Source organism: Heterodontus francisci, chromosome 34 (assembly GCF_036365525.1).
Source record: "Heterodontus francisci isolate sHetFra1 chromosome 34, sHetFra1.hap1, whole genome shotgun sequence".
In the NCBI taxonomy this organism is placed as follows: Eukaryota; Metazoa; Chordata; class Chondrichthyes; order Heterodontiformes; family Heterodontidae; genus Heterodontus; species Heterodontus francisci.
The window spans coordinates 47,167,719-47,239,807 of NC_090404.1; the positions used below are offsets into that span (position 1 = coordinate 47,167,719).

The 72,089-nt window shown below is 47.2% G+C and overlaps 7 non-coding genes across 7 annotated transcripts; all 7 read left to right on the forward strand.

Moving 5' to 3' along the window:
* Positions 1-16,550: 16,550 nt before the first annotated feature.
* On the forward strand, positions 16,551-16,622 carry trnad-auc (transfer RNA aspartic acid (anticodon AUC)). Its single transcript has one exon. It is a non-coding gene; the product is annotated as a tRNA-Asp (tRNA).
* A 3,257-nt stretch (positions 16,623-19,879) lies between these two features.
* On the forward strand, positions 19,880-19,951 carry trnad-guc (transfer RNA aspartic acid (anticodon GUC)). The gene has a single exon. It is a non-coding gene; the product is annotated as a tRNA-Asp (tRNA).
* Positions 19,952-26,542: 6,591 nt separating this feature from the next.
* Positions 26,543-26,614, forward strand: trnad-guc (transfer RNA aspartic acid (anticodon GUC)). Its single transcript has one exon. It is a non-coding gene; the product is annotated as a tRNA-Asp (tRNA).
* Positions 26,615-48,166: 21,552 nt separating this feature from the next.
* trnad-guc (transfer RNA aspartic acid (anticodon GUC)) lies at positions 48,167-48,238 on the forward strand. Its single transcript has one exon. It is a non-coding gene; the product is annotated as a tRNA-Asp (tRNA).
* Positions 48,239-53,146: 4,908 nt separating this feature from the next.
* Positions 53,147-53,218, forward strand: trnad-guc (transfer RNA aspartic acid (anticodon GUC)). The gene has a single exon. It is a non-coding gene; the product is annotated as a tRNA-Asp (tRNA).
* A 4,923-nt stretch (positions 53,219-58,141) lies between these two features.
* Positions 58,142-58,213, forward strand: trnad-guc (transfer RNA aspartic acid (anticodon GUC)). The gene has a single exon. It is a non-coding gene; the product is annotated as a tRNA-Asp (tRNA).
* Positions 58,214-68,129: 9,916 nt separating this feature from the next.
* trnad-guc (transfer RNA aspartic acid (anticodon GUC)) lies at positions 68,130-68,201 on the forward strand. The gene has a single exon. It is a non-coding gene; the product is annotated as a tRNA-Asp (tRNA).
* The last annotated feature ends 3,888 nt before the right edge of the window (positions 68,202-72,089 follow it).

Below are 72,089 nucleotides of genomic sequence, written 5' to 3' on the forward strand. Positions count from 1 at the left end.
ACGGGGAGGCGTGAGCCTTGCTGAGGTCACCCTAGAGCTGTTAGGGGAAACTTTTAGAATTCCAAATCGCTTTGCACTGCCGCATGGAGACTCTCATCCACAACACGTACGCGGCCCGCCACCCGTTTTATCAAAACTATCAACAGCAAACATGTTCCATACATCCGCCTATCACAATCACCGCGCAACATCTGCTCTTTACTCATCAGACTGGCCACTTTCTCTTCTTTGCATTCACAAAGCGGCTCATTCAAAATGCACTAAACACATTTTCCTTGGCACATTTCATTGCTTCATTAAACCGCGACGCTTTCTACAACCAACATGCTTTATAAGCCACGACGCAACACATTTCACTACATCTTTCACGCGGCAGCAACACCATTGCGTTCATAGTCTGACAGCAAAATAGCCCTCTAGCAGCCACACACCACCACCTGTTCAAGGCAGATAGACAATCTGAGGAGGAAGGTCACACACCTTGTACGCCATCAAACTTCAGCAAGGGCCACCTGGACGGAAAGAAGTGAAAGGTGGCAAAGGTTAATAACCTCGAATGGCTCAGTAACAAGCGCAACGAGACAAGGTGCTCAGAGGCACTGAAGAAAGTGTTGGGAATGCTACATGCCCAATACACATAGCCTGTGCGATCCCTTTGCAAGAGCTACTCAACGTATTCGAGTGATCAGCCCTCGGCCCTGATTTTTTTTTTAATTCCCTTGCAGCATCCTGCCATTCTCTCTTGAATGTTAACATTCAATCTGAAAGCACACGACTTTCAGTCAGCTCACACAACAACATGCTGCCTAAACTAATCCTTCTTTCCTTGTACGTCTGCTTCGAATGCGAATCACCTTATCTTCTTGTCCTCTGGTTAACCCTTCCCTCCTGCCACAAAAAAGCTTTCTCGCTCAAAACAGTCCTTGTTTGGAACACCAAGATCAAAACTTCCGTGAGCACGAGAGAACAACGCCCACCTTGCACTTTTGCACACCGTGTACCTGAAGTCATCCACGGCGAGCCCATGGTGCCAATCCTTCTCGATACCCACACGAAGGATTTCTTTCTAAAGTGTGGTGTCGGGAAAGGGGAAAAGAATAATGCAGCGTGGGCCAAAACATTGAACTCCAAGTATTTTGCATATCGTGCTTGCTTCTGTTGCAAAGCCAGGAAAAGAGAGAAAAACAAACAAGTAAAGAAAGAAAGAAAGAAACAAGCAAACAAGCAAAAAAAAACCATATGCGTTTCCTGCTTGCCTGTAGTGGCCGATGATGTGCAATATCAAGCCCGCAAAAGTGCGAATCCGCCGTCCAGATCTCTGCAGCTGTCACAGGACTGAACTGGATGAAAGTGTTGAATGTATGCCATCACAGAGAGGAGGCAAATCACTGTGCGATGTAACATCAATGATGTGGGATGAGGGATAAAATTGAATTGATTGAGTCAAGAGCTTTAGCGGTGGTACTGCGTCGGCTGCCTGGCTCCAAAGTAGAAGCCTAAATGGTGATGGAAACGTGCCCCCTCCAAGCTGACACAACATCTCTGAAGCCCAAAGGTGGCTGGCAATCTCTGGCAAACTGTAGGAAGATTTTCTGTGTGCTTCCTTGTTAGTATAGTGGTGAGTGTCCCCGCCTGCCATTTGGGAGAGCGGGGTTCAATTCACCGACGGGGAGGCGTGAGCCTTGCTGTGGCCACCCGAGAGCTGTTAGGGGAAACGTTTTGAATTCCAAATCGCTTTGCACTGCCGCATGGAGACTCTCATCCACAACACGTTCGCGGCCCGCCACCCGTTTTATCAAAACTATCAACAGCAAACATGTTCCACACATCCGCCTATCACAATCACCGCACAACATCCGCTCTTTACTCATCAGACTGGCCACTTTCCCTTCTTTGCATTCTCAAAGCGGCTCATTCAAAATGCACTAAACACATTTTCCTTGGCACATTTCATTGCTTCATTAAACCGCGACGCTTTCTACAACCAACATGCTTTATAAGCCACGACGCAACACATTTCACTACATCTTTCACGCGGCAGCAACACCATTGCGTTCATAGTCTGACAGCAAAATGACCCTCTAGCAGCCACACACCACCACCTGTTCAAGGCAGATAGACAATCTGAGGAGGAAGGTCACACACCTTGTACGCCATCAAACTTCAGCAAGGGCCACCTGGACGGAAAGAAGTGAAAGGTGGCAAAGGTTAATAACCTCGAATGGCTCAGTAACAAGCGCAACGAGACAAGGTGCTCAGAGGCACTGAAGAAAGTGTTGGGAATGCTACATGCCCAATACACATAGCCTGTGCGATCCCTTTGCAAGAGCTACTCAACGTATTCGAGTGATCAGCCCTCGGCCCTGATTTTTTTTTTAATTCCCTTGCAGCATCCTGCCATTCTCTCTTGAATGTTAACATTCAATCTGAAAGCACACGACTTTCAGTCAGCTCACACAACAACATGCTGCCTAAACTAATCCTTCTTTCCTTGTACGTCTGCTTCGAATGCGAATCACCTTATCTTCTTGTCCTCTGGTTAACCCTTCCCTCCTGCCACAAAAAAGCTTTCTCGCTCAAAACAGTCCTTGTTTGGAACACCAAGATCAAAACTTCCGTGAGCACGAGAGAACAACGCCCACCTTGCACTTTTGCACACCGTGTACCTGAAGTCATCCACGGCGAGCCCATCGTGCCAATCCTTCTCGATACCCACACGAAGGATTTCTTTCTAAAGTGTGGTGTCGGGAAAGGGGAAAAGAATAATGCAGCGTGGGCCAAAACATTGAACTCCAAGTATTTTGCATATCATGCTTGCTTCTGTTGCAAAGCCAGGAAAAGAGAGAAAAACAAACAAGTAAAGAAAGAAAGAAAGAAACAAGCAAACAAGCAAAAAAAAACCATATGCGTTTCCTGCTTGCCTGTAGTGGCCGATGATGTGCAATATCAAGCCCGCAAAAGTGCGAATCCGCCGTCCAGATCTCTGCAGCTGTCACAGGACTGAACTGGATGAAAGTGTTGAATGTATGCCATCACAGAGAGGAGGCAAATCACTGTGCGATGTAACATCAATGATGTGGGATGAGGGATAAAATTGAATTGATTGGGTCAAGAGCTTTAGCGGTGGTACTGCGTCGGCTGCCTGGCTCCAAAGTAGAAGCCTAAATGGTGATGGAAACGTGCCCCCTCCAAGCTGACACAACATCTCTGAAGCCCAAAGGTGGCTGGCAATCTCTGGCAAACTGTAGGAAGATTTTCTGTGTGCTTCCTAGTTAGTATAGTGGTGAGTGTCCCCGCCTGCCATTTGGGAAAGCGGGGTTCAATTCACCGACGGGGAGGCGTGAGCCTTGCTGAGGCCACCCGAGAGCTGTTAGGGGAAACGTTTTGAATTCCAAATCGCTTTGCACTGCCGCATGGAGACTCTCATCCACAACACGTTCGCGGCCCGCCACCCGTTTTATCAAAACTATCAACAGCAAACATGTTCCACACATCCGCCTATCACAATCACCGCACAACATCCGCTCTTTACTCATCAGACTGGCCACTTTCTCTTCTTTGCATTCTCAAAGCGGCTCATTCAAAATGCACTAAACACATTTTCCTTGGCACATTTCATTGCTTCATTAAACCGCGACGCTTTCTACAACCAACATGCTTTATAAGCCACGACGCAACACATTTCACTACATCTTTCACGCGGCAGCAACACCATTGCGTTCATAGTCTGACAGCAAAATGACCCTCTAGCAGCCACACACCACCACCTGTTCAAGGCAGATAGACAATCTGAGGAGGAAGGTCACACACCTTGTACGCCATCAAACTTCAGTAAGGGCCACCTGGACGGAAAGAAGTGAAAGGTGGCAAAGGTTAATAACCTCGAATGGCTCAGTAACAAGCGCAACGAGACAAGGTGCTCAGAGGCACTGAAGAAAGTGTTGGGAATGCTACATGCCCAATACACATAGCCTGTGCGATCCCTTTGCAAGAGCTACTCAACGTATTCGAGTGATCAGCATTCGGCCCTGATTTTTTTAAATTCCCTTGCAGCATCCTGCCATTCTCTCTTGAATGTTAACATTCAATCTGAAAGCACACGACTTTCAGTCAGCTCACACAACAACATGCTGCCTAAACTAATCCTTCTTTCCTTGTACGTCTGCTTCGAATGCGAATCACCTTATCTTCTTGTCCTCTGGTTAACCCTTCCCTCCTGCCACAAAAAAGCTTTCTCGCTCAAAACAGTCCTTGTTTGGAACACCAAGATCAAAACTTCTGTGAGCACGAGAGAACAACGCCCATCTTGCACTTTTGCACACCGTGTACCTGAAGTCATCCACGGCGAGCCCATGGTGCCAATCCTTCTCGATACCCACACGAAGGATTTCTTTCTAAAGTGTGGTGTCGGGAAAGGGGAAAAGAATAATGCAGCGTGGGCCAAAACATTGAACTCCAAGTATTTAGCATATCGTGCTTGCTTCTGTTGCAAAGCCAGGAAAAGAGAGAAAAACAAACAAGTAAAGAAAGAAAGAAACAAACAAACAAACAAGCAAAAAAAAAATCATATGCGTTTCCTGTTTGCCTGTAGTGGCCGATGATGTGCAATATCAAGCCCGCAAAAGTGCGAATCCGCCGTCCAGATCTCTGCAGCTGTCACAGGACTGAACTGGATGAAAGTGCTGAATGTATGCCATCACAGAGAGGAGGAAAATCACTGTGCGATGTAACATCAATGATGTGGGATGAGGGATAAAATTGAATTGATTGAGTCAAGAGCTTTAGCGGTGGTACTGCGTCGACTGCCTGGCTCCAAAGTAGAAGCCTAAATGGTGATGGAAACGTGCCCCCTCCAAGCTGACACAACATCTCTGAAGCCCAAAGGTGGGTGGCAATCTCTGGCAAACTGTAGGAATCCTTGCTGTGTGCTTCCTCGTTAGTATAGTGGTGAGTGTCCCCGCCTGTCACGCGGGAGACCGGCGTTCAATTTCCCGACGGGGACGCGTAAGCCTTGCTGAGGCCACCCGTGAGCTGTTAGGGGAAACTTTTTGAATTCCAAATCGCTTTGCACTGCCGCATGGAGACTCTCATCCACAACACGTTCTGGGCCCGCCACCCGTTTTATCAAAACTATCAACAGCAAACATGTTCCACACATCCGCCTATCACAATCACCGCACAACATCCGCTCTTTACTCATCAGACTAGCCACTTTCTCTTCTTTGCATTCACAAAGCGGCTCATTCAAAATGCACTAAACACATTTTCCTTGGCACATTTCATAGCTTCATTAAACCGCGACGCTTTCGACAACCAACATGCTTTATAAGCCACGACGCAACACATTTCACTACATCTTTCACGCTGCAACAACACCATTGCGTTCATAGTCTGACAGCAAAATGACCCTCTAGCAGCCACACACCACCACCTGTTCAAGGCAGGTAGACAATCTGAGGAGGAAGGTCACACACCTTGTACGCCATCAAACTTCAGCAAGGGCCACCTGGACGGAAAGAAGTGAAAGGTGGCAAAGGTTAATAACCTCGAATGGCTCAGTAACAAGCGCAACGAGGCAAGGTGCTCAGAGGCACTGAAGAAAGTGTTGGGAATGCTACATGCCCAATACACATAGCCTGTGCGATCCCTTTGCAAGAGCTACTCAACGTATTCGAGTGATCAGCCCTCGGCCCTGATTTTTTTTTAATTCCCTTGCAGCATCCTGCCATTCTCTCTTGAATGTTAACATTCAATCTGAAAGCACACGACTTTCAGTCAGCTCACACAACAACATGCTGCCTAAACTAATCCTTCTTTCCTTGTACGTCTGCTTCGAATGCGAATCACCTTATCTTCTTGTCCTCTGGTTAACCCTTCCCTCCTGCCACAAAAAAGCTTTCTCGCTCAAAACAGTCCTTGTTTGGAACACCAAGATCAAAACTTCTGTGAGCACGAGAGAACAACGCCCATCTTGCACTTTTGCACACCGTGTACCTGAAGTCATCCACGGCGAGCCCATCGTGCCAATCCTTCTCGATACCCACACGAAGGATTTCTTTCTAAAGTGTGGTGTCGGGAAAGGGGAAAAGAATAATGCAGCGTGGGCCAAAACATTGAACTCCAAGTATTTTGCATATCGTGCTTGCTTCTGTTGCAAAGCCAGGAAAAGAGAGAAAAACAAACAAGTAAAGAAAGAAAGAAACAAACAAACAAACAAGCAAAAAAAAACCATATGCGTTTCCTGCTTGCCTGTAGTGGCCGATGATGTGCAATATCAAGCCCGCAAAAGTGCGAATCCGCCGTCCAGATCTCTGCAGCTGTCACAGGACTGAACTGGATGAAAGTGTTGAATGTATGCCATCACAGAGAGGAGGCAAATCACTGTGCGATGTAACATCAATGATGTGGGATGAGGGATAAAATTGAATTGATTGAGTCAAGAGCTTTAGCGGTGGTACTGCGTCGGCTGCCTGGCTCCAAAGTAGAAGCCTAAATGGTGATGGAAACGTGCCCCCTCCAAGCTGACACAACATCCATGAAGCCCAAAGGTGGCTGGCAATCTCTGGTAAACTGTAGAAAGCGTCTCTGTGTGCTTCCTCGTTAGTATAGTGGTGAGTATCCCCGCCTGTCACGCGGGAGACCGTGGTACAATTCCTCGACGGGGAGGCGTGAGCGTTGCTGAGGCCACCCGAGAGGAGGAAGAGAAATGTTTTTGAATTCCAAATCGCTTTGCACTGCCGCATGGAGACTCTCATCCACAACACGTCCGCGGCCCGCCACCCGCTTTATCAAAACTATCAACAGCAAACATGTTCCACACATCCGCCTATCACAATCACCGCACAACATCCGCTCTTTACTCATCAGACTGGCCACTTTCTCTTCTTTGCATTCACAAAGCGGCTCATTCAAAATGCACTAAACACATTTTCCTTGGCACATTTCATTGCTTCATTAAACCGCGACGCTTTCTACAACCAACATGCTTTATAAGCCACGACGCAACGCATTTCACTACATCTTTCACGCGGCAGCAACACCATTGCGTTCATAGTCTGACAGCAAAATAACCCTCTAGCAGCCACACACCACCACCTGTTCAAGGCAGATAGACAATCTGAGGAAGAAGGTCACACACCTTGTACGCCATCAAACTTCAGCAAGGGCCACCTGGACGGAAAGAAGTGAAAGGTGGCAAAGGTTAATAACCTCGAATGGCTCAGTAACAAGCGCAACGAGACAAGGTGCTCAGAGGCACTGAAGAAAGTGTTGGGAATGCTACATGCCCAATACACATAGCCTGTGCGATCCCTTTGCAAGAGCTACTCAACGTATTCGAGTGATCAGCCCTCGGCCCTGATTTTTTTTTAAATTCCCTTGCAGCATCCTGCCATTCTCTCTTGAATGTTAACATTCAATCTGAAAGCACACGACTTTCAGTCAGCTCACACAACAACATGCTGCCTAAACTAATCCTTCTTTCCTCGTACGTCTGCTTCGAATGCGAATCACCTTATCTTCTTGTCCTCTGGTTAACCCTTGCCTCCTACCACAAAAAAGCTTTCTCGCTCAAAACAGTCCTTGTTTGGAACACCAAGATCAAAACTTCTGTGAGCACGAGAGAACAACGCCCATCTTGCACTTTTGCACACCGTGTCCCTGAAGTCATCCACGGCGAGCCCATGGTGCCAATCCTTCTCGATACCCACACGAAGGATTTCTTTCTAAAGTGTGGTGTCGGGAAAGGGGAAAAGAATAATGCAGCGTGGGCCAAAACATTGAACTCCAAGTATTTTGCATATCGTGCTTGCTTCTGTTGCAAATCCAGGAAAAGAGAGAAAAACAAACAAGTAAAGAAAGAAAGAAACAAACAAGCAAACAAGCAAAAAAAAAATCATATGCGTTTCCTGCTTGCCTGTAGTGGCCGATGATGTGCAATATCAAGCCCGCAAAAGTGCGAATCCGCCGTCCATCTCTCTGCAGCTGTCACAGGACTGAACTGGATGAAAGTGTTGAATGTATGCCATCACAGAGAGGAGGCAAATCACTGTGCGATGTAACATCAATGATGTGGGATGAGGGATAAAATTGAATTGATTGAGTCAAGAGCTTTAGCGGTGGTACTGCGTCGACTGCCTGGCTCCAAAGTACAAGCCTAAATGGTGATGGAAACGTGCCCCCTCCAAGCTGACACAACATCCATGAAGCCGAAAGGTGGCTGGCAATCTCTGGCAAACTGTAGAAAGCGTCTCTGTGTGCTTCCTCGTTAGTATAGTGGTGAGTATCCCCGCCTGTCACGCGGGAGACAGTGATTCAATTCCTCGACGGGGAGGCGTGAGCGTTGCTGAGGCCACCCGAGAGGGGGAAGAGAAAACTTTTTGAATTCCAAATCGCTTTGCACTGCCGCATGGAGACTCTCATCCACAACACGTACGTGGCCCGCAACCCGTTTTATCAAAACTATCAACAGCAAACATGTTCCACACATCCGCCTATCACAATCACCGCACAACATCCGCTCTTTACTCATCAGACTGGCCACTTTCTCTTCTTTGCATTCACAAAGCGGCTCATTCAAAATGCACTAAACACATTTTCCTTGGCACATTTCATTGCTTCATTGAACCGCGACGCTTTCTACAACCAACATGCTTTATAAGCCACGACGCAACACATTTCACTACATCTTTCACGCGGCAGCAACACCATTGCGTTCATAGTCTGCCAGCAAAATGACCCTCTAGCAGCCACACACCACCACCTGTTCAAGGCAGATAGACAATCTGAGGAGGAAGGTCACACACCTTGTACGCCATCAAACTTCAGCAAGAGCCACCTGGACGGAAAGAAGTGAAAGGTGGCAAAGGTTAATAACCTCGAATGGCTCAGTAACAAGCGCAACGAGACAAGGTGCTCAGAGGCACTGAAGAAAGTGTTGGGAATGCTACATGCCCAATACACATAGCCTGTGCGATCCCTTTGCAAGAGCTACTCAACGTATTCGAGTGATCAGCCCTCGGCCCTGATTTTTTTTTTATTTCCCTTGCAGCATCCTGCCATTCTCTCTTGAATGTTAACATTCAATCTGAAAGCACACGACTTTCAGTCAGCTCACACAACAACATGCTGCCTAAACTAATCCTTCTTTCCTTGTACGTCTGCTTCGAATGCGAATCACCTTATCTTCTTGTCCTCTGGTTAACCCTTCCCTCCTGCCACAAAAAAGCTTTCTCGCTCAAAACAGTCCTTGTTTGGAACACCAAGATCAAAACTTCTGTGAGCACGAGAGAACAACGCCCATCTTGCACTTTTGCACACCGTGTACCTGAAGTCATCCACGGCGAGCCCATGGTGCCAATCCTTCTCGATACCCACACGAAGGATTTCTTTCTAAAGTGTGGTGTCGGGAAAGGGGAAAAGAATAATGCAGCGTGGGCCAAAACATTGAACTCCAAGTATTTTGCATATCGTGCTTGCTTCTGTTGCAAAGCCAGGAAAAGAGAGAAAAACAAACAAGTAAAGAAAGAAAGAAACAAACAAGCAAACAAGCAAAAGGAAATCATATGCGTTTCCTGCTTGCCTGTAGTGGCCGATGGTGTGCAATATCAAGCCCGCAAAAGTGCGAATCCGCCGTCCAGATCTCTGCAGCTGTCACAGGACTGAACTGGATGAAAGTGTTGAATGTATGCCATCACAGAGAGGAGGCAAATCACTGTGCGATGTAACATCAATGATGTGGGATGAGGGATAAAATTGAATTGATTGAGTCAAGAGCTTTAGCGGTGGTACTGCGTCGGCTGCCTGGCTCCAAAGTAGAAGCCTAAATGGTGATGGAAACGTGCCCCCTCCAAGCTGACACAACATCTTTGAAGCCCAAAGGTGGCTGGCAATCTCTGGCAATCTCTAGAAAGCGTCTCTGTGTGCTTCCTCGTTAGTATAGTGGTGAGTATCCCCGCGTATCACGCGGGAGACTGGGGTTCAATTCCCCGACGGGGAGGCGTGAGCGTTGCTGAGGCCACCCGAGAGCGGGAAGAGAAAACTTTTTGAATTCCAAATCGCTTTGCACTGCCGCATGGAGACTCTCATCCACAACACGGACGCGGCCCGCCACCCGTTTTATCAAAACTATCAACAGCAAACATGTTCCACACATCCGCCTATCACAATCACCGCACAACATCCGCTCTTTACTCATCAGACTGGCCACTTTCTCTTCTTTGCATTCACAAAGCGGCTCATTCAAAATGCACTAAACACATTTTCCTTGGCACATTTCATTGCTTCATTAAACCGCGACGCTTTCTGCAACCAACATGCTTTATAAGCCACGACGCAACACATTTCACTGCATCTTTCACGCGGCAGCAACACCGTTGCGTTCATAGTCTGACAGCAAAATAACCCTCTAGCAGCCACACACCACCACCTGTTCAAGGCAGATAGACAATCTGAGGAGGAAGGTCACACACCTTGTACGCCATCAAACTTCAGCAAGGGCCACCTGGACGGAAAGAAGTGAAAGGTGGCAAAGGTTAATAACCTCGAATGGCTCAGTAACAAGTGCAACGAGACAAGGTGCTCAGAGGCACTGAAGAAAGTGTTGGGAATGCTACATGCCCAATACACATAGCCTGTGCGATCCCTTTGCAAGAGCTACTCAACGTATTCGAGTGATCAGCCCTCGGACCTGATTTTTTTTTAATTCCCTTGCAGCATCCTGCCATTCTCTCTTGAATGTTAACATTCAATCTGAAAGCACACGACTTTCAGTCAGCTCACACAACAACATGCTGCCTAAACTAATCCTTCTTACCTTGTACGTCTGCTTCGAATGCTAATCACCTTATCTTCTTGTCCTCTGGTTAACCCTTCCCTCCTGCCACAAAAAAGCTTTCTCGCTCAAAACAGTCCTTGTTTGGAACACCAAGATCAAAACTTCTGTGAGCACGAGAGAACAACGCCCATCTAGCACTTTTGCACACCGTGTACCTGAAGACATCCACGGCGAGCCCATGGTGCCAATCCTTCTCGCTACCCACACGAAGGATTTCTTTCTAAAGTGTGGTGTCGGGAAAGGGGAAAAGAATAATGCAGCGTGGGCCAAAACATTGAACTCCAAGTATTTTGCATATCGTGCTTGCTTCTGTTGCAAAGCCAGGAAAAGAGAGAAAAACAAACAAGGAAAGAAAGAAACAAACAAACAAACAAACAAGCAAAAAAAAATCATATGCGTTTCCTGCTTGCCTGTAGTGGCCGATGATGTGCAATATCAAGCCCGCAAAAGTGCGAATCCGCCGTCCAGATCTCTGCAGCTGTCACAGGACTGAACTGGATGAAAGTGTTGAATGTATGCCATCACAGAGAGGAGGCAAATCACTGTGCGATGTAACATCAATGATGTGGGATGAGGGATAAAATTGAATTGATTGAGTCAAGAGCTTTAGCGGTGGTACTGCGTCGGCTGCCTGGCTCCAAAGTCTAAATGGTGATGGAAACGTGCCCCCTCCAAGCTGACACAACATCTATGAAGCCCAAAGGTGGCTGGCAATCTCTGGCAAAATGTAGAAAGCGTCATTGTGTGCTTCCTCGTTAGTATAGTGGTGAGTATCCACGCCTGTCACGCGGGACACTGGGGTTCAATTCTCCGACGGGGAAGCGTGAGCGTTGCTGAGGCCACCCGAGAGCGGGAAGAGAAAAGTTTTTGAATTCCAAATCGCTTTGCACTGCCGCATGGAGACTCTCATCCACAACACGTACGCGGCCCGCCACCCGTTTTATCAAAACTATCAACAGCAAACATGTTCCACACATCCGCCTATCACAATCACCGCACAACATCCGCTCTTTACTCATCAGACTGGCCACTTTCTCTTCTTTGCATTCACAAAGCGGCTCATTCAAAATGCACTAAACACATTTTCCTTGGCACATTTCATTGCTACATTAAACCGCGACGCTTTCCACAACCAACATGCTTTATAAGCCACGACGCAACACATTTCACTACATCTTTCACGCGGCAGCAACACCATTGCGTTCATAGTCTGACAGCAAAATAACCCTCTAGCAGCCACACACCACCACCTGTTCAAGGCAGATAGACAATCTGAGGAGGAAGGTCACACACCTTGTACGCCATCAAACTTCAGCAAGGGCCACCTGGACGGAAAGAAGTGAAAGGTGGCAAAGGTTAATAACCTCGAATGGCTCAGTAACAAGCGCAACGAGACAAGGTGCTCAGAGGCACTGAAGAAAGTGTTGGGAATGCTACATGCCCAATACACATAGCCTGTGCGATCCCTTTGCAAGAGCGACTCAACGTATTCGAGTGATCAGCCCTCGGCCCTGATTTTTTTTTAATTCCCTTGCAGCATCCTGCCATTCTCTCTTGAATGTTAACATTCAATCTGAAAGCACACGACTTTCAGTCAGCTCACACAACAACATGCTGCCTAAACTCATCCTTCTTTCCTTGTACGTCTGCTTCGAATGCGAATCACCTTATCTTCTTGTCCTCTGGTTAACCCTTCCCTCCTGCCACAAAAAAGCTTTCTCGCTCAAAACAGTCCTTGTTTGGAACACCAAGATCAAAACTTCTGTGAGCACGAGAGAACAACGCCCATCTTGCACTTTTGCACACCGTGTACCTGAAGTCATCCACGGCGAGCCCATGGTGCCAATTCTTCTCGATACCCACACGAAGGATTTCTTTCTAAAGTGTGGTGTCGGGAAAGGGGAAAAGAATAATGCAGCGTGGGCCAAAACATTGAACTCCAAGTATTTTGCATATCGTGCTTGCTTCTGTTGCAAATCCAGGAAAAGAGAGAAAAACAAACAAGTAAAGAAAGAAAGAAACAAACAAGCAAACAAGCAAAAAAAATCATATGCGTTTCCTGCTTGCCTGCAGTGGCCGATGATGTGCAATATCAAGCCCGCAAAAGTGCGAATCCGCCGTCCAGATCTCTGCAGCTGTCACAGGACTGAACTGGATGAAAGTGTTGAATGTATGCCATCACAGAGAGGAGACAAATCACTGTGCGATGTAACATCAATGATGTGGGATGAGGGATAAAATTGAATTGATTGAGTCAAGAGCTTTAGCGGTGGTACTGCGTCGGCTGCCTGGCTCCAAAGTAGAAGCCTAAATGGTGATGGAAACGTGCCCCCTCCAAGCTGACACAACATCTCTGAAGCCCAAAGGTGGCTGGCAATCTCTGGCAAACTGTCGGAAGCCTTTCTGCGTGCTTCCTCGTTAGTATAGTGGTGAATATCACCGCCTGTCACGCGGGAGACTGGGGTTCAATTCTCCGACGGGGAAGCGTGAGCGTTGCTGAGGCCACCCTAGAGCTGGTCGGAGAAACTTCCTAAATTCCGAATCGCTTTGCACTGCTGCATGGAGACTCTCATCCACGACGCGGCCCGCCACCCGTTTTATCAAAACTATCAACAGCAAACATGTTCCACACATCCGCCTATCACAATCACCGCACAACATCCGCTCTTTACTCATCAGACTGGCCACTTTCTCTTCTTTGCATTCACAAAGCGGCTCATTCAAAATGCACTAAACACATTTTCCTTGGCACATTTCATTGCTTCATTAAACCGCGACTTTCTACAACCAACATGCTTTGTAAGCCACGACGCAACACATTTCACTACATCTTTCACGCGGCAGCAACACCATTGCGTTCATAGTCTGACAGCAAAATGACCCTCTAGCAGCCACACACCACCACCTGTTCAAGGCAGATAGACAATCTGAGGAGGAAGGTCACACACCTTGGACGCCATCAAACTTCAGCAAGGGCCATCTGGACGGAAAGAAGTGAAAGGTGGCAAAGGTTAATAACCTCGAATGGCTCAGTAACAAGTGCAATGAGATAAGGTGCTCAGAGGCACTGAAGAAAGTGTTGGGAATGCTACATGCCCAATACACATAGCCTGTGCGATCCCTTTGCAAGAGCTACTCAACGTATTCGAGTGATCAGCCCTCGGCCCTGATTTTTTTTAATTCCCTTGCAGCATCCTGCCAATATCTCTTGAATGTTAATATTCAGTCTGAAGGCACACGACTTTCAGTCAGCTCACACAACAACATGCTGCCTAAACTAATCCTTCTTTCCTTGTACGTCTGCTTCGAATGCGAATCACCTTATCTTCTTGTCCTCTGGTTAACCCTTCCCTCCTGCCACAAAAAAGCTTTCTCGCTCAAAACAGTCCTTGTTTGGAACACCAAGATCAAACCTTCTGTGAGCACGATAGAACAACGCCCATCTTGCACTTTTCCACACCGTGTACCTGAAGACATCCACGGCGAGCCCATGGTGCCAATCCTTCTCGATACCCACACGAAGGATTTCTTTCTAAAGTGTGGTGTCGGGAAAGTGGAAAAGAATAATGCAGCGTGGGCCAAAACATTGAACTCCAAGTATTTTGCATATCGTGCTTGCTTCTGTTGCAAAGCCAGGAAAAGAGAGAAAAACAAACAAGTAAAGAAAGAAACAAACAAACAAGCAAAAAAAAAATCATATGCGTTTCCTGTTTGCCTGTAGTGGCCGATGATGTGCTATATCAAGCCCGCAAAAGTGCGAATCCGCCGTCCAGATCTCTGCAGCTGTCACAGGACTGAACTGGATGAAAGTGTTGAATGTATGCCATCACAGAGAGGAGGCAAATCACTGTGCGATGTAACATCAATGATGTGGGATGAGGGATAATATTGAATTGATTGAGTCAAGAGCTTTAGCGGTGGTACTGCGTCGGCTGCCTGGCTCCAAAGTAGAAGCCTAAATGGTGATGGAAACGTGCCCCCTCCAAGCTGACACAACTTCTACGAAGCCCAAATGTGGCTGGCAATCTCTGGCAAACTGTAGGAAGTTGCTCTATGTGCTTCCTCGTTAGTATAGTGGTGAGTATCCCCGCCTGTCACGCGGGCGACCGGGATTCAATTCCCCGACGGGGAGGCGTGAGCGTTGCTGCGGCCACCCGAGAGCTGTTAGGGGAATCTTTTTGAATTCCAAATCGCTTTGCACTGCCGCATGGAGACTCTCATCCACAACACGTACGCGGCCCGCCACCCGTTTTATCAAAACTATCAACAGCAAACATGTTCCACACATCCGCCTATCACAATCACCGCACAACATCCGCTCTTTCTCATCAGAATGGCCACTTTCTCTTCTTTGCCTTCTCAAAGCGGCTCATTCAAAATGCACTAAACACATTTTCCTTGGCACATTTCATTGCTTCATTAAACCGCGACGCTTTCTACAACCAACATGCTTTATAAGCCACGACGCAACACATTTCACTACATCTTTCACGCGGCAGCAACACCATTGCGTTCATAGTCTGACAGCAAAATGACCCTCCAGCAGCCACACACCACCACCTGTTCAAGGCAGATAGATAATCTGAGGAGGAAGGTCACACACCTTGTACGCCATCAAACTTCAGCAAGGGCCACCTGGACGGAAAGAAGTGAAAGGTGGCAAAGGTTAATAACCTCGAATGGCTCAGTAACAAGCGCAACGAGACAAGGTGCTCAGAGGCACTGAAGAATCTGTTGGGAATGCTACATGCCCAATACACATAGCCTGTGCGATCCCTTTGCAAGAGCTACTCAACGTATTCGAGTGATCAGCCCTCGGCCCTGATTTCTTTTTAATTCCCTTGCAGCATCCTGCCATTCTCTCTTGAATGTTAACATTCAATCTGAAAGCACACGACTTTCAGTCAGCTCACACAACAACATGCTGCCTAAACTAATCCTTCTTTCCTTGTACGTCTGCTTCGAATGCGAATCACCTTATCTTCTTGTCCTCTGGTTAACCCTTCCCTCCTGCCACTAAAAAGCTTTCTCGCTCAAAACAGTCCTTGTTTGGAACACCAAGATCAAAACTTCTGTGAGCACGAGAGAACAACGCCCATCTTGCTCTTTTGCACACCGTGTACCTGAAGTCATCCACGGCGAGCCCATGGTGCCAATCCTTCTCGATACCCACACGAAGGATTTCTTTCTAAAGTGTGGTGTCGGGAAAGGAGAAAAGAATAATGCAGCGTGGGCCAAAACATTGAACTCCAAGTATTTTGCATATCGTGCTTGCTTCTGTTGCAAAGCCAGGAAAAGAGAGAAAAACAAACAAGTAAAGAAAGAAAGAAACAAACAATCAAACAAGCAAAAAAAACCATATGCGTTTCCTGCTTGCCTGTAGTGGCCGATGATGTGCAATATCAAGCCCGCAAAAGTGCGAATCCGCCGTCCAGATCTCTGCAGCTGTCACAGGACTGAACTGGATGAAAGTGTTGAATGTATGCCATCACAGAGAGGAGGCAAATCACTGTGCGATGTAACATCAATGATGTGGGATGAGGGATAAAATTGAACTGATTGAGTCAAGAGCTTTAGCGGTGGTACTGCGTCGGCTGCCTGGCTCCAAAGTATAAATGGTGATGGAAACGTGCCCCCTCCAAGCTGCCACAACATCTCTGAAGCCCAAAGGTGGCTGGCAATCTCTGGCAAACTGTCGGAACCCTTTCTGTGTGCTTCCTTGTTAGTATAGTGGTGAGTATCCCCGCCTATCACGCGGGAGACCGGGGTTCAAATCCCCGACGTGGATGCGTGAGCGTTGCTGAGGCCACCTGAGAGCTGTTAGGGGAAACTTTTTGAATTCCAAATCGCTTTGCACTGCCGCATGGAGACTCTCATCCACAACACGAACGCGGCCCGCCACCCGTTTTATCAAAACTATCAACAGCAAACATGTTCCACACATCCGCCTATCACAATCACCGCACAACATCCGCTCTTTACTCATCAGACTGGCCACTTTCTCTTCTTTGCATTCAGAAAGCGGCTCCTTCAAAATGCACTAAACACATTTTCCTTGGCACATTTCATTGCTTCATTAAACCGCGACGCTTTCTACAACCAACATGCTTTATAAGCCATGACGCAACACATTTCACTACATCTTTCACGTGGCTGCAACACCATTGCGTTCATAGTCTGACAGCAAAATGACCCTCCAGCAGCCACACACCACCACCTGTTCAAGGCAGATAGACAATCTGAGGAGGAAGGTCACACACCTTGTCCGCCATCAAACTTCAGCAAGGGCCACCTGGACGGAAAGAAGTGAAAGGTGGCAAAGGTTAATAACCTCGAATGGCTCAGTAACAAGCGGAACGAGACAAGGTGCTCAGAGGCACTGAAGAAAGTGTTGGGAATGCTACATGCCCAATACACATAGCCTGTGCGATCCCTTTGCAAGAGCTACTCAACGTATTCGAGTGATCAGCCCTCGGCCCTGATTTCTTTTTAATTCCCTTGCAGCATCCTGCCATTCTCTCTTGAATGTTAACATTCAATCTGAAAGCACACGACTTTCAGTCAGCTCACACAACAACATGCTGCCTAAACTAATCCTTCTTTCCTTGTACGTCTGCTTCGAATGCGAATCACCTTATCTTCTTGTCCTCTGGTTAACCCTTCCCTCCTGCCACAAAAAAGCTTTCTCGCTCAAAACAGTCCTTGTTTGGAACACCAAGATCAAAACTTCTGTGAGCACGAGAGAACAACGCCCATCTTGCACTTTTGCACACCGTGTACCTGAAGTCATCCACGGCGAGCCCATGGTGCCAATCCTTCTCGATACCCACACGAAGGATTTCTTTCTAAAGTGTGGTGTCGGGAAAGGGGAAAAGAATAATGCAGCGTGGGCCAAAACATTGAACTCCAAGTATTTTGCATATCGTGCTTGCTTCTGTTGCAAAGCCAGGAAAAGAGAGAAAAACAAACAAGTCAAGAAAGAAAGAAACAAACAAGCAAACAAGCAAAAAAAAACCATATGCGTTTCCTGCTTGCCTGCAGTGGCCGATGATGTGCAATATCAAGCCCGCAAAAGTGCGAATCCGCCGTCCAGATCTCTGCAGCTGTCACAGGACTGAACTGGATGAAAGTGTTGAATGTATGCCATCACAGAGAGGAGGCAAATCACTGTGCGATGTAACATCAATGATGTGGGATGAGGGATAAAATTGAATTGATTCAGTCAAGAGCTTTAGCGGTGGTACTGCGTCGGCTGCCTGGCTCCAAAGTAGAAGCCTAAATGGTGATGGAAACGTGCCCCCTCCAAGCTGACACAACATCTCTGAAGCCCAAAGGTGGCTGGCAATCTCTGGCAAACTGTCGGAAGCCTTTCTGTGTGCTTCCTCGCTAGTATAGTGGTGAGTATCCCCGCCTGTCACGCGGGAGACTGGGGATTCAATTCCCGGACGGGGAGGCGTGAGCGTTGCTGAGGCCACCCGAGAGCTGTTAGGGGAAACTTTTTGAATTCCAAATCGCTTTGCACTGCCGCATGGAGACTCTCATCCACAACACGTACGCGGCCCGCCACCCGTTTTATCAAAACTATCAACAGCAAACATGTTCCACACATCCGCCTATCACAATCACCGCACAACATCCGCTCTTTACTCATCAGACTGGCCACTTTCTCTTCTTTGCATTCTCAAAGCGGCTCATTCAAAATGCACTAAACACATTTTCCTTGGCACATTTCATTGCTTCATTAAACCGCGACGCTTTCTACAACCAACATGCTTTATAAGCCACGACGCAACACATTTCACTACATCTTTCACGCGGCAGCAACACCATTGCGTTCATAGTCTGACAGCAAAATGACCCTCCAGCAGCCACACACCACCACCTGTTCAAGGCAGATAGATAATCTGAGGAGGAAGGTCACACACCTTGTACGCCATCAAACTTCAGCAAGGGCCACCTGGACGGAAAGAAGTGAAAGGTGGCAAAGGTTAATAACCTCGAATGGCTCAGTAACAAGCGCAACGAGACAAGGTGCTCAGAGGCACTGAAGAAAGTGTTGGGAATGCTACATGCCCAATACACATAGCCTGTGCGATCCCTTTGCAAGAGCTACTCAACGTATTCGAGTGATCAGCCCTCGGCCCTAATTTCTTTTTAATTCCCTTGCAGCATCCTGCCATTCTCTCTTGAATGTTAACATTCAATCTGAAAGCACACGACTTTCAGTCAGCTCACACAACAACATGCTGCCTAAACTAATCCTTCTTTCCTTGTACGTCTGCTTCGAATGCGAATCACCTTATCTTCTTTTCCTCTGGTTAACCCTTCCCTCCTGCCACAAAAAAGCTTTCTCGCTCAAAACAGTCCTTGTTTGGAACACCAAGATCAAAACTTCTGTGAGCACGAGAGAACAACGCACGTCTTGCTCTTTTGCACACCGTGTACCTGAAGTCATCCACGGCGAGCCCATGGTGCCAATCCTTCTCGATACCCACACGAAGGATTTCTTTCTAAAGTGTGGTGGCGAGAAAGGGGAAAAGAATAATGCAGCGTGGGCCAAAACATTGAACTCCAAGTATTTTGCATATCGTGCTTGCTTCTGTTGCAAAGCCAGGAAAAGAGAGAAAAACAAACAAGTCAAGAAAGAAAGAAACAAACAAGCAAACAAGCAAAAAAAAACCATATGCGTTTCCTGCTTGCCTGCAGTGGCCGATGATGTGCAATATCAAGCCCGCAAAAGTGCGAATCCGCCGTCCAGATCTCTGCAGCTGTCACAGGACTGAACTGGATGAAAGTGTTGAATGTATGCCATCACAGAGAGGAGGCAAATCACTGTGCGATGTAACATCAATGATGTGGGATGAGGGATAAAATTGAATTGATTCAGTCAAGAGCTTTAGCGGTGGTACTGCGTCGGCTGCCTGGCTCCAAAGGAGAAGCCTAAATGGTGATGGAAACGTGCCCCCTCCAAGCTGACACAACATCTCTGAAGCCCAAAGGTGGCTGGCAATCTCTGGCAATCTGTCGGAAGCCTTTCTGTGCGCTTCCTCGTTAGTATAGTGGTGAGTATCCCCGCCTGTCACGCGGGAGACCGGGGTTCAATTCCCCGACGGGGAGGCGTGAGCGTTGATGAGGCCACCCGAGAGCTTTTAGGGGAAACTCTTTGAATTCCAAATCGCTTTGCACTGCCGCATGGAGACTCTCATCCACAACACGTCCGCGGCCCGCCACCCGTTTTATCAAAACTATCAACAGCAAACATGTTCCACACATCCGCCTATCACAATCACCGCACAACATCCGCTCTTTACTCATCAGACTGGCCACTTTCTCTTCTTTGCATTCTCAAAGCGGCTCATTCAAAATGCACTAAACACATTTTCCTTGGCACATTTCATTGCTTCATTAAACCGCGACGCTTTCTACAACCAACATGCTTTATAAGCCACGACGCAACACATTTCACCACATCTTTCACGCGGCAGCAACACCATTGCGTTCATAGTCTGACAGCAAAATGACCCTCCAGCAGCCACACAGCACCACCTGCTCAAGGCAGATAGATAATCTGAGGAGGAAGGTCACACACCTTGTACGCCATCAAACTTCAGCAAGGGCCACCTGGACGGAAAGAAGTGAAAGGTGGCAAAGGTTAATAACCTCGAATGGCTCAGTAACAAGCGCAACGAGACAAGGTGCTCAGAGGCACTGAAGAAAGTGTTGGGAATGCTACATGCCCAATGCACATAGCCTGTGCGATCCCTTTGCAAGAGCTACTCAACGTATTCGAGTGATCAGCCCTCGGTCCTGATTTTTTTTTTTTAATTCCCTTGCAGCATCCTGCCATTCTCTCTTGAATGTGAACATTCAATCTGAAAGCACACGACTTTCAGTCAGCTCACACAACAACATGCTGCCTAAACTAATCCTTCTTTCCTTGTACGTCTGCTTCGAATGCGAATCACCTTATCTTCTTGTCCTCTGGTTAACCCTTCCCTCCTGCCACAAAAAAGCTTTCTCGCTCAAAACAGTCCTTGTTTGGAACACCAAGATCAAAACTTCTGTGAGCACGAGAGAACAACGCCCATCTTGCACTTTTGCACACCGTGTACCTGAAGTCATCCACGGCGAGCCCATGGTGCCAATCCTTCTCGATACCCACACGAAGGATTTCTTTCTAAAGTGTGGTGTCGGGAAAGGGGAAAAGAATAATGCAGCGTGGGCCAAAACATTGAACTCCAAGTATTTTGCATATCGTGCTTGCTTCTGTTGCAAAGCCAGGAAAAGAGAGAAAAACACACAAGTAAAGATAGAAAGAAACAAACAAGCAAACAAGCAAAAAAAAACCATATGCGTTTCCTGCTTGCCTGTAGTGGCCGATGATGTGCAATATCAAGCCCGCAAAAGTGCGAATCCGCCGTCCAGATCTCTGCAGCTGTCACAGGACTGAACTGGATGAAAGTGTTGAATGTATGCCATCACAGAGAGGAGGCAAATCACTGTGCGATGTAACATCAATGATGTGGGATGAGGGATAAAATTGAATTGATTGAGTCAAGAGCTTTAGCGGAGATACTGCGTCGGCTGCCTGGCTCCAAAGTAGAAGCCTAAATGGTGATGGAAACGTGCCCCCTCCAAGCTGACACAACATCTCTGAAGCCCAATGGTGGCTGGCAATCTCTGGCAAACTGTAGTAAGCCTTTCTGTCTGCTTCCTCGTTAGTATAGTGGTGAGTATCCCCAACTGTCACGCGGGAGACCGGGGTTTAGTTCCCCGACGGGGAGGCGTGAGCGTTGCTGAGGCCACCCGAGAGCTGTTAGGGGAAACTTTTTGAATTCCAAATCGCTTTGCACTGCCGCATGGAGACTCTCATCCACAACACGTACGCGGCCCGCCACCCGTTTTATCAAAACTATCAACAGCAAACATGTTCCACACATCCGCCTATCACAATCACCGCACAACATCCGCTCTTTACTCATCAGATTGGCCACTTTCCCTTCTTTGCATTCACAAAGCGGCTCATTCAAAATGCACTAAACACATTTTCCTTGGCACATTTCATTGCTTCATTAAACCGCGACGCTTTCTACAACCAACATGCTTTATAAGCCACGACGCAACACATTTCACTACATCTTTCACGCGGCAGCAACACCATTGCGTTCATAGTCTGACAGCAAAATAGCCCTCTAGCAGCCACACACCACCACCTGTTCAAAGCAGATAGACAATCTGAGGAGGAAGGTCACACACCTTGTACGCCATCAAACTTCAGCAAGGGCCACCTGGACGGAAAGAAGTGAAAGGTGGCAAAGGTTAATAACCTCGAATGGCTCAGTAACAAGCGCAACGAGACAAGGTGCTCAGAGGCACTGAAGAAAGTGTTGGGAATGCTACATGCCCAATGCACATAGCCTGTGCGATCCCTTTGCAAGAGCTACTCAACGTATTCGAGTGATCAGCCCTCGGCCCTGATTTTTTTTTTTAATTCCCTTGCAGCATCCTGCCATTCTCTCTTGAATGTGAACATTCAATCTGAAAGCACACGACTTTCAGTCAGCTCACACAACAACATGCTGCCTAAACTAATCCTTCTTTCCTTGTACGTCTGCTTCGAATGCGAATCACCTTATCTTCTTGTCCTCTGGTTAACCCTTCCCTCCTGCCACAAAAAAGCTTTCTCGCTCAAAACAGTCCTTGTTTGGAACACCAAGATCAAAACTTCTGTGAGCACGAGAGAACAACGCCCATCTTGCACTTTTGCACACCGTGTACCTGAAGTCATCCACGGCGAGCCCATGGTGCCAATCCTTCTCGATACCCACACGAAGGATTTCTTTCTAAAGTGTGGTGTCGGGAAAGGGGAAAAGAATAATGCAGCGTGGGCCAAAACATTGAACTCCAAGTATTTTGCATATCGTGCTTGCTTCTGTTGCAAAGCCAGGAAAAGAGAGAAAAACACACAAGTAAAGATAGAAAGAAACAAACAAGCAAACAAGCAAAAAAAAACCATATGCGTTTCCTGCTTGCCTGTAGTGGCCGATGATGTGCAATATCAAGCCCGCAAAAGTGCGAATCCGCCGTCCAGATCTCTGCAGCTGTCACAGGACTGAACTGGATGAAAGTGTTGAATGTATGCCATCACAGAGAGGAGGCAAATCACTGTGCGATGTAACATCAATGATGTGGGATGAGGGATAAAATTGAATTGATTGAGTCAAGAGCTTTAGCGGAGATACTGCGTCGGCTGCCTGGCTCCAAAGTAGAAGCCTAAATGGTGATGGAAACGTGCCCCCTCCAAGCTGACACAACATCTCTGAAGCCCAATGGTGGCTGGCAATCTCTGGCAAACTGTAGTAAGCCTTTCTGTCTGCTTCCTCGTTAGTATAGTGGTGAGTATCCCCAACTGTCACGCGGGAGACCGGGGTTTAGTTCCCCGACGGGGAGGCGTGAGCGTTGCTGAGGCCACCCGAGAGCTGTTAGGGGAAACTTTTTGAATTCCAAATCGCTTTGCACTGCCGCATGGAGACTCTCATCCACAACACGTACGCGGCCCGCCACCCGTTTTATCAAAACTATCAACAGCAAACATGTTCCACACATCCGCCTATCACAATCACCGCACAACATCCGCTCTTTACTCATCAGATTGGCCACTTTCCCTTCTTTGCATTCACAAAGCGGCTCATTCAAAATGCACTAAACACATTTTCCTTGGCACATTTCATTGCTTCATTAAACCGCGACGCTTTCTACAACCAACATGCTTTATAAGCCACGACGCAACACATTTCACTACATCTTTCACGCGGCAGCAACACCATTGCGTTCATAGTCTGACAGCAAAATAGCCCTCTAGCAGCCACACACCACCACCTGTTCAAGGCAGATAGACAATCTGAGGAGGAAGGTCACACACCTTGTACGCCATCAAACTTCAGCAAGGGCCACCTGGACGGAAAGAAGTGAAAGGTGGCAAAGGTTAATAACCTCGAATGGCTCAGTAACAAGCGCAACGAGACAAGGTGCTCAGAGGCACTGAAGAAAGTGTTGGGAATGCTACATGCCCAATACACATAGCCTGTGCGATCCCTTTGCAAGAGCGACTCAACGTATTCGAGTGATCAGCCCTCGGCCCTGATTTTTTTTTTAATTCCCTTGCAGCATCCTGCCATTCTCTCTTGAATGTTAACATTCAATCTGAAAGCACACGACTTTCAGTCAGCTCACACAACAACATGCTGCCTAAACTAATCCTTCTTTCCTTGTACGTCTGCTTCGAATGCGAATCACCTTATCTTCTTGTCCTCTGGTTAACCCTTCCCTCCTGCCACAAAAAAGCTTTCTCGCTCAAAACAGTCCTTGTTTGGAACACCAAGATCAAAAGTTCTGTGAGCACGAGAGAACAACGCCCATCTTGCACTTTTGCACACCGTGTACCTGAAGTCATCCACGGCGAGCCCATGGTGCCAATACTTCTCGATACCCACACGAAGGATTTCTTCCTAAAGTGTGGTGTCGGGAAAGGGGAAAAGAATAATGCAGCGTGGGCCAAAACATTGAACTCCAAGTATTTTGCATATCGTGCTTGCTTCTGTTGCAAAGCCAGGAAAAGAGAGAAAAACAAACAAGTAAAGAAAGAAAGAAACAAACAGGCAAACAAGCAAAAAAAAACCATATGCGTTTCCTGCTTGCCTGTAGTGGCCGATGATGTGCAATATCAAGCCCGCAATAGTGCGAATCCGCCGTCCAGATCTCTGCAGCTGTCACAGGACTGAACTGGATGAAAGTGTTGAATGTATGCCATCACAGAGAGGAGGCAAATCACTGTGCGATGTAACATCAATGATGTGGGATGAGGGATAAAATTGAATTGATTGAGTCAAGAGCTTTAGCGGTGGTACTGCGTCGGCTGCCTGGCTCCAAAGTAGAAGCCTAAATGGTGATGGAAACGTGCCCCCTGCAAGCTGACACAACACCTCTGAAGCCCAAAGGTGGCTGGCAATCTCTGGAAAACTGTCGGAAGTCTTTCTGTGTGCTTCCTCGTTAATATAGTGGTGAGTATCCCCGCCTGTCACGCGGGGGACCGCTGTTCAATTCCCCGACGGGGAGGCGTGAGCGTTGCTGAGGCCACCCGAGAGCTGTTAGGGGAAACTTTTTGAATTCCAAATCGCTTTGCACTGCCGCATGGAGACTCTCATGCACAACACGTACGCGGCCCGCCACCCGTTTTATCAAAACTATCAACAGCAAACATGTTCCACACATCCGCCTATCACAATCACCGCACAACATCCGCTCTTTACTCATCAGACTGGCCACTTTCTCTTCTTTGCATTCACAAAGCGGCTCATTCAAAATGCACTAAACACATTTTCCTTGGCACATTTCATTGCTTCATTAAACCGCGACGCTTTCCACAACCAACATGCTTTATAAGCCACGACGCAACACATTTCACTACATCTTTCACGCGGCAGCAACACCATTGCGTTGATAGTCTGACAGCAAAATAGCCCTCTAGCAGCCACACACCACCACCTGTTCAAGGCAGATAGACAATCTGAGGAGGAAGGTCACACACCTTGTACGCCAGCAAACTTCAGCAAGGGCCACCTGGACGGAAAGAAGTGAAAGGTGGCAAAGGTTAATAACCTCGAATGGCTCAGTAACAAGCACAACGAGACAAGGTGCTCAGAGGCACTGAAGAAAGTGTTGGGAATGCTACATGCCCAATACACATAGCCTGTGCGATCCCTTTGCAAGAGCTACTCAACATATTCGAGTGATCAGCCCTCGGAACTGATTTCTTTTTAATTCCCTTGCAGCATCCTGCCATTCTCTCTTGAATGTTAACATTCAATCTGAAAGCACACGACTTTCAGTCAGCTCACACAACAACATGCTGCCTAAACTAATCCTTCTTTCCTTGTACGTCTGCTTCGAATGCGAATCACCTTATCTTCTTGTCCTCTGGTTAACCCTTCCCTCCTGCCACAAAAAAGCTTTCTCGCTCAAAACAGTCCTTGTTTGGAACACCAAGATGAAAACTTCTGTGAGCACGAGAGAACAACGCCCATCTTGCACTTTTGCACACCGTGTACCTGAAGTCATCCACGGCGAGCCCATGGTGCCAATCCTTCTCGATACCCACACGAAGGATTTCTTTCTAAAGTGTGGTGTCGGGAAAGGGGAAAAGAATAATGCAGCGTGGGCCAAAACATTGAACTCCAAATATTTTGCATATCGTGCTTGCTTCTGTTGCAAAGCCAGGAAAAGAGAGAAAAACAAACAAGTAAAGAAAGAAAGAAACAAACAAACAAACAAGAAAAAAAAATATCATATGCGTTTCCTGTTTGCCTGTAGTGGCCGATGATGTGCAATATCAAGCCCGCAAAAGTGCGAATCCGCCGTCCAGATCTCTGCAGCTGTCACAGGACTGAACTGGATGAAAGTGTTGAATGTATGCCATCACAGAGAGGAGGAAAATTACTGTGCGATATAACATCAATGATGTGGGATGAGGGATAAAATTGAATTGATTGAGTCATGAGCTTTAGTGGTGGTACTGCGTCGGCTGCCTGGCTCCAAAGTAGAAGCCTAAATGGTGATGGAAACGTGCCCCCTCCAATCTGACACAACATCTCTGAAGCCCAAAGGTGGCTGGCAACCTCTGGCAAACTGTAAGAGGCCTTTCTGCGTGCTTCTTCGTTAGTATAGTGGTGAATATGCCCGCCTGTCACGCGGGAGACCGGGGTTCAGTTCCCCGATGGGGAGGCGTGAGCGTTGCTGAGGCCACCCGAGAGCTGTTAGGGGTAACTTTTTGAATTCCAAATCGCTTTGCACTGCCGCATGGAGACTCTCATCCACAACACGTACGCGGCCCGCCACCCGTTTTATCAAAACTATCAACAGCAAACATGTTCCACACATCCGCCTATCACAATCACCGCACAATATCCGCTCTTTACTCATCAGACTGGCCACTTTCTCTTCTTTGCATTCTCAAAGCGGCTCATTCAAAATGCACTGAACACATTTTCCTTGGCACATTTCATTGCTTCATTAAACCGTGATGCTTTCTACAACCAACATGCTTTATAAGCCACGACGCAACACATTTCACTACATCTTTCACGCGGCAGCAACACCATTGCGTTCATAGTTTGACAGCAAAATGACCCTCTAGCAGCCACACACCACCACCTGTTCAAGGCAGATAGACAATCTGAGGATGAAGGTCACACACCTTGTAAGCCATCAAACTTCAGCAAGGGCCACCTGGACGGAAAGAAGTGAAAGGTGGCAAAGGTTAATAACCTCGAATGGCTCAGTAACAAGCACAACGAGACATGGTGCTCAGAGGCACTGAAGAAAGTGTTGGGAATGCTACATGCCCAATACACATAGCCTGTGCGATCCCTTTGCAAGAGCTACTCAACATATTCGAGTGATCAGCCCTCGGCCCTGATTTTTTTTTTAATTCCCTTGCAGCATCCTGCCATTCTCTCTTGAATGTTAACATTCAATCTGAAAGCACACGACTTTCAGTCAGCTCACACAACAACATGATGCCTAAACTAATCCTTCTTTCCTTGTACGTCTGCTTCGAATGCGAATCACCTTATCTTCTTGTCCTCTGGTTAACCCTTCCCTCCTGCCACAAAAAAGCTTTCTCGCTCAAAACAGTCCTTGTTTGGAACACCAAGATCAAAACTTCTGTGAGCACGAGAGAACAACGCCCATCTTGCACTTTTGCACACCGTGTACCTGAAGTCATCCACGGCGAGCCCATGGTGCCAATCCTTCTCGATACCCACACGAAGGATTTCTTTCTAAAGTGTGGTGTCGGGAAAGGGGAAAAGAATAATGCAGCGTGGGCCAAAACATTGAACTCCAAGTATTTTGCATATCGTGCTTGCTTCTGTTGCAAAGCCAGGAAAAGAGAGAAAAACAAACAAGTAAAGATAGAAAGAAACAAACAAGCATACAAGCAAAAAAAAAACATATGCGTTTCCTGCTTGCCTGTAGTGGCCGATGATGTGCAATATCAAGCCCGCAAAAGTGCGAATCCGCCGTCCAGATCTCTGCAGCTGTCACAGGACTGAACTGGATGAAAGTGTTGAATGTATGCCATCACAGAGAGGAGGCAAATCACTGTGCGATGTAACATCAATGATGTGGGATGAGGGATAAAATTGAATTGATTGAGTCAAGAGCTTTAGCGGAGATCCTGCGTCGGCTGCCTGGCTCCAAAGTAGAAGCCTAAATGGTGATGGAAACGTGCCCCCTCCAAGCTGACACAACATCTCTGAAGCCCAAAGGTGGCTGGCAATCTCTGGCAAACTGGAGGAAACCTTTCTGTGTGCTTCTTCGTTTGTATAGTGGTGAGTATCCCCGCCTGTCACGCGGGAGACCGAGGTTCAGTTCCCCGACGGGGAGGCGTGAGCGTTGCTGAAGCCACCCGAGAGCTGTTAGGGGAAACTTTTTCAATTCCAAATCGCTTTGCACTGCCGCATGGAGACTCTCATCCACAACACGTACGCGGCCCTCCACCCGTTTTATCAAAACTATCAACAGCAAACATGTTCCACACATCCGCCTATCACAATCACCGCACAACATCCGCTCTTTACTCATCAGACTGGCCACTTTCTCTTCTTTGCATTCTCAAATCCGCTCATTCAAAATGCACTAACCACATTTTCCTTGGCACATTTCATTGCTTCATTAAACCGCGACGCTTTCTACAACCAACATGCTTTATAAGCCACGACGCAACACATTTCACTACATCTTTCACGCGGCAGCAACACCATTTCGTTCATAGTCTGACAGCAAAATGACCCTCTAGCAGTCACACACCACCACCTGTTCAAGGCAGATAGACAATCTGAGGAGGAAGGTCACACACCTTGTACGCCATCAAACTTCAGCAAGGGCCACCTGGACGGAAAGAAGTGAAAGGTGGCAAAGGTTAATAACCTCGAATGGCTCAGTAACAAGCGCAACGAGACAAGGTGCTCAGAGGCACTGAAGAAAGTGTTGGGAATGCTACATGCCCAATACACATAGCCTGTGCGATCCCTTTGCAAGAGCTACTCAACGTATTCGAGTGATCAGCCCTCGGTCCTGATTTTTTTTTAATTCCCTTGCAGCATCCTGCCATTCTCTCTTGAATGTTAACATTCAATCTGAAAGCACACGACTTTCAGTCAGCTCACACAACAACATACTGCCTAAACTAATCCTTCTTTCCTTGTACGTCTGCTTCGAATGCGAATCACCTTATCTTCTTGTCCTCTGGTTAACCCTTCCCTCCTGCCACAAAAAAGCTTTCTCGCTCAAAACAGTCCTTGTTTGGAACACCAAGATCAAAACTTCTGTGAGCACGAGAGAACAACGCCCATCTTGCACTTTTGCACACCGTGTACCTGAAGTCATCCTCGGCGAGCCCATGGTGCCAATCCTTCTCGATACCCACACGAAGGATTTCTTTCTAAAGTGTGGTGTCGGGAAAGGGGAAAAGAATAATGCAGCGTGGGCCAAAACATTGAACTCCAAGTATTTTGCATATCGTGCTTGCTTCTGTTGCAAAGCCAGGAAAAGAGAGAAAAACAAACAAGTAAAGAAAGAAAGAAAGAACCAAACAAACAAGCAAAAAAAAAATCATATGCGTTTCCTGTTTGCCTGTAGTGGCCGATGATGCGCAATATCAAGCCCGCAAAAGTGCGAATCCGCCGTCCAGATCTCTGCAGCTGTCACAGGACTGAACTGGATGAAAGTGTTGAATGTATGCCATCACAGAGAGGAGGAAAATTACTGTGCGATGTAACATCAATGATGTGGGATGAGGGATAAAATTGAATTGATTGAGTCAAGAGCTTTAGTGGTGGTACTGCGTCGGCTGCCTGGCTCCAAAGTAGAAGCCTAAATGGTGATGGAAACGTGCCCCCTCCAAGCTGACACAACATCTCTGAAGCCCAAAGGTGGCTGGCAATCTCTGGCAAACTGTAGGAAGATTTTCTGCGTGCTTCTTCGTTAGTATAGTGGTGAGTATCCCCGCCTGTCACGCTGGAGACCGGGGTTCAATTCCCCGACGGGGAGGCGTGAGCGTTGCTGAGGCCACCCGAGAGCTGTTAGGGGTAACTTTTTGAATTCCAAATCGCTTTGCACTGCCGCATGGAGACTCTCATCCACAACACGTACGCGGCCCGCCACCCGTTTTATCAAAACTATCAACAGCAAACATGTTCCACACATCCGCCTATCACAATCACCGCACAATATCCGCTCTTTACTCATCAGACTGGCCACTTTCTCTTCTTTGCATTCTCAAAGCGGCTCATTCAAAATGCACTGAACACATTTTCCTTGGCACATTTCATTGCTTCATTAAACCGTGATGCTTTCTACAACCAACATGCTTTATAAGCCACGACGCAACACATTTCACTACATCTTTCACGCGGCAGCAACACCATTGCGTTCATAGTTTGACAGCAAAATGACCCTCTAGCAGCCACACACCACCACCTGTTCAAGGCAGATAGACAATCTGAGGATGAAGGTCACACACCTTGTAAGCCATCAAACTTCAGCAAGGGCCACCTGGACGGAAAGAAGTGAAAGGTGGCAAAGGTTAATAACCTCGAATGGCTCAGTAACAAGCACAACGAGACATGGTGCTCAGAGGCACTGAAGAAAGTGTTGGGAATGCTACATGCCCAATACACATAGCCTGTGCGATCCCTTTGCAAGAGCTACTCAACATATTCGAGTGATCAGCCCTCGGCCCTGATTTTTTTTTTAATTCCCTTGCAGCATCCTGCCATTCTCTCTTGAATGTTAACATTCAATCTGAAAGCACACGACTTTCAGTCAGCTCACACAACAACATGATGCCGAAACTAATCCTTCTTTCCTTGTACGTCTGCTTCGAATGCGAATCACCTTATCTTCTTGTCCTCTGGTTAACCCTTCCCTCCTGCCACAAAAAAGCTTTCTCGCTCAAAACAGTCCTTGTTTGGAACACCAAGATCAAAACTTCTGTGAGCACGAGAGAACAACGCCCATCTTGCACTTTTGCACACCGTGTACCTGAAGTCATCCACGGCGAGCCCATGGTGCCAATCCTTCTCGATACCCACACGAAGGATTTCTTTCTAAAGTGTGGTGTCGGGAAAGGGGAAAAGAATAATGCAGCGTGGGCCAAAACATTGAACTCCAAGTATTTTGCATATCGTGCTTGCTTCTGTTGCAAAGCCAGGAAAAGAGAGAAAAACAAACAAGTAAAGATAGAAAGAAACAAACAAGCAAACAAGCAAAAAAAAAACATATGCGTTTCCTGCTTGCCTGTAGTGGCCGATGATGTGCAATATCAAGCCCGCAAAAGTGCGAATCCGCCGTCCAGATCTCTGCAGCTGTCACAGGACTGAACTGGATGAAAGTGTTGAATGTATGCCATCACAGAGAGGAGGCAAATCACTGTGCGATGTAACATCAATGATGTGGGATGAGGGATAAAATTGAATTGATTGAGTCAAGAGCTTTAGCGGAGATCCTGCGTCGGCTGCCTGGCTCCAAAGTAGAAGCCTAAATGGTGATGGAAACGTGCCCCCTCCAAGCTGACACAACATCTCTGAAGCCCAAAGGTGGCTGGCAATCTCTGGCAAACTGGAGGAAACCTTTCTGTGTGCTTCTTCGTTTGTATAGTGGTGAGTATCCCCGCCTGTCACGCGGGAGACCGAGGTTCAGTTCCCCGACGGGGAGGCGTGAGCGTTGCTGAAGCCACCCGAGAGCTGTTAGGGGAAACTTTTTCAATTCCAAATCGCTTTGCACTGCCGCATGGAGACTCTCATCCACAACACGTACGCGGCCCTCCACCCGTTTTATCAAAACTATCAACAGCAAACATGTTCCACACATCCGCCTATCACAATCACCGCACAACATCCGCTCTTTACTCATCAGACTGGCCACTTTCTCTTCTTTGCATTCTCAAATCCGCTCATTCAAAATGCACTAACCACATTTTCCTTGGCACATTTCATTGCTTCATTAAACCGCGACGCTTTCTACAACCAACATGCTTTATAAGCCACGACGCAACACATTTCACTACATCTTTCACGCGGCAGCAACACCATTTCGTTCATAGTCTGACAGCAAAATGACCCTCTAGCAGTCACACACCACCACCTGTTCAAGGCAGATAGACAATCTGAGGAGGAAGGTCACACACCTTGTACGCCATCAAACTTCAGCAAGGGCCACCTGGACGGAAAGAAGTGAAAGGTGGCAAAGGTTAATAACCTCGAATGGCTCAGTAACAAGCGCAACGAGACAAGGTGCTCAGAGGCACTGAAGAAAGTGTTGGGAATGCTACATGCCCAATACACATAGCCTGTGCGATCCCTTTGCAAGAGCTACTCAACGTATTCGAGTGATCAGCCCTCGGTCCTGATTTTTTTTTAATTCCCTTGCAGCATCCTGCCATTCTCTCTTGAATGTTAACATTCAATCTGAAAGCACACGACTTTCAGTCAGCTCACACAACAACATACTGCCTAAACTAATCCTTCTTTCCTTGTACGTCTGCTTCGAATGCGAATCACCTTATCTTCTTGTCCTCTGGTTAACCCTTCCCTCCTGCCACAAAAAAGCTTTCTCGCTCAAAACAGTCCTTGTTTGGAACACCAAGATCAAAACTTCTGTGAGCACGAGAGAACAACGCCCATCTTGCACTTTTGCACACCGTGTACCTGAAGTCATCCTCGGCGAGCCCATGGTGCCAATCCTTCTCGATACCCACACGAAGGATTTCTTTCTAAAGTGTGGTGTCGGGAAAGGGGAAAAGAATAATGCAGCGTGGGCCAAAACATTGAACTCCAAGTATTTTGCATATCGTGCTTGCTTCTGTTGCAAAGCCAGGAAAAGAGAGAAAAACAAACAAGTAAAGAAAGAAAGAAAGAACCAAACAAACAAGCAAAAAAAAAATCATATGCGTTTCCTGTTTGCCTGTAGTGGCCGATGATGCGCAATATCAAGCCCGCAAAAGTGCGAATCCGCCGTCCAGATCTCTGCAGCTGTCACAGGACTGAACTGGATGAAAGTGTTGAATGTATGCCATCACAGAGAGGAGGAAAATTACTGTGCGATGTAACATCAATGATGTGGGATGAGGGATAAAATTGAATTGATTGAGTCAAGAGCTTTAGTGGTGGTACTGCGTCGGCTGCCTGGCTCCAAAGTAGAAGCCTAAATGGTGATGGAAACGTGCCCCCTCCAAGCTGACACAACATCTCTGAAGCCCAAAGGTGGCTGGCAATCTCTGGCAAACTGTAGGAAGATTTTCTGCGTGCTTCTTCGTTAGTATAGTGGTGAGTATCCCCGCCTGTCACGCTGGAGACCGGGGTTCAATTCCCCGACGGGGAGGCGTGAGCGTTGCTGAGGCCACCCGAGAGCTGTTAGGGGTAACTTTTTGAATTCCAAATCGCTTTGCACTGCCGCATGGAGACTCTCATCCACAACACGTACGCGGCCCGCCACCCGTTTTATCAAAACTATCAACAGCAAACATGTTCCACACATCCGCCTATCACAATCACTGCACAACATCCGCTCTTTACTCATCAGACTGGCCACTTTCTCTTCTTTGCATTCTCAAAGCGGCTCATTCAAAATGCACTAAACACATTTTCCTTGGCACATTTCATTGCTTCATTAAACCGCGACGCTTTCTACAACCAACATGCTTTATAAGCCACGACGCAACACATTTCACTACATCTTTCACGCGGCAGCAACACCATTGCGTTCATAGTCTGACAGCAAAATGACCCTCTAGCAGTCACACACCACCACCTGTTCAAGGCAGATAGACAATCTGAGGAGGAAGGTCACACACCTTGTACGCCATCAAACTTCAGCAAGGGCCACCTGGACGGAAAGAAGTGAAAGGTGGCAAAGGTTAATAACCTCGAATGGCTCAGTAACAAGCGCAACGAGACAAGGTGCTCAGAGGCACTGAAGAAAGTGTTGGGAATGCTACATGCCCAATACACATAGCCTGTGTGATCCCTTTGCAAGAGCTACTCAACGTATTCGAGTGATCAGCCCTCGGCCCTGATTTTTTTTTAATTCCCTTGCAGCATCCTGCCATTCTCTCTTGAATGTTAACATTCAATCTGAAAGCTCACGACTTTCAGTCAGCTCACACAACAACATGCTGCCTAAACTAATCCTTCTTTCCTTGTACGTCTGCTTCGAATGCGATTCACCTTATCTTCTTGTCCTCTGGTTAACCCTTCCCTCCTGCCACAAAAAAGCTTTCTCGCTCAAAACAGTCCTTGTTTGGAACACCAAGATCAAAACTTCTGTGAGCACGAGAGAACAACGCCCATCTTGCACTTTTGCACACCGTGTACCTGAAGTCATCCACGGCGAGCCCATGGTGCCAATCCTTCTCGATACCCACACGAAGGATTTCTTTCTAAAGTGTGGTGTCGGGAAAGGGGAAAAGAATAATGCAGCGTGGGCCAAAACATTGAACTCCAAGTATTTTGCATATCGTGCTTGCTTCTGTTGCAAAGCCAGGAAAAGAGAGAAAAACAAACAAGTAAAGAAAGAAAGAAACAAACAAACAAACAAGCAAAAAAAAAATCATATGCGTTTCCTGTTTGCCTGTAGTGGCCGATGATGTGCAATATCAAGCCCGCAAAAGTGCGAATCCGCCGTCCAGATCTCTGCAGCTGTCACAGGACTGAACTGGATGAAAGTGTTGAATGTATGCCATCACAGAGAGGAGGAAAATTACTGTGCGATGTAACATCAATGATGTGGGATGAGGGATAAAATTGAATTGATTGAGTCAAGAGCTTTAGTGGTGGTACTGCGTCGGCTGCCTGGCTCCAAAGTAGAAGCCTAAATGGTGATGGAAACGTGCCCCCTCCAAGCTGACACAACATCTCTGAAGCCCAAAGGTGGCTGGCTATCTCTGGCAAACTGTAGGAAGATTTTCTGCGTGCTTCTTCGTTAGTATAGTGGTGAGTATCCCCGCCTATCACGCTGGAGACCGGGGTTCAATTCCCCGACGGGGAGGCGTGAGCGTTGCTGAGGCCACCCGAAGAGCTGTTAGGGGTAACTTTTTGAATTCCAAATCGCTTTGCACTGCCGCATGGAGACTCTCATCCACAACACGTACGCGGCCCGCCACCCGTTTTATCAAAACTATCAACAGCAAACATGTTCCACACATCCGCCTATCACAATCACTGCACAACATCCGCTCTTTACTCATCAGACTGGCCACTTTCTCTTCTTTGCATTCTCAAAGCGGCTCATTCAAAATGCACTAAACACATTTTCCTTGGCACATTTCATTGCTTCATTAAACCGCGACGCTTTCTACAACCAACATGCTTTATAAGCCACGACGCAACACATTTCACTACATCTTTCACGCGGCAGCAACACCATTGCGTTCATAGTCTGACAGCAAAATGACCCTCTAGCATTCACACACCACCACCTGTTCAAGGCAGATAGACAATCTGAGGAGGAAGGTCACACACCTTGTACGCCATCAAACTTCAGCAAGGGCCACCTGGACGGAAAGAAGTGAAAGGTGGCAAAGGTTAATAACCTCGAATGGCTCAGTAACAAGCGCAACGAGACAAGGTGCTCAGAGGCACTGAAGAAAGTGTTGGGAATGCTACATGCCCAATACACATAGCCTGTGCGATCCCTTTGCAAGAGCTACTCAACGTATTCGAGTGATCAGCCCTCGGCCCTGATTTTTTTTTTAATTCCCTTGCAGCATCCTGCCATTCTCTCTTGAATGTTAACATTCAATCTGAAAGCACACGACTTTCAGTCAGCTCACACAACAACATGCTGCCTAAACTAATCCTTCTTTCCTTGTACGTCTGCTTCGAATGCGAATCACCTTATCTTCTTGTCCTCTGGTTAACCCTTCCCTCCTGCCACAAAAAAGCTTTCTCGCTCAAAACAGTCCTTGTTTGGAACACCAAGATCAAAACTTCTGTGAGCACGAGAGAACAACGCCCATCTTGCACTTTTGCACACCGTGTACCTGAAGTCATCCACGGCGAGCCCATGGTGCCAATCCTTCTCGATACCCACACGAAGGATTTCTTTCTAAAGTGTGGTGTCGGGAAAGGGGAAAAGAATAATGCAGCGTGTGCCAAAACATTGAACTCCAAGTATTTTGCATATCGTGCTTGCTTCTGTTGCAAAGCCAGGAAAAGAGAGAAAAACAAACAAGTAAAGAAAGAAAGAAACAAACAAACAAACAAGCAAAAAAAAAATCATATGCGTTTCCTGTTTGCCTGTAGTGGCCGATGATGCGCAATATCAAGCCCGCAAAAGTGCGAATCCGCCGTCCAGATCTCTGCAGCTGTCACAGGACTGAACTGGATGAAAGTGTTGAATGTATGCCATCACAGAGAGGAGGAAAATTACTGTGCGATGTAACATCAATGATGTGGGATGAGGGATAAAATTGAATTGATTGAGTCAAGAGCTTTAGTGGTGGTACTGCGTCGGCTGCCTGGCTCCAAAGTAGAAGCCTAAATGGTGATGGAAACGTGCCCCCTCCAAGCTGACACAACATCTCTGAAGCCCAAAGGTGGCTGGCAATCTCTGGCAAACTGTAGGAAGATTTTCTGCGTGCTTCTTCGTTAGTATAGTGGTGAGTATCCCCGCCTGTCACGCGGGAGACCGTGGTTCAATTCCCCGACGGGGAGGCGTGAGCGTTGCTGAGGCCACCCGAGAGCTGTTAGGGGTAACTTTTTGAATTCCAAATCGCTTTGCACTGCCGCATGGAGACTCTCATCCACAACACGTACGCGGCCCGCCACCCGTTTTATCAAAACTATCAACAGCAAACATGTTCCACACATCCGCCTATCACAATCACTGCACAACATCCGCTCTTTACTCATCAGACTGGCCACTTTCTCTTCTTTGCATTCTCAAAGCGGCTCATTCAAAATGCACTAAACACATTTTCCTTGGCACATTTCATTGCTTCATTAAACCGCGACGCTTTCTACAACCAACATGCTTTATAAGCCACGACGCAACACATTTCACTACATCTTTCACGCGGCAGCAACACCATTGCGTTCATAGTCTGACAGCAAAATGACCCTCTTGCAGCCACACACCACCACCTGTTCAAGGCAGATAGACAATCTGAGGAGGAAGGTCACACACCTTGTACGCCATCAAACTTCAGCAAGGGCCACCTGGACGGAAAGAAGTGAAAGGTGGCAAAGGTTAATAACCTCGAATGGCTCAGTAACAAGCACAACGAGACAAGGTGCTCAGAGGCACTGAAGAAAGTGTTGGGAATGCTACATGCCCAATACACATAGCCTGTGCGATCCCTTTGCAAGAGCGACTCAACGTATTCGAGTGATCAGCCCTCGGCCCTGATTTTTTTTTTAGTTCCCTTGCAGCATCCTGCCATTCTCTCTTGAATGTTAACATTCAATCTGAAAGCACACGACTATCATTCAGCTCACACAACAACATGCTGCCTAAACTAATCCTTCTTTCCTTGTACGTCTGCTTCGAATGCGAATCACCTTATCTTCTTGTCCTCTGGTTAACCCTTCCCTCCTGCCACAAAAAAGCTTTCTGGCTCAAAACAGTCCTTGTTTGGAACACCAAGATCAAAACTTCTGTGAGCACGAGAGAACAACGCCCATCTTGCACTTTTGCACACCGTGTACCTGAAGTCATCCACGGCGAGCCCATGGTGCCAATCCTTCTCGATCCCCACACGAAGGATTTCTTTCTAAAGTGTGGTGTCGGGAAAGGGGAAAAGAATAATGCAGCGTGGGCCAAAACATTGAACTCCAAGTATTTTGCATATCGTGCTTGCTTCTGTTGCAAAGCCAGGAAAAGAGAGAAAAACAAACAAGTAAAGAAAGAAAGAAACAAACAAGCAAACAAGCAAAAAAAAACCATATGCGTTTCCTGCTTGCCTGTAGTGGCCGATGATGTGCAATATCAAGCCCGCAAAAGTGCGAATCCGCCGTCCAGATCTCTGCAGCTGTCACAGGACTGAACTGGATGAAAGTGTTGAATGTATGCCATCACAGAGAGGAGGCAAATCACTGTGCGATGTAACATCAATGATGTGGGATGAGGGATAAAATTGAATTGATTGAGTCAAGAGCTTTAGCGGTGGTACTGCGTCGGCTGCCTGGCTCCAAAGTAGAAGCCTAAATGGTGATGGAAACGTGCCCCCCTCCAAGCTGACACAACTTCTATGAAACCCAAAGGTGGCTGGCAATCTCTGGAAAACTGGAGAGAGCGGCTTCATGTGCTTCCTCGTTAGCAGAGCGGTGAGTATCCTCGCCTATCACGCGGGAGACTGGGGTTCAATTCCCCGACGGGGAGGCGTGAGCGTTGCTGAGGCCACCCGAGAGCGGGAAGAGAAAACGTTTTGAATTCCAAATCGCTTTGCACTGCCGCATGGAGACTCTCATCCACAACACGTACGCGGCCCGCCACCCGTTTTATCAAAACTATCAACAGCAAACATGTTCCACACATCCGCCTATCACAATCACCGCACAACATCCGCTCTTTACTCATCAGACTGGCCACTTTCTCTTCTTTGCATTCACAAAGCGGCTCATTCAAAATGCACTAAACACATTTTCCTTGGCACATTTCATTGCTTCATTAAACGGCGACGCTTTCTACAACCAACATGCTTTATAAGCCACGACGCAACACATTTCACTACATCTTTCACGCGGCAGCAACACCATTGCGTTCATAGTCTGACAGCAAAATGACCCTCCAGCAGCCACACACCACCACCTGTTCAAGGCAGATAGACAATCTGAGGAGGAAGGTCACACATCTTGTACGCCATCAAACTTCAGCAAGGGCCACCTGGACGGAAAGAAGTGAAAGGTGGCAAAGGTTAATAACCTCCAATGGCTCAGTAACAAGCGCAACGAGACAAGGTGCTCAGAGGCACTGAAGAAAGTGTTGGGAATGCTACATGCCCAATACACATAGCCTGCGCAATCCCTTTGCAAGAGCTACTCAACGTATTCGAGTGATCAGCCCTCGGCCCTGATTTTTTTTAAAATTCCCTTGCAGCATCCTGCCATTCTCTCTTGAATGTTAACATTCAATCTGAAAGCACATGACTTTCAGTCAGCTCACACAACAACATGATGCCTAAACTAATCCTTCTTTCCTTGTACGTCTGCTTCTAATGCGAATCACCTTATCTTCTTGTCCTCTGGTTAACCCTTCCTTCCTGCCACAAAAAAGCTTTCTCGCTCAAAACAGTCCTTGTTTGGAACACCAAGATCAAAACGTCTGTGAGCACGATAGAACAACGCCCATCTTGCACTTTTGCACACCGTGTACCTGAAGTCATCCACGGCGAGCCCATGGTGCCAATCCTTCTCGATACCCACACGAAGGATTTCTTTCTAAAGTGTGGTGTCGGGAAAGGGGAAAAGAATAATGCAGCGTGGGCCAAAACATTGAACTCCAAGTATTTTGCATATCGTGCTTGCTTCTGTTGCAAAGCCAGGAAAAGAGAGAAAAACAAACAAGTCAAGAAAGAAAGAAACAAACAAGCAAACAAGCAAAAAAAAAATCATATGCGTTTCCTGCTTGCCTGTAGTGGCCGATGATGTGCAATATCAAGCCCGCAAAAGTGCGAATCCGCCGTCCAGATCTCTGCAGCTGTCACAGGACTGAACTGGATGAAAGTGTTGAATGTATGCCATCACAGAGAGGAGGCAAATCACTGTTCGATGTAACATCAATGATGTGGGATGAGGGATAAAATTGAATTGATTGAGTCAAGAGCTTTAGCGGTGGTACTGCGTCGGCTGCCTGGCTCCAAAGTAGAAGCCGAAATGGTGATGGAAACGTGCCCCCTCCAAGCTGACACAACATCTATGAAGCCCAAAGGTAGCTGGCAATCTCTGGCAAACTGTAGAAAACGTCTCTGTGTGCTTCCTCGTTAGTATAGTGGTGAGTATCCCCGCCTGTCACGCGGGCGACCGGGATTCAATTCCCCGACGGGGAGGCGTGAGTATTGCTGAGGCCACCTGAGAGCGGGAAGGGAAAACTTTTTGAATTCCAAATCGCTTTGCACTGCCGCATGGGGACTCTCATCCACAACACGTACGCGGCCCGCCACCCGTTTTATCAAAACTATCAACAGCAAACATGTTCCACACATCCGCCTATCACAATCACCGCACAACATCCGCTCTTTACTCATCAGACTGGCCACTTTCTCTTCTTTGCATTCACAAAGCGGCTCATTCAAAATGCACTAAACACATTTTCCTTGGCACATGTCATTGCTTCATTAAACCGCGACTCTTTCTACAACCAACATGCTTTATAAGCCACGACGCAACACATTTCACTACATCTTTCACGCGGCATCAACACCATTGCGTTCATAGTCTGACAGCAAAATAACCCTCTAGCAGCCACACACCACCACCTGTTCAAGGCAGATAGACAATCTGAGGAAGAAAGTCACACACCTTGTACGCCATCAAACTTCAGCAAGGGCCACCTGGACGGAAAGAAGTGAAAGGTGGCAAAGGTTAATAACCTCGAATGGCTCAGTAACAAGCGCAACGAGACAAGGTGCTCAGAGGCACTGAAGAAAGTGTTGGGAATGCTACATGCCCAATACACATAGCCTGTGCGATCCCTTTGCAAGAGCTACTCAACGTATTCGAGTGATCAGCCCTCGGCCCTGATTTTTTTTTAAATTCCCTTGCAGCATCCTGCCATTCTCTCTTGAATGTTAACATTCAATCTGAAAGCACACGACTTTCAGTCAGCTCACACAACAACATGCTGCCTAAACTAATCCTTCTTTCCTTGTACGTCTGCTTCGAATGCGAATCACCTTATCTTCTTGTCCTCTGGTTAACCCTTCCCTCCTGCCACAAAAAAGCTTTCTCGCTCAAAACAGTCCTTGTTTGGAACACCAAGATCAAAACTTCTGTGAGCACGAGAGAACAACGCCCATCTTGCACTTTTGCACACCGTGTACCTGAAGTCATCCACGGCGAGCCCATGGTGCCAATCCTTCTCGATACCCACACGAAGGATTTCTTTCTAAGGTGTGGTGTCGGGAAAGGGGAAAAGAATAATGCAGCGTGGGCCAAAACATGGAACTCCAAATATTTTGCATATCGTGCTTGCTTCTGTTGCAAAGCCAGGAAAAGAGAGAAAAACAAACAAGTAAAGAAAGAAAGAAACAAACAAACAAACAAGCAAAAAAAATCATATGCGTTTCCTGCTTGCCTGTAGTGGCCGATGATGTGCAATATCAAGCCCGCAAAAGTACGAATCCGCCGTCCAGATCTCTGCAGCTGTCACAGGACTGAACTGGATGAAAGTGTTGAATGTATGCCATCACAGCGAGGAGGCAAATCACTGTGCGATGTAACATCAATGATGTGGGATGAGGGATAAAATTGAATTGATTGAGTCAAGAGCTTTAGCGGTGGTACTGCGTCGGCTGCCTGGCTCCAAAGTAGAAGCCTAAATGGTGATGGAAACGTGCCCCCTCCAAGCTGACACAACATCTATGAAGCCCAAAGGTAGCTGGCAATCTCTGGCAAACTGAAGAAAGCGTCTCTGTGTGCTTCCTCGTTAGTATAGTGGTGAGTATCCCTGCCTGTCACGCGAACGACTGGGGTTCAATTCCCAGATGGGGAGGCGTGAGTGTTGCTGAGGCCACCTCAGAGCAGGAAGGGAAAACTTCTTGAATTCCAAATCGCTTTGCACTGCCGCATGGAGACTCTCATCCACAACACATACGCGGCCCGCCGCCCGTTTTATCAAAACTATCAACAGCAAACATGTTCCACACATCCGCCTATCACAATCACCGCACAACATCCGCTCTTTACTCATCAGACTGGCCACTTTCTCTTCTTTGCATTCACAAAGCGGCTCATTCAAAATGCACTAAACACATTTTCCTTGGCACATTTCATTGCTTCATTAAACCGCGACGCTTTCTACAACCAACATGCTTTATAAGCCACGACGCAACACATTTCACTACATCTTTCACGCGGCAGCAACAACATTGCGTTCATAGTCTGACAGCAAAATAACCCTCTAGCAGCCACACACCACCACCTGTTCAAGGCAGATAGACAATCTGAGGAAGAAGGTCACACACCTTGTACGCCATCAAACTTCAGCAAGGGCCACCTGGACGGAAAGAAGTGAAAGGTGGCAAAGGCTAATAACCTCGAATGGCTCAGTAACAAGCGCAACGAGACAAGGTGCTCAGAGGCACTGAAGAAAGTGTTGGGAATGCGACATGCCCAATACACATAGCCTGTGCGATCCCTTTGCAAGAGCTACTCAACGTATTCGAGTGATCAGCCCTCGGCCCTGATTTTTTTTTAAATTCCCTTGCAGCATCCTGCCGTTCTCTCTTGAATGTTAACATTCAATCTGAAAGCACACGACTTTCAGTCAGCTCACACAACAACATGCTGCCTAAACTACTCCTTCTTTCCTTGTACGTCTGCTTCGAATGCGAATCACCTTATCTTCTTGTCCTCTGTTAACCCTTCCCTCCAGCCACAAAAAAGCTTTCTCGCTCAAAACAGTCCTTGTTTGGAACACCAAGATCAAAACTTCTGTGGGCACGAGAGAACAACGCCCATCTTGCACTTTTGCACACCGTGTACCTGAAGTCATCCACGGCGATCCCATGGTGCCAATCCTTCTCGATACCCACACGAAGGATTTCTTTCTAAAGTGTGGTGTCGGGAAAGGGGAAAAGAATAATGCAGCGTGGGCCAAAACATTGAACTCCAAGTATTTTGCATATCGTGCTTGCTTCTGTTGCAAAGCCAGGAAAAGAGAGAAAAACAAACAAGTCAAGAAAGAAAGAAACAAACAAGCAAACAAGCAAAAAAAAAATCATATGCGTTTCCTGCTTGCCTGTAGTGGCCGATGATGTGCAATATCAAGCCCGCAAAAGTGCGAATCCGCCGTCCAGATCTCTGCAGCTGTCACAGGACTGAACTGGATGAAAGTGTTGAATGTATGCCATCACAGAGAGGAGGCAAATCACTGTGCGATGTAACATCAATGATGTGGGATGAGGGATAAAATTGAATTGATTGAGTCAAGAGCTTTAGCGGTGGTACTGCGTCGGCTGCCTGGCTCCAAAGTAGAAGCCGAAATGGTGATGGAAACGTGCCCCCTCCAAGCTGACACAACATCTATGAAGCCCAAAGGTAGCTGGCAATCTCTGGCAAACTGTAGAAAACGTCTCTGTGTGCTTCCTCGTTAGTATAGTGGTGAGTATCCCCGCCTGTCACGCGGGCGACCGGGATTCAATTCCCCGACGGGGAGGCGTGAGTATTGCTGAGGCCACCTGAGAGCGGGAAGGGAAAACTTTTTGAATTCCAAATCTCTTTGCACTGCCGCATGGAGACTCTCATCCACAACACGTACGCGGCCCGCCACCCGTTTTATCAAAACTATCAACAGCAAACATGTTCCACACATCCGCCTATCACAATCACCGCACAACATCCGCTCTTTACTCATCAGACTGGCCACTTTCTCTTCTTTGCATTCACAAAGCGGCTCATTCAAAATGCACTAAACACATTTTCCTTGGCACATTTCATTGCTTCATTAAACCGCGACTCTTTCTACAACCAACATGCTTTATAAGCCACGACGCAACACATTTCACTACATCTTTCACGCGGCAGCAACACCATTGCGTTCATAGTCTGACAGCAAAATAACCCTCTAGCAGCCACACACCACCACCTGTTCAAGGCAGATAGACAATCTGAGGAATAAAGTCACACACCTTGTACGCCATCAAACTTCAGCAAGGGGCACCTGGACGGAAAGAAGTGAAAGGTGGCAAAGGTTAATAACCTCGAATGGCTCAGTAACAAGTGCAACGAGACAAGGTGCTCAGAGGCACTGAAGAAAGTGTTGGGAATGCTACATGCCCAATACACATAGCCTGTGCGATCCCTTTGCAAGAGCTACTCAACGTATTCGAGTGATCAGCCCTCGGCCCTGATTTTTTTTAAAATTCCCTTGCAGCATCCTGCCATTCTCTCTTGAATGTTAACATTCAATCTGAAAGCACACGACTTTCAGTCAGCTCACACAACAACATGCTGCCTAAACTAATCCTTCTTTCCTTGTACGTCTGCTTCGAATGCGAATCACCTTATCTTCTTGTCCTCTGGTTAACCCTTCCCTCCTGCCACAAAAAAGCTTTCTCGCTCAAAACAGTCCTTGTTTGGAACACCAAGATCAAAACTTCTGTGAGCACGAGAGAACAACGCCCATCTTGCACTTTTGCACACCGTGTACCTGAAGTCATCCACGGCGAGCCCATGGTGCCAATCCTTCTCGATACCCACACGAAGGATTTCTTTCTAAAGTGTGGTGTCGGGAAAGGGGAAAAGAATAATGCAGCGTGGGCCAAAACATTGAACTCCAAGTATTTTGCATATCGTGCTTGCTTCTGTTGCAAAGCCAGGAAAAGAGAGAAAAACAAACAAGTAAAGAAAGAAAGAAACAAACAAGCAAACAAGCAAAAAAAAAAATCATATGCGATTCCTGCTTGCCTGTAGTGGCCGATGATGTGCAATATCAAGCCCGCAAAAGTGCGAATCCGCCGTCCAGATCTCTGCAGCTGTCACAGGACAGAACTGGATGAAAGTGTTGAATGTATGCCATCACAGAGAGGAGGCAAATCACTGTGCGATGTAACATCAATGATGTGGGATGAGGGATAAAATTGAATTGATTGAGTCAAGAGCTTTAGCGGTGGTACTGCGTCGGCTGCCTGGCTCCAAAGTAGAAGCCGAAATGGTGATGGAAACGTGCCCCCTCCAAGCTGACACAACATCTATGAAGCCCAAATGTGGCTGGCAATCTCTGGCAAACTGTAGAAAGCGTCTCTGTGTGCTTCTTCGCTAGTATAGTTGTGAGTATCCCCGCCTGTCACACGGGAGACCGTGGTTCAATTCCCCGAAGTGGAGGCGTGAGCGTTGCTGAGGCCACCCGAGAGCTGTCAGGGTAAACTTATTGAATTCCAAATCGCTTTGCACTGCCGCATGGAGACTCTCATCCACAACACGGACGCGGCCCGCCACCCGTTTTATCAAAACTATCAACAGCAAACATGTTCCTCACAATCACCGCACAACATCCGCTCTTTACTCATCAGACTGGCCACTTTCTCTTCTTTGCATTCACAAAGCGGCTCATTCAAAATGCACTAAACACATTTTCCTTGGCACATTTCATTGCTTCATTAAACCGCGACTCTTTCTACAACCAACATGCTTTATAAGCCACGACGCAACACATTTCACTACATCTTTCACGCGGCAGCAACACCATTGCGTTCATAGTCTGACAGCAAAATAACCCTCTAGCAGCCACACACCACCACCTGTTCAAGGCAGATAGACAATCTGAGGAATAAAGTCACACACCTTGTACGCCATCAAACTTCAGCAAGGGGCACCTGGACGGAAAGAAGTGAAAGGTGGCAAAGGTTAATAACCTCGAATGGCTCAGTAACAAGTGCAACGAGACAAGGTGCTCAGAGGCACTGAAGAAAGTGTTGGGAATGCTACATGCCCAATACACATAGCCTGTGCGATCCCTTTGCAAGAGCTACTCAACGTATTCGAGTGATCAGCCCTCGGCCCTGATTTTTTTTTTAATTCCCTTGCAGCATCCTGCCATTCTCTCTTGAATGTTAACATTCAATCTGAAAGCACACGACTTTCAGTCAGCTCACACAACAACATGCTGCCTAAACTAATCCTTCTTTCCTTGTACGTCTGCTTCGAATGCGAATCACCTTATCTTCTTGTCCTCTGGTTAACCCTTCCCTCCTGCCACAAAAAAGCTTTCTCGCTCAAAACAGTCCTTGTTTGGAACACCAAGATCAAAACTTCTGTGAGCACGAGAGAACAACGCCCATCTTGCACTTTTGCACACCGTGTACCTGAAGTCATCCACGGCGAGCCCATGGTGCCAATCCTTCTCGATACCCACACGAAGGATTTCTTTCTAAAGTGTGGTGTCGGGAAAGGGGAAAAGAATAATGCAGCGTGGGCCAAAACATTGAACTCCAAGTATTTTGCATATCGTGCTTGCTTCTGTTGCAAAGCCAGGAAAAGAGAGAAAAACAAACAAGTAAAGAAAGAAAGAAACAAACAAGCAAACAAGCAAAAAAAAAATCATATGCGATTCCTGCTTGCCTGTAGTGGCCGATGATGTGCAATATCAAGCCCGCAAAAGTGCGAATCCGCCGTCCAGATCTCTGCAGCTGTCACAGGACAGAACTGGATGAAAGTGTTGAATGTATGCCATCACAGAGAGGAGGCAAATCACTGTGCGATGTAACATCAATGATGTGGGATGAGGGATAAAATTGAATTGATTGAGTCAAGAGCTTTAGCGGTGGTACTGCGTCGGCTGCCTGGCTCCAAAGTAGAAGCCGAAATGGTGATGGAAACGTGCCCCCTCCAAGCTGACACAACATCTATGAAGCCCAAATGTGGCTGGCAATCTCTGGCAAACTGTAGAAAGCGTCTCTGTGTGCTTCTTCGCTAGTATAGTGGTGAGTATCCCCGCCTGTCACACGGGAGACCGTGGTTCAATTCCCCGAAGTGGAGGCGTGAGCGTTGCTGAGGCCACCCGAGAGCTGTCAGGGTAAACTTATTGAATTCCAAATCGCTTTGCACTGCCGCATGGAGACTCTCATCCACAACACGGACGCGGCCCGCCACCCGTTTTATCAAAACTATCAACAGCAAACATGTTCCTCACAATCACCGCACAACATCCGCTCTTTACTCATCAGACTGGCCACTTTCTCTTCTTTGCATTCACAAAGCGGCTCATTCAAAATGCACTAAACACATTTTCCTTGGCACATTTCATTGCTTCATTAAACCGCGACGCTTTCTACAACCAACATGCTTTATAAGCCACGACGCAACACATTTCACTACATCTTTCACGCGGCAGCAACACCATTGCGTTCATAGTCTGACAGCAAAATAACCCTCTAGCAGCCACACACCACCACCTGTTCAAGGCAGATAGACAATCTGAGGAGGAAGGTCACACACCTTGTACGCCATCAAACTTCAGCAAGGGCCACCTGGACGGAAAGAAGTGAAAGGTGGCAAAGGTTAATAACCTCGAATGGCTCAGTAACAAGCGCAACGAGACAAGGTGCTCAGAGGCACTGAAGAAAGTGTTGGGAATGCTACATGCCCAATACACATAGCCTGTGCGATCCCTTTGCAAGAGCTACTCAACGTATTCGAGTGATCAGCCCTCGGCCCTGATTTTTTTTTAATTCCCTTGCAGCATCCTGCCATTCTCTCTTGAATGTTAACATTCAATTTGAAAGCACACGACTTTCAGTCAGCTCACACAACAACATGCTGCCTAAACTAATCCTTCTTGCCTTGTACGTCTGCTTCGAATGCGAATCACCTTATCTTCTTGTCCTCTGGTTAACCCTTCCCTCCTGCCACAAAAAAGCTTTCTCGCTCAAAACAGTCCTTGTTTGGAACACCAAGATCAAAACTTCTGTGAGCACGAGAGAACAACGCCCATCTAGCACTTTTGCACACCGTGTACCTGAAGTCATCCACGGCGAGCCCATGGTGCCAATCCTTCTCGATACCCACACGAAGGATTTCTTTCTAAAGTGTGGTGTCGGGAAAGGGGAAAAGAATAATGCAGCGTGGGCCAAAACATTGAACTCCAAATATTTTGCATATCGTCCTTGCTTCTGTTGCAAAGCCAGGAAAAGAGAGAAAAACAAACAAGTAAAGAAAGACAGAAACAAACAAGCAAACAAGCAAAAAAAAATCATATGCGTTTCCTGCTTGCCTGTAGTGGCCGATGATGTGCAATATCAAGCCCGCAAAAGTGCGAATCCGCCGTCCAGATCTCTGCAGCTGTCACAGGACTGAACTGGATGAAAGTGTTGAATGTATGCCATCACAGAGAGGAGGCAAATCACTGTGCGATGTAACATCAATGATGTGGGATAAGGGATAAAATTGAATTGATTGAGTCAAGAGCTTTAGCGGTGGTACTGCGTCGGCTGCCTGGCTCCAAAGTAGAAGCCGAAATGGTGATGGAAAAGTGCCCCCTCCAAGCTGACACAACATCTATGAAGCCCAAAGGTGGCTGGCAATCTCTGGCTAACTGTAGAAAGCGTCTCTGTGTGCTTCCTCGTTAGTATAGTGGTGAGTATCCCCGCCTGTCACGCGGGCGACCGGGGTTCAATTCCCCGACGGGGAGGCGTGAGCGTTGCTGAGGCCATCCGAGAGCGGGAAAGGAAAACTTTTTGAATTCCAAATCGCTTTGCACTGCCGCATGGAGACTCTCATCCACAACACGGACGCGGCCCGCCACCCGTTTTATCAAAACTATCAACAGCAAACATGTTCCACACATCCGCCTATCACAATCACCGCACAACATCCGCTCTTTACTCATCAGACTGGCCACTTTCTCTTCTTTGCATTCACAAAGCGGCTCATTCAAAATGCACTAAACACATTTTCCTTGGCACATTTCATTGCTTCATTAAACCGCGACGCTTTCTACAACCAACATGCTTTATAAGCCACGACGCAACACATTTCACTACATCTTTCACGCGGCAGCAACACCATTGCGTTCATAGTCTGACAGCAAAATAACCCTCTAGCAGCCACACACCACCACCTGTTCAAGGCAGATAGACAATCTGAGGAGGAAGGTCACACACCTTGTACGCCATCAAACTTCAGCAAGGGCCACCTGGACGGAAAGAAGTGAAAGGTGGCAAAGGTTAATAACCTCGAATGGCTCAGTAACAAGCGCAACGAGACAAGGTGCTCAGAGGCACTGAAGAAAGTGTTGGGAATGCTACATGCCCAATACACATAGCCTGTGCGATCCCTTTGCAAGAGCTACTCAACGTATTCGAGTGATCAGCCCTCGGCCCTGATTTTTTTTTAATTCCCTTGCAGCATCCTGCCATTCTCTCTTGAATGTTAACATTCAATTTGAAAGCACACGACTTTCAGTCAGCTCACACAACAACATGCTGCCTAAACTAATCCTTCTTGCCTTGTACGTCTGCTTCGAATGCGAATCACCTTATCTTCTTGTCCTCTGGTTAACCCTTCCCTCCTGCCACAAAAAAGCTTTCTCGCTCAAAACAGTCCTTGTTTGGAACACCAAGATCAAAACTTCTGTGAGCACGAGAGAACAACGCCCATCTTGCACTTTTGCACACCGTGTACCTGAAGTCATCCACGGCGAGCCCATGGTGCCAATCCTTCTCGATACCCACACGAAGGATTTCTTTCTAAAGTGTGGTGTCGGGAAAGGGGAAAAGAATAATGCAGCGTGGGCCAAAACATTGAACTCCAAGTATTTTGCATATCGTGCTTGCTTCTGTTGCAAAGCCAGGAAAAGAGAGAAAAACAAACAAGTAAAGAAAGAAAGAAACAAACAACCAAACAAGCAAAAATAAAATCATATGCGTTTCCTGCTTGCCTGTAGTGGCCGATGATGTGCAATATCAAGCCCGCAAAAGTGCGAATCCGCCATCCAGTTCTCTGCAGCTGTCACAGGACTGAACTGGATGAAAGTGTTGAATGTATGCCATCACAGAGAGGAGGCAAATCACTGTGCGATGTAACATCAATGATGTGGGATGAGGGATAAAATTGAATTGATTGAGTCAAGAGCTTTAGCGGTGGTACTGCGTCGGCTGCCTGGCTCCAAAGTAGAAGCCGAAATGGTGATGGAAACGTGCCCCCTCCAAGCTGACACAACATCTATGAAGCCCAAAGGTGGCTGGCAATCTCTGGCAAACTGTAGAAAGCGTCTCTGTGTGCTTCTTCGCTAGTATAGTGGTGAGTATCCCCGCCTGTCACACGGGGGACCGGGGTTTAGTTCCCCGACGGGGAGGCGTGAGCGTTGCTGAGGCCACCAGAGAGCTGGAAGAGAAAACTTTTTGAATTCCAAATCGCTTTGCACTGCCGCATGGAGACTCTCATCCACAACACGTACGCGGCCCGCCACCCGTTTTATCAAAACTATCAACAGCAAACATGTTCCACACATCCGCCTATCACAATCACCGCACAACATCCGCTCTTTCCTCATCAGACTGGCCACTTTCTCTTCTTTGCATTCACAAAGCGGCTCATTCAAAATGCACTAAACACATTTTCCTTGGCACATTTCATTGCTTCATTAAACCGCGACGCTTTCTGCAACCAACATGCTTTATAAGCCACGACGCAACACATTTCACTACATCTTTCACGCCGCAGCAACACCATTGCGTTCATAGTCGGACAGCAAAATAACCCTCTAGCAGCCACACACCACCACCTGTTCAAGGCAGATAGACAATCTGAGGAAGAAGGTCACACACCTTGTACGCCATCAAACTTCAGCAAGGGCCACCTGGACGGAAAGAAGTGAAAGGTGGCAAAGGTTAATAACCTCGAATGGCTCAGTAACAAGCGCAACGAGACAAGGTGCTCAGAGGCACTGAAGAAAGTGTTGGGAATGCTACATGCCCAATACACATTGCCTGTGCAATCCCTTTGCAAGAGCTACTCAACGTATTCGAGTGATCAGCCCTCGGCCCTGATTTTTTTTAATTCCCTTGCAGCATCCTGCCATTCTCTCTTGAATGTTAACATTCAATCTGAAAGCACACGACTTTCAGTCAGCTCACACAACAACATGCTGCCTAAACTAATGCTTCTTGCCTTGTACGTCTGCTTCGAATGCGAATCACCTTATCTTCTTGTCCTCTGGTTAACCCTTCCCTCCTGCCACAAAAAAGCTTTCTCGCTCAAAACAGTCCTTGTTTGGAACACCAAGATCAAAACTTCTGTGAGCACGAGAGAACAACGCCCATCTTGCACTTTTGCACACCGTGTACCTGAAGTCATCCATGGCGAGCCCATGGTGCCAATCCTTCTCGATACCCACACGAAGGATTTCTTTCTAAAGTGTGGTGTCGGGAAAGGGGAAAAGAATAATGCAGCGTGGGCCAAAACATTGAACTCCAAGTATTTTGCATATCGTGCTTGCTTCTGTTGCAAAGCCAGGAAAAGAGAGAAAAACAAACAAGTAAAGAAAGAAAGAAACAAACAAGCAAACAAGCAAAAAAAAAATCATATGCGATTCCTGCTTGCCTGTAGTGGCCGATGATGTGCAATATCAAGCCCGCAAAAGTGCGAATCCGCCGTCCAGATCTCTGCAGCTGTCACAGGACAGAACTGGATGAAAGTGTTGAATGTATGCCATCACAGAGAGGAGGCAAATCACTGTGCGATGTAACATCAATGATGTGGGATGAGGGATAAAATTGAATTGATTGAGTCAAGAGCTTTAGCGGTGGTACTGCGTCGGCTGCCTGGCTCCAAAGTAGAAGCCGAAATGGTGATGGAAACGTGCCCCCTCCAAGCTGACACAACATCTATGAAGCCCAAAGGTGGCTGGCAATCTCTGGCAAACTGTAGAAAGCGTCTCTGTGTGCTTCTTCGCTAGTATAGTGGTGAGTATCCCCGCCTGTCACACGGGAGACCGTGGTTCAATTCCCCGAAGTGGAGGCGTGAGCGTTGCTGAGGCCACCCGAGAGCTGTCAGGGTAAACTTATTGAATTCCAAATCGCTTTGCACTGCCGCATGGAGACTCTCATCCACAACACGGACGCGGCCCGCCACCCGTTTTATCAAAACTATCAACAGCAAACATGTTCCTCACAATCACCGCACAACATCCGCTCTTTACTCATCAGACTGGCCACTTTCTCTTCTTTGCATTCACAAAGCGGCTCATTCAAAATGCACTAAACACATTTTCCTTGGCACATTTCATTGCTTCATTAAACCGCGACGCTTTCTGCAACCAAGATGCTTTATAAGCCACGACGCAACACATTTCACTACATCTTTCACGTGGCAGCAACACCATTGCGTTCATAGTCTGACAGCAAAATAACCCTCCAGCAGCCACACACCACCACCTGTTCAAGGCAGATAGACAATCTGAGGAAGAAGGTCACACACCTTGTACGCCATCAAACTTCAGCAAGGGCCACCTGGACGGAAAGAAGTGAAAGGTGGCAAAGGTTAATAACCTCGAATGGCTCAGTAACAAGCGCAACGAGACAAGGTGCTCAGAGGCACTGAAGAAAGTGTTGGGAATGCTACATGCCCAATACACATAGCCTGTGCGATCCCTTTGCAAGAGCTACTCAACGTATTCGAGTGATCAGCCCTCGGCCCTGATTTTTTTTAATTCCCTTGCAGCATCCTGCCATTCTCTCTTGAATGTTAACATTCAATCTGAAAGCACACGACTTTCAGTCAGCTCACACAACAACATGCTGCCTAAACTAATCCTTCTTTCCTTGTACGTCTGCTTCGAATGCGAATCACCTTATCTTCTTGTCCTCTGGTTAACCCTTCCCTCCTGCCACAAAAAAGCTTTCTCGCTCAAAACAGTCCTTGTTTGGAACACCAAGATCAAAACTTCTGTGAGCACGAGAGAACAACGCCCATCTTGCACTTTTGCACACCCTGTACCTGAAGTCATCCACGGCGAGCCCATGGTGCCAATCCTTCTCGATACCCACACGAAGGATTTCTTTCTAAAGTGTGGTGTTGGGAAAGGGGAAAAGAATAATGCAGCGTTGGCCAAAACATTGAACTCCAAGTATTTTGCATATCGTGCTTGCTTCTGTTGCAAGGCCAGGAAAAGAGAGAAAAACAAACAAGTAAAGAAAGAAAGAAACAAACAAGCAAACAAGCAAAAAAAAAATCATATGCGTTTCCTGCTTGCCTGTAGTGGCCGATGATGTGCAATATCAAGCCCGCAAAAGTGCGAATCCGCCGTCCAGATCTCTGCAGCTGTCACAGGACTGAACTGGATGAAAGTGTTGAATGTATGCCATCACAGAGAGGAGGCAAATCACTGTGCGATGTAACATCAATGATGTGGGATAAGGGATAAAATTGAATTGATTGAGTCAAGAGCTTTAGCGGTGGTACTGCGTCGGCTGCCTGGCTCCAAAGTAGAAGCCGAAATGGTGATGGAAACGTGCCCCCTCCAAGCTGACACAACATCGATGAAGCCCAAAGGTGGCTGGCAATCTCTGGCAAACTGTAGAAATCATCTCTGTGTGCTTCCTCGTTAGTATAGTGGTGAGTATCCCCGCCTGTCACGCGGGAGACCGGGGTTCAATTCCCTGACGGGGAGGCGTGAGCGTGGCTGAGGCCACCCGAGAGCTGTCAGGGGAAACTTTTTGAATTCCAAATCGCTTTGCACTGCCGCATGGAGACTTTCATCCACAACACGTACGCGGCCCGCCACCTGTTTTATCAAAACTATCAACAGCAAACATGTTCCACACATCCGCCTATCACAATCACCGCACAACATCCGCTCTTTACTCATCAGACTGGCCACTTTCTCTTCTTTGCATTAACAAAGCGGCTCATTCAAAATACACTAAACACATTTTCCTTGGCACATTTCATTGCTTCATTAAACCGCGACGCTTTCTACAACCAACATGCTTTATAAGCCAAGACGCAACACATTTCACGACATCTTTCACGCGGCAGCAACACCATTGCGTTCATAGTCTGACAGCAAAATGACCCTCTGGCAGCCACACACCACCACCTGTTCAAGGCAGATAGACAATCTGAGGAGGAAGGTCACACACCTTGTATGCCATCAAACTTCAGCAAGGGCCACCTGGATGGAAAGAAGTGAAAGGTGGCAAAGGTTAATAACCTCGAATGGCTCAGTAACAAGCGCAACGAGACAAGGTGCTCAGAGGCACTGAAGAAAGTGTTGGGAATGCTACATTCCCAATACACATAGCCTGTGCGATCCCTTTGCAAGAGCTACTCAACGTATTCGAGTGATCAGCCCTCGGCCCTGATTTTTTTTTAATTCCCTTGCAGCATCCTGCCATTCTCTCTTGAATGTTAACATTCAATCTGAAAGCACACGACTTTCAGTCAGCTCACACAACAACATGCTGCCTAAACTAATGCTTCTTGCCTTGTACGTCTGCTTCGAATGCGAATCACCTTATCTTCTTGTCCTCTGGTTAACCCTTCCCTCCTGCCACAAAAAAGCTTTCTCGCTCAAAACAGTCCTTGTTTGGAACACCAAGATCAAAACTTCTGTGAGCACGAGAGAACAACGCCCATCTTGCACTTTTGCACACCGTGTACCTGAAGTCATCCACGGCGAGCCCATGGTGCCAATCCTTCTCGATACCCACACGAAGGATTTCTTTCTAAAGTGTGGTGTCGGGAAAGGGGAAAAGAATAATGCAGCGTGGGCCAAAACATTGAACTCCAAGTATTTTGCATATCGTGCTTGCTTCTGTTGCAAAGCCAGGAAAAGAGAGAAAAACAAACAAGTAAAGAAAGAAAGAAACAAACAAGCAAACAAGCAAAAAAAAAATCATATGCGTTTCCTGCTTGCCTGTAGTGGCCGATGATGTGCAATATCAAGCCCGCAAAAGTGCGAATCCGCCGCCCAGATCTCTGCAGCTGTCACAGGACTGAACTGGATGAAAGTGTTGAATGTATGCCATCACAGAGAGGAGGCAAATCACTGTGCGATGTAACATCAATGATGTGGGATAAGGGATAAAATTGAATTGATTGAGTCAAGAGCTTTAGCGGTGGTACTGCGTCGGCTGCCTGGCTCCAAAGTAGAAGCCGAAATGGTGATGGAAACGTGCCCCCTCCAAGCTGACACAACATCTATGAAGCCCAAAGGTGGCTGGCAATCTCTGGCAAACTGTAGAAAGCGTTTCTGTGTGCTTCTTCGCTAGTATAGTGGTGAGTATCCCTGCCTGTCACGCGTGAGACCGGGGTTCAATTCCCCGACAGGGAGGCGTGAGCGTTGCTGAGGCCACCAGAGAATGGGAAGAGAAAACTCTTTGAATTCCAAATCGCTTTGCACTGCCGCATGGAGACTCTCATCCACAACACGTACGTGGCCCGCCACCCGTTTTATCAAAACTATCAACAGCAAACATGTTCCACACATCCGCCTATCACAATCACCGCACAACATCCGCTCTTTACTCATCAGACTGGCCACTTTCTCTTCTTTGCATTCACAAAGCGGCTCATTCAAAATGCACTAAACACATTTTCCTTGGCACATTTCATTGCTTCATTAAACCGCGACGCTTTCTGCAACCAACATGCTTTATAAGCCATGACGCAACACATTTCACTACATCTTTCACGCGGCAGCAACACCATTGCGTTCATAGTCTGACAGCAAAATAACCCTCTAGCAGCCACACACCACCACCTGTTCAAGGCAGATAGACAATCTGAGGAAGAAGGTCACACACCTTGTACGCCATCAAACTTCAGCAAGGGCCACCTGGACGGAAAGAAGTGAAAGGTGGCAAAGGTTAATAACCTCGAATGGCTCAGTAACAAGCGCAACGAGACAAGGTGCTCAGAGGCACTGAAGAAAGTGTTGGGAATGCTACATGCCCAATACACATAGCCTGTGCGATCCCTTTGCAAGAGCTACTCAACGTATTCGAGTGATCAGCCCTCGGCCCTGATTTTTTTTTTAAATTCCCTTGCAGCATCCTGCCATTCTCTCTTGAATGTTAACATTCAATCTGAAAGCACACGACTTTCAGTCAGCTCACGCAACAACATGCTGCCTAAACTAATCCTTCTTTCCTTGTACGTCTGCTTCGAATGCGAATCACCTTATCTTCTTGTCCTCTGGTTAACCCTTCCCTCCTGCCACAAAAAAGCTTTCTCGCTCAAAACAGTCCTTGTTTGGAACACCAAGATCAAAACTTCTGTGAGCACGAGAGAACAACGCCCATCTGCACTTTTGCACACCGTGTACCTGAAGTCATCCACGGCGAGCCCATGGTGCCAATCCTTCTCGATACCCACACGAAGGATTTCTTTCTAAAGTGTGGTGTCGGGAAAGGGGAAAAGAATAATGCAGCGTGGGCCAAAACATTGAACTCCAAGTATTTTGCATATCGTGCTTGCTTCTGTTGCAAAGCCAGGAAAAGAGAGAAAAACAAACAAGTAAAGAAAGAAAGAAACAAACAAGCAAACAAGCGAAAAAAAAATCATATGCGTTTCCTGCTTGCCTGTAGTGGCCGATGATGTGCAATATCAAGCCCGCAAAAGTGCGAATCCGCCGTCCAGATCTCTGCAGCTGTCACAGGACTGAACTGGATGAAAGTGTTGAATGTATGCCATCACAGAGAGGAGGCAAATCACTGTGCGATGTAACATCAATGATGTGGGATGAGGGATAAAATTGAATTGATTGAGTCAAGAGCTTTAGCGGTGGTACTGCGTCGGCTGCCTGGCTCCAAAGTAGAAGCCGAAATGGTGATGGAAACGTGCCCCCTCCAAGCTGACACAACATCTATGAAGCCCAAAGGTGGCTGGCAATGTCTGGCAAACTGTAGAAAGCGTGTCTGTGTGCTTCTTCGCTAGTATAGTGGTGAGTATCCCTGCCTGTCACGCGGGGGACCGGGGTTCAATTCCCCGACGGGGATGCGTGAGCGTTGCTGAGGCCACCCGAGAGCAGGAAGGGAAAACTTTTTGAATTCCAAATCGCTTTGCACTGCCGCATGGAGACTCTCATCCACAACACGTACGCGGCCCGCCACCCGTTTTATCAAAACTATCAACAGCAAACATGTTCCGCACATCCGCCTATCACAATCACCGCACAACATCCGCTCTTTACTCATCAGACTGGCCACTTTCTCTTCTTTGCATTCACAAAGCGGCTCATTCAAAATGCACTAAACACATTTTCCTTGGCACATTTCATTGCTTCATTAAACCGCGACGCTTTCTGCAACCAAGATGCTTTATAAGCCACGACGCAACACATTTCACGACATCTTTCACGTGGCAGCAACACCATTGCGTTCATAGTCTGACAGCAAAATAACCCTCCAGCAGCCACACACCACCACCTGTTCAAGGCAGATAGACAATCTGAGGAAGAAGGTCACACACCTTGTACGCCATCAAACATCAGCAAGGGCCACCTGGACGGAAAGAAGTGAAAGGTGGCAAAGGTTAATAACCTCGAATGGCTCAGTAACAAGCGCAACGAGACAAGGTGCTCAGAGGCACTGAAGAAAGTGTTGGGAATGCTACATGCCCAATACACATAGCCTGTGCGATCCCTTTGCAAGAGCTACTCAACGTATTCGAGTGATCAGCCCTCGGCCCTGATTTTTTTTAATTCCCTTGCAGCATCCTGCCATTCTCTCTTGAATGTTAACATTCAATCTGAAAGCACACGACTTTCAGTCAGCTCACACAACAACATGCTGCCTAAACTAATCCTTCTTTCCTTGTACGTCTGCTTCGAATGCGAATCACCTTATCTTCTTGTCCTCTGGTTAACCCTTCCCTCCTGCCACAAAAAAGCTTTCTCGCTCAAAACAGTCCTTGTTTGGAACACCAAGATCAAAACTTCTGTGAGCACGAGAGAACAACGCCCATCTTGCACTTTTGCACACCGTGTACCTGAAGTCATCCACGGCGAGCCCATGGTGCCAATCCTTCTCGATACCCACACGAAGGATTTCTTTCTAAAGTGTGGTGTCGGGAAAGGGGAAAAGAATAATGCAGCGTGGGCCAAAACATTGAACTCCAAGTATTTTGCATATCGTGCTTGCTTCTGTTGCAAGGCCAGGAAAAGAGAGAAAAACAAACAAGTAAAGAAAGAAAGAAACAAACAAGCAAACAAGCAAAAAAAAAATCATATGCGTTTCCTGCTTGCCTGTAGTGGCCGATGATGTGCAATATCAAGCCCGCAAAAGTGCGAATCCGCCGTCCAGATCTCTGCAGCTGTCACAGGACTGAACTGGATGAAAGTGTTGAATGTATGCCATCACAGAGAGGAGGCAAATCACTGTGCGATGTAACATCAATGATGTGGGATAAGGGATAAAATTGAATTGATTGAGTCAAGAGCTTTAGCGGTGGTACTGCGTCGGCTGCCTGGCTCCAAAGTAGAAGCCGAAATGGTGATGGAAACGTGCCCCCTCCAAGCTGACACAACATCGATGAAGCCCAAAGGTGGCTGGCAATCTCTGGCAAACTGTAGAAATCATCTCTGTGTGCTTCCTCGTTAGTATAGTGGTGAGTATCCCCGCCTGTCACGCGGGAGACCGGGGTTCAATTCCCTGACGGGGAGGCGTGAGCGTGGCTGAGGCCACCCGAGAGCTGTCAGCGGAAACTTTTTGAATTCCAAATCGCTTTGCACTGCCGCATGGAGACTCTCATCCACAACACGTACGCGGCCCGCCACCTGTTTTATCAAAACTATCAACAGCAAACATGTTCCACACATCCGCCTATCACAATCACCGCACAACATCCGCTCTTTACTCATCAGACTGGCCACTTTCTCTTCTTTGCATTAACAAAGCGGCTCATTCAAAATACACTAAACACATTTTCCTTGGCACATTTCATTGCTTCATTAAACCGCGACGCTTTCTACAACCAACATGCTTTATAAGCCACGACGCAACACATTTCACGACATCTTTCACGCGGCAGCAACACCATTGCGTTCATAGTCTGACAGCAAAATGACCCTCTGGCAGCCACACACCACCACCTGTTCAAGGCAGATAGACAATCTGAGGAGGAAGGTCACACACCTTGTACGCCATCAAACTTCAGCAAGGGCCACCTGGATGGAAAGAAGTGAAAGGTGGCAAAGGTTAATAACCTCGAATGGCTCAGTAACAAGCGCAACGAGACAAGGTGCTCAGAGGCACTGAAGAAAGTGTTGGGAATGCTACATTCCCAATACACATAGCCTGTGCGATCCCTTTGCAAGAGCTACTCAACGTATTCGAGTGATCAGCCCTCGGCCCTGATTTTTTTTTTAATTCCCTTGCAGCATCCTGCCATTCTCTCTTGAATGTTAACATTCAATCTGAAAGCACACGACTTTCAGTCAGCTCACACAACAACATGCTGCCTAAACTAATCCTTCTTGCCTTGTACGTCTGCTTCGAATGCGAATCACCTTATCTTCTTGTCCTCTGGTTAACCCTTCCCTCCTGCCACAAAAAAGCTTTCTCGCTCAAAACAGTCCTTGTTTGGAACACCAAGATCAAAACTTCTGTGAGCACGAGAGAACAACGCCCATCTTGCACTTTTGCACACCGTGTACCTGAAGTCATCCACGGCGAGCCCATGGTGCCAATCCTTCTCGATACCCACACGAAGGATTTCTTTCTAAAGTGTGGTGTCGGGAAAGGGGAAAAGAATAATGCAGCGTGGGCCAAAACATTGAACTCCAAGTATTTTGCATATCGTACTTGCTTCTGTTGCAAAGCCAGGAAAAGAGAGAAAAACAAACAAGTAAAGAAAGAAAGAAACAAACAAGCAAACAAGCAAAAAAAAAATCATATGCGTTTCCTGCTTGCCTGTAGTGGCCGATGATGTGCAATATCAAGCCCGCAAAAGTGCGAATCCGCCGCCCAGATCTCTGCAGCTGTCACAGGACTGAACTGGATGAAAGTGTTGAATGTATGCCATCACAGAGAGGAGGCAAATCACTGTGCGATGTAACATCAATGATGTGCGATAAGGGATAAAATTGAATTGATTGAGTCAAGAGCTTTAGCGGTGGTACTGCGTCGGCTGCCTGGCTCCAAAGTAGAAGCCGAAATGGTGATGGAAACGTGCCCCCTCCAAGCTGACACAACATCTATGAAGCCCAAAGGTGGCTGGCAATCTCTGGCAAACTGTAGAAAGCGTTTCTGTGTGCTTCTTCGCTAGTATAGTGGTGAGTATCCCTGCCTGTCACGCGTGAGACCGGGGTTCAATTCCCCGACAGGGAGGCGTGAGCGTTGCTGAGGCCACCAGAGAATGGGAAGAGAAAACTCTTTGAATTCCAAATCGCTTTGCACTGCCGCATGGAGACTCTCATCCACAACACGTACGTGGCCCGCCACCCGTTTTATCAAAACTATCAACAGCAAACATGTTCCACACATCCGCCTATCACAATCACCGCACAACATCCGCTCTTTACTCATCAGACTGGCCACTTTCTCTTCTTTGCATTCACAAAGCGGCTCATTCAAAATGCACTAAACACATTTTCCTTGGCACATTTCATTGCTTCATTAAACCGCGACGCTTTCTGCAACCAACATGCTTTATAAGCCACGACGCAACACATTTCACTACATCTTTCACGCGGCAGCAACACCATTGCGTTCATAGTCTGACAGCAAAATAACCCTCTAGCAGCCACACACCACCACCTGTTCAAGGCAGATAGACAATCTGAGGAAGAAGGTCACACACCTTGTACGCCATCAAACTTCAGCAAGGGCCACCTGGACGGAAAGAAGTGAAAGGTGGCAAAGGTTAATAACCTCGAATGGCTCAGTAACAAGCGCAACGAGACAAGGTGCTCAGAGGCACTGAAGAAAGTGTTGGGAATGCTACATGCCCAATACACATAGCCTGTGCAATCCCTTTGCAAGAGCTACTCAACGTATTCGAGTGATCAGCCCTCGGCCCTGATTTTTTTTAATTCCCTTGCAGCATCCTGCCATTCTCTCTTGAATGTTAACATTCAATCTGAAAGCACACGACTTTCAGTCAGCTCACACAACAACATGCTGCCTAAACTAATGCTTCTTGCCTTGTACGTCTGCTTCGAATGCGAATCACCTTATCTTCTTGTCCTCTGGTTAACCCTTCCCTCCTGCCACAAAAAAGCTTTCTCGCTCAAAACAGTCCTTGTTTGGAACACCAAGATCAAAACTTCTGTGAGCACGAGAGAACAACGCCCATCTTGCACTTTTGCACACCGTGTACCTGAAGTCATCCACGGCGAGCCCATGGTGCCAATCCTTCTCGATACCCACACGAAGGATTTCTTTCTAAAGTGTGGTGTCGGGAAAGGGGAAAAGAATAATGCAGCGTGGGCCAAAACATTGAACTCCAAGTATTTTGCATATCGTGCTTGCTTCTGTTGCAAAGCCAGGAAAAGAGAGAAAAACAAACAAGTAAAGAAAGAAAGAAACAAACAAGCAAACAAGCAAAAAAAAATCATATGCGTTTCCTGCTTGCCTGTAGTGGCCGATGATGTGCAATATCAAGCCCGCAAAAGTGCGAATCCGCCGTCCAGATCTCTGCAGCTGTCACAGGACTGAACTGGATGAAAGTGTTGAATGTATGCCATCACAGAGAGGAGGCAAATCACTGTGCGATGTAACATCAATGATGTGGGATAAGGGATAAAATTGAATTGATTGAGTCAAGAGCTTTAGCGGTGGTACTGCGTCGGCTGCCTGGCTCCAAAGTAGAAGCCGAAATGGTGATGGAAACGTGCCCCCTCCAAGCTGACACAACATCTATGAAGCCCAAAGGTGGCTGGCAATCTCTGGCAAACTGTAGAAAGCGTTTCTGTGTGCTTCTTCGCTAGTATAGTGGTGAGTATCCCTGCCTGTCACGCGTGAGACCGGGGTTCAATTCCCCGACAGGGAGGCGTGAGCGTTGCTGAAGCCACCAGAGAATGGGAAGAGAAAACTCTTTGAATTCCAAATCGCTTTGCACTGCCGCATGGAGACTCTCATCCCCAACACGTACGTGGCCCGCCACACGTTTTATCAAAACTATCAACAGCAAACATGTTCCACACATCCGCCTATCACAATCACCGCACAACATCCGCTCTTTACTCATCAGACTGGCCACTTTCTCTTCTTTGCATTCACAAAGCGGCTCATTCAAAATGCACTAAACACATTTTCCTTGGCACATTTCATTGCTTCATTAAACCGCGACGCTTTCTGCAACCAACATGCTTTATAAGCCACGACGCAACACATTTCACTACATCTTTCACGCGGCAGCAACACCATTGCGTTCATAGTCTGACAGCAAAATAACCCTCTAGCAGCCACACACCACCACCTGTTCAAGGCAGATAGACAATCTGAGGAAGAAGGTCACACACCTTGTACGCCATCAAACTTCAGCAAGGGCCACCTGGACGGAAAGAAGTGAAAGGTGGCAAAGGTTAATAACCTCGAATGGCTCAGTAACAAGCGCAACGAGACAAGGTGCTCAGAGGCACTGAAGAAAGTGTTGGGAATGCTACATGCCCAATACACATAGCCTGTGCAATCCCTTTGCAAGAGCTACTCAACGTATTCGAGTGATCAGCCCTCGGCCCTGATTTTTTTTAATTCCCTTGCAGCATCCTGCCATTCTCTCTTGAATGTTAACATTCAATCTGAAAGCACACGACTTTCAGTCAGCTCACACAACAACATGCTGCCTAAACTAATGCTTCTTGCCTTGTACGTCTGCTTCGAATGCGAATCACCTTATCTTCTTGTCCTCTGGTTAACCCTTCCCTCCTGCCACAAAAAAGCTTTCTCGCTCAAAACAGTCCTTGTTTGGAACACCAAGATCAAAACTTCTGTGAGCACGAGAGAACAACGCCCATCTTGCACTTTTGCACACCGTGTACCTGAAGTCATCCACGGCGAGCCCATGGTGCCAATCCTTCTCGATACCCACACGAAGGATTTCTTTCTAAAGTGTGGTGTCGGGAAAGGGGAAAAGAATAATGCAGCGTGGGCCAAAACATTGAACTCCAAGTATTTTGCATATCGTGCTTGCTTCTGTTGCAAAGCCAGGAAAAGAGAGAAAAACAAACAAGTAAAGAAAGAAAGAAACAAACAAGCAAACAAGCAAAAAAAAATCATATGCGTTTCCTGCTTGCCTGTAGTGGCCGATGATGTGCAATATCAAGCCCGCAAAAGTGCGAATCCGCCGTCCAGATCTCTGCAGCTGTCACAGGACTGAACTGGATGAAAGTGTTGAATGTATGCCATCACAGAGAGGAGGCAAATCACTGTGCGATGTAACATCAATGATGTGGGATGAGGGATAAAATTGAATTGATTGAGTCAAGAGCTTTAGCGGTGGTACTGCGTCGGCTGCCTGGCTCCAAAGTAGAAGCCGAAATGGTGATGGAAACGTGCCCCCTCCAAGCTGACACAACATCTATGAAGCCCAAAGGTGGCTGGCAATCTCTGGCAAACTGTAGAAAGCTTTTCTGTGTGCTTCTTCGCTAGTATAGTGGTGAGTATCCGCGCCTGTCACGCGGGAGACCGGGGTTCAATTCCCCGACGGGGAGGTTTGAGCGTTGCTGAGGGCACCAGAGAGCAGGAAGAGAAAACTTTTTGAATTCCAAATCGCTTTGCACTGCCGCATGGAGACTCTCATCCACAACACGTACGCGGCCCGCCACCCGTTTTATCAAAACTATCAACAGCAAACATGTTCCACACATCCGCCTATCACAATCACCGCACAACATCCGCTCTTTACTCATCAGACTGGCCACTTTCTCTTCTTTGCATTCACAAAGCGGCTCATTCAAAATGCACTAAACACATTTTCCTTGGCACATTTCATTGCTTCATTAAACCGCGACACTTTCTGCAACCAACATGCTTTATAAGCCACGACGCAACACATTTCACTACATCTTTCACGCGGCAGCAACACCATTGCATTCATAGTCTGACTGCAAAATAACCCTCCAGCAGCCACACACCACCACCTGTTCAAGGCAGATAGACAATCTGAGGAAGAAGGTCACACACCTTGTACGCCATCAAACTTCAGCAAGGGCCACCTGGACGGAAAGAAGTGAAAGGTGGCAAAGGTTAATAACCTCAAATGGCTCAGTAACAAGCGCAACGAGACAAGGTGCTCAGAGGCACTGAAGAAAGTGTTGGGAATGCTACATGCCCAATACACATAGCCTGTGCGATCCCTTTGCAAGAGCTTCTCAACGTATTCGAGTGATCAGCCCTCGGCCCTGATTTTTTTAAATTCCCTTGCAGCATCCTGCCATTCTCTCTTGAATGTTAACATTCAATCTGAAAGCACACGAATTTCAGTCAGCTCACACAACAACATGCTGCCTAAACTAATGCTTCTTGCCTTGTACGTCTGCTTCGAATGCGAATCACCTTATCTTCTTGTCCTCTGGTTAACCCTTCCCTCCTGCCACAAAAAAGCTTTCTCGCTCAAAACAGTCCTTGTTTGGAACACCAAGATCAAAACTTCTGTGAGCACGAGAGAACAACGCCCATCTTGCACTTTTGCACACCGTGTACCTGAAGTCATCCACGGCGAGCCCATAGTACCAATCCTTCTCGATACCCACACGAAGGATTTCTTTCTAAAGTGTGGTGTCGGGAAATGGGAAAAGAATAATGCAGCGTGGGCCAAAACATTGAACTCCAAGTATTTTGCATATCGTGCTTGCTTCTGTTGCAAAGCCAGGAAAAGAGAGAAAAACAAACAAGTAAAGAAAGAAAGAAACAAACAAGCAAACAAGCAAAAAAAAAATCATATGCGTTTCCTGCTTGCCTGTAGTGGCCGATGATGTGCAATATCAAGCCCGCAAAAGTGCGAATCCGCCGTCCAGATCTCTGCAGCTGTCACAGGACTGAACTGGATGAAAGTGTTGAATGTATGCCATCACAGAGAGGAGGCAAATCACTGTGCAATGTAACATCAATGATGTGGGATGAGGGATAAAATTGAATTGATTGAGTCAAGAGCTTTAGCGGTGGTACTGCGTCGGCTGCCTGGCTCCAAAGTAGAAGCCGAAATGGTGATGGAAACGTGCCCCCTCCAAGCTGACACAACATCTATGAAGCCCAAAGGTGGCTGGCAATCTCTGGCAAACTGCGTGGAGCGGCTCCGTGTGCTTCCTCGTTAGTATAGTGGTGAGTGTCCCTGCCTGTCACGCGGGAGACCGGGGTTCAATACCCCGACGGGGAGGTGTGAGCGTTGCTGAGGCCACCCGAGAGCGGGAAGTGAAATTTTTTTGAATTCCAAATCGCTTTGCACTGCCGCATGGAGACTCTCATCCACAACACGTACGCGGCCCGCCACCCGTTTTATCAAAACTATCAACAGCAAACATGTTCCACACATCCGCCTATCACAATCACCGCACAACATCCGCTCTTTACTCATCAGACTGGCCACTTTCTCTTCTTTGCATTCACAAAGCGGCTCATTCAAAATGCACTAAACACATTTTCCTTGGCACATTTCATTGCTTCATTAAACCGCGACGCTTTCTACAACCAACATGCTTTATAAGCCACGACGCAACACATTTCACGACATCTTTCACGCGGCAGCAACACCATTGCGTTCATAGTCTGACAGCAAAATGACCCTCTGGCAGCCACACACCACCACCTGTTCAAGGCAGATAGACAATCTGAGGAGGAAGGTCACACACCTTGTACGCCATCAAACTTCAGCAAGGCCCACCTGGACGGAAAGAAGTGAAAGGTGGCAAAGGTTAATAACCTCGAATGGCTCAGTAACAAGCGCAACGAGACAAGGTGCTCAGAGGCACTGAAGAAAGTGTTGGGAATGCTACATGCCCAATACACATAGCCTGTGCGATCCCTTTGCAAGAGCTACTCAACGTATTCGAGTGATCAGCCCTCGGCCCTGATTTTTTTTTTAATTCCCTTGCAGCATCCTGCCATTCTCTCTTGAATGTTAACATTCAATCTGAAAGCACACGACTTTCAGTCAGCTCACACAACAACATGCTGCCTAAACTAATCCTTCTTTCCTTGTACGTCTGCTTCGAATGCGAATCACCTTATCTTCTTGTCCTCTGGTTAACCCTTCCCTCCTGCCACAAAAAAGCTTTCTCGCTCAAAACAGTCCTTGTTTGGAACACCAAGATCAAAACTTCTGTGAGCACGAGAGAACAACGCCCATCTTGCACTTTTGCACACCGTGTACCTGAAGTCATCCACGGCGAGCCCATGGTGCCAATCCTTCTCGATACGCACACGAAGGATTACTTTCTAAAGTGTGGTGTCGGGAAAGGGGAAAAGAATAATGCAGCGTGGGCCAAAACATTGAACTCCAAGTATTTTGCATATCGTGCTTGCTTCTGTTGCAAAGCCAGGAAAAGAGAGAAAAACAAACAAGTAAAGAAAGAAAGAAACAAACAAGCAAACAAGCAAAAAAAAAATCATATGCGTTTCCTGCTTGCCTGTAGTGGCCGATGATGTGCAATATCAAGCCCGCAAAAGTGCGAATCCGCCGTCCAGATCTCTGCAGCTGTCACAGGACTGAACTGGATGAAAGTGTTGAATGTATGCCATCACAGAGAGGAGGCAAATCACTGTGCGATGTAACATCAATGATGTGGGATGAGGGATAAAATTGAATTGATTGAGTCAAGAGCTTTAGCGGTGGTACTGCGTCGGCTGCCTGGCTCCAAAGTAGAAGCCGAAATGGTGATGGAAACGTGCCCCCTCCAAGCTGACACAACATCTATGAAGCCCAAAGGTGGCTGGCAATCTCTGGCAAACTGTAGAAAGCTTTTCTGTGTGCTTCTTCGCTAGTATAGTGGTGAGTATCCTCGCCTGTCACGCGGGAGACCGGGGTTCAATTCCCCGACGGGGAAGCGTGAGCGTTGCTGAGGCCACCAGAGAGTGGGAAGAGAAAATTTTTTGAATTCCAAATCGCTTTGCACTGCCGCATGGAGACTCTCATCCACAACACGTACGCGGCCCGCCACCCGTTTTATCAAAACTATCAACAGCAAACATGTTCCACACATCCGCCTATCACAATCACCGCACAACATCCGCTCTTTACTCATCAGACTGGCCACTTTCTCTTCTTTGCATTCACAAAGCGGCTCATTCAAAATGCACTAAACACATTTTCCTTGGCACATTTCATTGCTTCATTAAACCGCGACGCTTTCTACAACCAACATGCTTTATAAGCCACAACGCAACACATTTCACGACATCTTTCACGCGGCAGCAACACCATTGCGTTCATAGTCTGACAGCAAAATGACCCTCTGGCAGCCACACACCACCACCTGTTCAAGGCAGATAGACAATCTGAGGAGGAAGGTCACACACCTTGTACGCCATCAAACTTCAGCAAGGCCCACCTGGACGGAAAGAAGTGAAAGGTGGCAAAGGTTAATAACCTCGAATGGCTCAGTAACAAGCGCAACGAGACAAGGTGCTCAGAGGCACTGAAGAAAGTGTTGGGAATGCTACATGCCCAATACACATAGCCTGTGCGATCCCTTTGCAAGAGCTACTCAACGTATTCGAGTGATCAGCCCTCGGCCCTGATTCTTTTTTTAATTCCCTTGCAGCATCCTGCCATTCTCTCTTGAATGTTAACATTCAATCTGAAAGCACACGACTTTCAGTCAGCTCACACAACAACATGCTGCCTAAACTAATCCTTCTTTCCTTGTACGTCTGCTTCGAATGCGAATCACCTTATCTTCTTGTCCTCTGGTTAACCCTTCCCTCCTGCCACAAAAAAGCTTTCTCGCTCAAAACAGTCCTTGTTTGGAACACCAAGATCAAAACTTCTGTGAGCACGAGAGAACAACGCCCATCTTGCACTTTTGCACACCGTGTACCTGAAGTCATCCACGGCGAGCCCATGGTGCCAATCCTTCTCGATACGCACACGAAGGATTTCTTTCTAAAGTGTGGTGTCGGGAAAGGGGAAAAGAATAATGCAGCGTGGGCCAAAACATTGAACTCCAAGTATTTTGCATATCGTGCTTGCTTCTGTTGCAAAGCCAGGAAAAGAGAGAAAAACAAACAAGTAAAGAAAGAAAGAAACAAACAAGCAAACAAGCAAAAAAAAAATCATATGCGTTTCCTGCTTGCCTGTAGTGGCCGATGATGTGCAATATCAAGCCCGCAAAAGTGCAAATCCGCCGTCCAGATCTCTGCAGCTGTCACAGGACTGAACTGGATGAAAGTGTTGAATGTATGCCATCACAGAGAGGAGGCAAATCACTGTGCGATGTAACATCAATGATGTGGGATGAGGGATAAAATTGAATTGATTGAGTCAAGAGCTTTAGCGGTGGTACTGCGTCGGCTGCCTGGCTCCAAAGTAGAAGCCGAAATGGTGATGGAAACGTGCCCCCTCCAAGCTGACACAACATCTATGAAGCCCAAAGGTGGCTGGCAATCTCTGGCAAACTGTAGAAAGCGTCTCTGCGTGCTTCCTCGCTAGTATAGTGGTGAGTATCCCCGCCTGTCACGCGGGAGACCGGGGTTCAATTCCCCGACGGGGAGGTGTGAGCGTTGCTGAGGCCACCAGAGAGCAGGAAGAGAAAACTTTTTGAATTCCAAATCGCTTTGCACTGCCGCATGGAGACTCTCATCCACAACACGTACGCGGCCCGCCACCCGTTTTATCAAAACTATCAACAGCAAACATGTTCCACACATCCGCCTATCACAATCACCGCACAACATCCGCTCTTTACTCATCAGACTGGCCACTTTCTCTTCTTTGCATTCACAAAGCGGCTCATTCAAAATGCACTAAACACATTTTCCTTGGCACATTTCATTGCTTCATTAAACCGCGACGCTTTCTGCAACCAACATGCTTTATAAGCCACGACGCAACACATTTCACTACATCTTTCACGCGGCAGAAACACCATTGCATTCATAGTCTGACTGCAAAATAACCCTCTAGCAGCCACACACCACCACCTGTTCAAGGCAGATAGACAATCTGAGGAAGAAGGTCACACACCTTGTACGCCATCAAACTTCAGCAAGGGCCACCTGGACGGAAAGAAGTGAAAGGTGGCAAAGGTTAATAACCTCAAATGGCTCAGTAACAAGCGCAACGAGACAAGGTGCTCAGAGGCACTGAAGAAAGTGTTGGGAATGCTACATGCCCAATACACATAGCCTGTGCGATCCCTTTGCAAGAGCTTCTCAACGTATTCGAGTGATCAGCCCTCGGCCCTGATTTTTTTTAATTCCCTTGCAGCATCCTGCCATTCTCTCTTGAATGTTAACATTCAATCTGAAAGCACACGACTTTCAGTCAGCTCACACAACAACATGCTGCCTAAACTAATGCTTCTTGCCTTGTACGTCTGCTTCGAATGCGAATCACCTTATCTTCTTGTCCTCTGGTTAACCCTTCCCTCCTGCCACAAAAAAGCTTTCTCGCTCAAAACAGTCCTTGTTTGGAACACCAAGATCAAAACTTCTGTGAGCACGAGAGAACAACGCCCATCTTGCACTTTTGCACACCGTGTACCTGAAGTCATCCACGGCGAGCCCATAGTACCAATCCTTCTCGATACCCACACGAAGGATTTCTTTCTAAAGTGTGGTGTCGGGAAATGGGAAAAGAATAATGCAGCGTGGGCCAAAACATTGAACTCCAAGTATTTTGCATATCGTGCTTGCTTCTGTTGCAAAGCCAGGAAAAGAGAGAAAAACAAACAAGTAAAGAAAGAAAGAAACAAACAAGCAAACAAGCAAAAAAAAATCATATGCGTTTCCTGCTTGCCTGTAGTGGCCGATGATGTGCAATATCAAGCCCGCAAAAGTGCGAATCCGCCGTCCAGATCTCTGCAGCTGTCACAGGACTGAACTGGATGAAAGTGTTGAATGTATGCCATCACAGAGAGGAGGCAAATCACTGTGCAATGTAACATCAATGATGTGGGATGAGGGATAAAATTGAATTGATTGAGTCAAGAGCTTTAGCGGTGGTACTGCGTCGGCTGCCTGGCTCCAAAGTAGAAGCCGAAATGGTGATGGAAACGTGCCCCCTCCAAGCTGACACAACATCTATGAAGCCCAAAGGTGGCTGGCAATCTCTGGCAAACTGTAGAAAGCTTTTCTGTGTGCTTCTTCGCTAGTATAGTGGTGAGTATCCTCGCCTGTCACGCGGGAGACCGGGGTTCAATTCCCCGACGGGGAAGCGTGAGCGTTGCTGAGGCCACCAGAGAGTGGGAAGAGAAAACTTTTTGAATTCCAAATCGCTTTGCACTGCCGCATGGAGACTCTCATCCACAACACGTACGCGGCCCGCCACCCGTTTTATCAAAACTATCAACAGCAAACATGTTCCACACATCCGCCTATCACAATCACCGCACAACATCCGCTCTTTACTCATCAGACTGGCCACTGTCTCTTCTTTGCATTCACAAAGCGGCTCATTCAAAATGCACTAAACACATTTTCCTTGGCACATTTCATTGCTTCATTAAACCGCGACGCTTTCTACAACCAACATGCTTTATAAGCCACAACGCAACACATTTCACGACATCTTTCACGCGGCAGCAACACCATTGCGTTCATAGTCTGACAGCAAAATGACCCTCTGGCAGCCACACACCACCACCTGTTCAAGGCAGATAGACAATCTGAGGAGGAAGGTCACACACCTTGTACGCCATCAAACTTCAGCAAGGCCCACCTGGACGGAAAGAAGTGAAAGGTGGCAAAGGTTAATAACCTCGAATGGCTCAGTAACAAGCGCAACGAGACAAGGTGCTCAGAGGCACTGAAGAAAGTGTTGGGAATGCTACATGCCCAATACACATAGCCTGTGCGATCCCTTTGCAAGAGCTACTCAACGTATTCGAGTGATCAGCCCTCGGCCCTGATTCTTTTTTTAATTCCCTTGCAGCATCCTGCCATTCTCTCTTGAATGTTAACATTCAATCTGAAAGCACACGACTTTCAGTCAGCTCACACAACAACATGCTGCCTAAACTAATCCTTCTTTCCTTGTACGTCTGCTTCGAATGCGAATCACCTTATCTTCTTGTCCTCTGGTTAACCCTTCCCTCCTGCCACAAAAAAGCTTTCTCGCTCAAAACAGTCCTTGTTTGGAACACCAAGATCAAAACTTCTGTGAGCACGAGAGAACAACGCCCATCTTGCACTTTTGCACACCGTGTACCTGAAGTCATCCACGGCGAGCCCATGGTGCCAATCCTTCTCGATACGCACACGAAGGATTTCTTTCTAAAGTGTGGTGTCGGGAAAGGGGAAAAGAATAATGCAGCGTGGGCCAAAACATTGAACTCCAAGTATTTTGCATATCGTGCTTGCTTCTGTTGCAAAGCCAGGAAAAGAGAGAAAAACAAACAAGTAAAGAAAGAAAGAAACAAACAAGCAAACAAGCAAAAAAAAAATCATATGCGTTTCCTGCTTGCCTGTAGTGGCCGATGATGTGCAATATCAAGCCCGCAAAAGTGCAAATCCGCCGTCCAGATCTCTGCAGCTGTCACAGGACTGAACTGGATGAAAGTGTTGAATGTATGCCATCACAGAGAGGAGGCAAATCACTGTGCGATGTAACATCAATGATGTGGGATGAGGGATAAAATTGAATTGATTGAGTCAAGAGCTTTAGCGGTGGTACTGCGTCGGCTGCCTGGCTCCAAAGTAGAAGCCGAAATGGTGATGGAAACGTGCCCCCTCCAAGCTGACACAACATCTATGAAGCCCAAAGGTGGCTGGCAATCTCTGGCAAACTGCGTGGAGCGGCTCTGTGTGCTTCCTCGTTAGTATAGTGGTGAGTGTCCCTGCCTGTCACGCGGGAGACCGGGGTTCAATACCCCGACGGGGAGGTGTGAGCGTTGCTGAGGCCAGCCGAGAGCGGGAAGTGAAATTTTTTTGAATTCCAAATCGCTTTGCACTGCCGCATGGAGACTCTCATCCACAACACGTACGCGGCCCGCCACCCGTTTTATCAAAACTATCAACAGCAAACATGTTCCACACATCCGCCTATCACAATCACCGCACAACATCCGCTCTTTACTCATCAGACTGGCCACTTTCTCTTCTTTGCATTCACAAAGCGGCTCATTCAAAATGCACTAAACACATTTTCCTTGGCACATTTCATTGCTTCATTAAACCGCGACGCTTTCTGCAACCAACATGCTTTATAAGCCACGACGCAACACATTTCACTACATCTTTCACGCGGCAGCAACACCATTGCGTTCATAGTCTGACAGCAAAATAACCCTCTAGCAGCCACACACCACCACCTGTTCAAGGCAGATAGACAATCTGAGGAAGAAGGTCACACACCTTGTACGCCATCAAACTTCAGCAAGGGCCACCTGGACGGAAAGAAGTGAAAGGTGGCAAAGGTTAATAACCTCGAATGGCTCAGTA